The 72,089-nt window shown below is 39.9% G+C and overlaps 3 protein-coding genes across 24 annotated transcripts in view; all 3 read right to left on the reverse strand.

Moving 5' to 3' along the window:
* LOC127943228 (complement factor H) overlaps nt 1-9,273 on the reverse strand; it is a 123,093-nt gene extending 113,820 nt beyond the window's left edge. For 10 of the 21 annotated variants that reach the window (XM_052539533.1, XM_052539530.1, XM_052539527.1 and 7 more), the window contains exons 1-10: nt 9,106-9,272; nt 8,707-8,874; nt 8,495-8,600; nt 8,313-8,389; nt 7,950-8,132; nt 7,662-7,829; nt 7,219-7,413; nt 6,973-7,140; nt 6,692-6,868; nt 3,827-4,021 (exon numbers count right to left, since the gene is read on the reverse strand). In XM_052539533.1, the coding sequence (XP_052395493.1) occupies nt 3,827-4,021; nt 6,692-6,868; nt 6,973-7,140; nt 7,219-7,413; nt 7,662-7,829; nt 7,950-8,132; nt 8,313-8,389; nt 8,495-8,600; nt 8,707-8,874; nt 9,106-9,175 (1,507 nt within the window). In that variant the 5' untranslated portion in view covers nt 9,176-9,272. Of the gene's footprint in view, nt 1-3,580; nt 3,749-3,826; nt 4,022-6,691; nt 6,869-6,972; nt 7,141-7,218; nt 7,414-7,661; nt 7,830-7,949; nt 8,133-8,312; nt 8,390-8,494; nt 8,601-8,706; nt 8,875-9,105 lie in introns of all 21 variants that reach the window. The other 11 variants (XM_052539523.1, XM_052539534.1, XM_052539528.1 and 8 more) reach the window with 11 other exon arrangements.
* Nucleotides 9,274-28,149: 18,876 nt separating this feature from the next.
* LOC127943233 (complement factor H-related protein 4-like) lies at nt 28,150-54,781 on the reverse strand. 2 transcript variants are annotated; one of them, XM_052539546.1, is made up of 4 exons: nt 54,621-54,781; nt 53,905-54,051; nt 53,051-53,236; nt 28,150-28,400 (listed from the first exon to the last, which is right to left on the reverse strand). In XM_052539546.1, exons 1-4 carry the CDS (start codon nt 54,688-54,690, stop codon nt 28,204-28,206), a joined length of 600 nt encoding a protein of 199 aa, XP_052395506.1. In that variant the 5' UTR covers nt 54,691-54,781; the 3' UTR covers nt 28,150-28,203. The 2 variants fall into 2 exon arrangements, with proteins under 2 accessions (XP_052395506.1, XP_052395507.1); XM_052539547.1 differs by lacking the exon at nt 28,150-28,400 and adding an exon at nt 52,594-52,884 and having other exon boundaries at nt 54,621-54,771.
* A 12,046-nt stretch (nt 54,782-66,827) lies between these two features.
* cfhl3 (complement factor H like 3) overlaps nt 66,828-72,089 on the reverse strand; it is an 8,656-nt gene continuing 3,394 nt past the window's right edge. The window contains 5 exon segments of the mRNA XM_052539545.1: nt 66,828-67,273; nt 67,364-67,546; nt 67,626-67,802; nt 71,556-71,735; nt 71,902-72,089. The exon segment at nt 71,902-72,089 is cut by the window's right edge and continues 4 nt beyond it. Of these exon segments, the coding sequence (XP_052395505.1) occupies nt 67,266-67,273; nt 67,364-67,546; nt 67,626-67,802; nt 71,556-71,735; nt 71,902-72,089 (736 nt within the window). The 3' untranslated portion in view covers nt 66,828-67,265.

Consider the following 72,089-nt stretch of genomic DNA (forward strand, 5'->3'; position numbering starts at 1 on the left):
ATCAGCTTCTGTGCAGGGGTGGATTCGTCATACGAGGCGATTCTTCCAACGGTGCCTTGACAATGAAGACATAGCCTGTGATGTGGATAAAATATTATGGCCTGGGGCAGGCAATTGGCTGACAGCAGACCATTCGAACAATCAAAAAGGTCAATAGCCTAATAATATAACATGGATCAATATATCTGCATCCCTCCTATCGGTTTCCACTATATATATAAATATTATACAACATACAAAAAGTAGTTAAAACGCATATAATAGAACATACATTTGTATTTTTTTTTTTTTAAAAGTGCATAAAACGTTGAATACTAATATTACATTTTTTTGATAAAAAGGGTACTTTGAATGTGAAATTAAAACTGCCAGTAAGCAGCAGCAGATCACTGTCAATAAGTGAGTCATTGCAAAATTATTTAAATGTTTGATTCATTCAGGAACGAAACCCTATCATGTTGCTATAAGACGCATGGAGTAATGCATTTGCATTTGTTAGTTGTGCATTTGCTAATTAAACATGAAAAGGACTTATCCTTCTGTGTGTGTATCATCTTTTAATTTTGCCTGGGGCCCCCACTTCATCTTTGTTATCCCCTGCAGAGAGATGATGAATAGTTACAGTATTCTTTTTGCTTTTACAACGTTTTTCTTCTCAGTCAAAGTATATGTACTTCATGCAGTTATTTATTTGTCTACAGATTTTATTTGTTTCATTGATTTCGTTGTGGGTTGATTACTGTAACTGATGATGGTAAGAAATACTCTTAAGTATTGAAATACTTGAAATATTCAGTCTGCAACATCAGTGTTGTTCAGTGCTTGGTAAGTTTATAGCAGGCCTATTTGTGTACTTTCTTCCTATATCTCAAACTAATCATGAAGAATGTTGTGGTTTTGTCACTTTTTTAAAAAAAATCTAAATTATCCCTTACATAACAATATCTGGGCAAAAATCTAGCACATGCTATTTCCTAAAATTATTTTTTTACCAATTTGTTTTGACTGAAGTGTGTCATTTTGCAAACAATCTAGGAATTATGGAAATTGAGTGAAAAAAAGAACTGTAAAAGGGTTCATGTTTTCATACTGTACATGCACAAGCATTTTTTTTTTAAGTTGAAAGAAATCCAAAACAGAGAAACTGAATTGAGGAAATTTTTTATTTTATTTTGTATGCTCCATTTGTTTTTGCTTAGCAGTACAACTTATGCTTCATCAATGTTTTATTCCCCACACTCTGGCAAAAGCATCACTCCATCTTTACATGTTGATCGAAATGCTTTGCCGCTCTGACATAGAAAGTCGATGCCATCATCATGTGGTGAGATCACCTTTTCATTTGCCTTCCACCGCAACCTTATCCCTCTTTTATCCATTTCCTCCACTGTCACTATACAGGGCTCTGAAATAAACATGTAACTTTCAGTGTTAACATATACATTTATTGTAAACTAGAAGATTACATCAACTTTATAAATAAAAATACAGTGAGAATAGCCTTACTGATATATATGGAGTGTAGTGTGTAAACTTACTGAAACAATAAATGTCCCCTTTCCATTCGCCTTTTACACAGGTCAAGTATTTGGAGAAGTGGGATTGCAGATTCATTGTGTATTTATCAAAGCATTTGTATTCAACTTTCTCCTCTGTATTATATTCTTCTTTTGTCATTTCTTTTGTATCTGCATTGCTGATCTCTGGTGGGGGTCCGCATTTCTCTGAGGGCAAAGCAAAGATATTTCATCATTGTGGTTGTCATTATTAATTATTAATGTTATTTTATTTATTTATTATTATTATTTTATTTTTAGACTGTCATCACCAAGAAATGCAGCATTGATAAATCTCAATATGGATAATCTGTGTAAAAACCCACAGTATTAAGAATCAAGCATATGTAATAATTTGAAGGGGGTTACTTATTTTCTTAATCCAACTTTAAATTGATCTTGAACATTGTTTGTAAACATCTGTAAACACACACACTCACACATATATAAATATATAAAATAATTATTATTTATTTATTTATTTATTTATTTGTGTGTGTGTGTGTGTTCAAATGTATATCATAATTTGACTGAATTTCTGGTTTCACAACATTTAATGAAATTGGAGCAAAATGTCAATAAGATGTAACATACCAGTGCATTGCTGAATGCCTGTCCACTGGCCCTGGGAATCACAGGTGATTTGTACTGGCTTCTCGGCATCAATTCCAGAGCGACATTTATATTTTATTGTTGAATTGATTTTGAAATTAGATTTTTGACTTCCCTCAATCTCAGCATTTAGGATTTTCGGCAGGTCACACATAATTTCTAGGAAAAAAAAGTAAAACTGTTTACATAAAGTAAAAATTATGTACTATATATACATAATTCATGGACAAAGGCAAGTCACCAGTATTCTTCATGAACAAGGTCAAGTCACCAGTGTTCTACATGGGCAAGGTCAAGTCACCGACTATCTTCATGGGCAAAGGCAAGTCACCATTGATCCTCATGAACAAATGCAAGTCACCAATGATCCTCATGAACAAATGCAAGTCACAAATGATCTTCATGAACAAATGCAAGTCACCAATGATCTTCATGAACAAATGCAAGTCACCAATGATCTTCATGAACAAATGCAAGTCACCAATGATCTTAATAAGCAGAGTCAGGCCACCAATGATCTTCATGAGCAGAGTCAGGCCACCAATGATCTTCATGAGCAGAGTCAAGTCAGCATTGATCTTCTGGAATCCAGTCTAAACACCATGTGATTACCAGAGTCTCTCCACGTCTCTGCTGAACTACTAGAGCCTCTCCTCGTCTCAGCTGAACTACCAGATTCTCTCCTCGCCTCTGCAGAACTTCCAGAGCCTCATCACGTATCAGCTGAACTCTCTGAGCGCTCAACTGATCCTGTCGTGGCCACGGAGGCTACCCTTAACTTGTTCATGTTCTCTGTTTCTGACTTGCCTAACCAGATTTGCTTTCCTGTTAATCCAACCACATGGACGTGGTGGTCTTCTGCTCCGCCCTGGGGGGCTTCTGTTTCGACCACACGGAGGTGGTGGTCTTCTGCTCTGCCCTGGGGGGCTTCTTAATGATAATTAATAGGCTGCTTTGTGACATCACAAAAGCCCCAGAAAACAACGCTGTAGTCCAAACGGGCCGTTCTGTGAAGTTCTTGAAAAGGGATTTTTAGAGATGAAATATCTCCCTTTGGAGTGGATTTAGAAACTAAGCACAAAACAAAGGTTTTACAACATTTAATGAAATTAGAGCAACAACTCAATAAGCTGTAACATACTGTACCAATGCATTGCTGTATGTCTTTCCACTGGCCCTGGGAATCACAGGTGATTTGTACAGGCTTCTCCGGTTTAAATCCAGAAAGACATCTATATTCTTCTTTTGAATTGATTCTATAGTTTGGTCTCTGACGTTCCACAATCTCTGCATTTTTTATTTTTGGTACGTCACAGAGAATTTCTAAAAAAAAAAAAAAAACACATCAGCATAATCATATAATTGATATTATGAGAATAACAAAGATTGTAATACTCTACAGCAGAACACACCAGTACACAGTGGTTTTGGTGTCCATCCGTCTCGTGTACATGTGGCTTCTGCTTCTGTTTGACGATAACCATAATCACAACTGTAAGATTGTTTATCTTCTAATTTCATTGTCCTCCAGAAGTATGGTCTATACACATGCTGGTCACGTGGAACTTCACATGTAATCTCTGAAACATGATTCACATGCTTTAATAACATGCAATAAATTAATCACAAAATCCAGAAATGTTTCTCTATAACCTTACCTGCACAAACAGGCTCATAATCCCACTTTCCATCATCTTTGCATGTAAATGTTTTTCTGGATTCTTTAGTAAAAAAGAACCAGTGTTTTTCAGAGCAGGTGATCTCCACACTTTCTCCAGCTCTGAAAATAATCTTTCCATCTGGGTTGATCTTTTTTACTCCAGTTGTGGTTGACTTCAGCTCACAGGTTATTTCTGTAGAAGACATAATTATATAGAACTAATGGTAAGAAGACTATCTTCATGGGCAAAGGCAAGTCACCATTGATCCTTATGAACAAATGCAAGTCACCAATGATCCTCATGAACAAATGCAAGTCACCAATGATCTTCATGAACAAATGCAAATCACCAATGATCTTCATGAACAAATGCAAGTCACCAATGATCTTCATGAACAAATGCAAGTCACCAATGATCTTAATAAGCAGAGTCAGGCCACCAATGATCTTCATGAGCAGAGTCAAGTCAGCATTGATCTTCTGGAATCCAGTCTAAACACCATGGGATTACCAGAGTCTCTCCACGTCTCTGCTGAACTACTAGAGCCTCTCCTCGTCTCAGCTGAACTACCAGATTCTCTCCTCGCCTCTGCAGAACTTCCAGAGCCTCATCACGTATCAGCTGAACTCTCTGAGCGCTCAACTGATCCTGTCGTGGCCACGGAGGCTACCCTTAACTTGTTCATGTTCTCTGTTTCTGACTTGCCTAACCAGATTTGCTTTCCTGTTAATCCAACCACATGGACGTGGTGGTCTTCTGCTCCGCCCTGGGGGGCTTCTGTTTCGACCACACGGAGGTGGTGGTCTTCTGCTCTGCCCTGGGGGACTTCTGTCTCGACCGCATGGATGTGGTGGTCTTCTGCTCCGCCCTGGGGGGCATCTGTTTAGACCGCACGGATGTGGTGGTGTTCTGCTCCACCCTGGTCTCCTGTTGTGTTGTTGTTGTTGTTTTTTGTTCACTTCCTGTGCCTGTTCCCCTCTGTGAGCCTGGCCCTCTGTCCCTCCCCCTGTTTTGTGTTTGCACTTCTGGTCTCTGTTTCCTCAATTTACATGTTCCTCTTGTCTCTGTTTACCCCATTTTATCTGGCCCTCCATCCCTCCCCCCTGAGCCTCCACCTGTCCACCTCCCTCCTGGTCTCTTGTTTTGTCAGTCACGTCTTGGAGCATCTGGTAGCCGCTCCGTAGAAGGGGGGTATTGTCACAGGGTCTGGTTTGTGTTCCCTGGGTAACCACTAGATGTCCTCATTCCCCACGGTGTCTGTCACTTCCTGAACCACATTCCCCACGATCTCTGTCTCCTCATTGCACTCAGCTGTCACTAGTCATTAATCATTGCACTCAGCCAATTACCTATTAGCATTGTCTTTATGTGTGTATTTATACCCTGTCTGTTTTAGTATGTGTCACGGAGTCCTTGTAGTTATCACGCAAGTTCTTAGTCTTGTTCTTGCCCGTTTGTTTTGTGTCTGTTCATGTTTGGTTTGTTACTTTGGTTTTGACCCCTGCCTGGACTGATTACGATTTGGATTACCCCAATAAAAGTATACCTGCATTTGGATCTCTCTCTCCCTGTGTTTTCTGGATCGGGATCGTGACAGTTTATTTGCTGATTGTCTTTTCTCAGTAATATTTCTATATAATTATTATTTTTGATGATTATATTTTTTATATGTTTACGTATATTCATTTTTTCCCCTACCTTTCGATCTCTTTGCTTAAAGTTTTGAATATTTTTGTAAACAATAGCCAACTGTAAATGCTTGACATGCCAATAAAGCTTGATTATCCTGACTGGAATTTTTGCGGTAATGCAGTTTAAATTGAGCATATTTAATTTTATTTCAGCTAATTAATAGACTGTAGTTATAAATAATATAGTGTTTCATTGAGGAATTAATCATCCACGTAGTTTCATTTGTGAATAAAAACACAACACACTCATTTATCATCACACAAGGGCATAAATACAATCATAAAGTAAAAACTTTACTGGCATACTTGGCAGGCGTTTATTTGCTAAATACTGTATATGGTAGGCTAGCAAATACTAGCATAATTATATTGAAATGATAAATTGAACCGGGGAAATAAGCATATATAACAATAAATACAAAAATATAGCTCTAATAAGTTAAAGTTATACTACTAATAATAATAATATATAAATATTAAATTAAATGTTTCATATTAATAAGAATGTTTTAATAAAAATGACCACAGCATATCATCATGTTCTCACGAGTTATGTCGTAGCCTTGAGAAGCTAAGTAAACCAAACATGTGACCTCCCGGGCACTGTTACATCCAAGATTAAATGAAAATTATATCCAACATTTTTTGAAGACAGTTGGTTTTCTTCAGAAATACAATGATATAAAAACGCCCGCACTCAATGCATGGGAAATACTGTAGTCTCATAATTGAAGTGTAAAATCTAAACATTACATCATTGTCCAGTATTGTACCATCAGCAATTTATAATAAAAAACGTTTTCATAATTGTAGCATACATATTAACATACATAATTATTTAGGTGCATGTGTAATAACTTTGTCGTCGTCTTGCCTGATGCACGCAACCAAGCGTTCTAACCATGACCTCGACCCTCTCCACCCCCCAACCATTCAAATTGTAGGAGGTAATTATTTTAATGATAATTAATGGGCTGCTTTGTGACATCACAAAAGCCCCAGAAAACAACGCTGTAGTCCAAACGGGCCGTTCTGTGAAGTTCTTGAAAAGGGATTTTTAAAGATGAAATATCTCCCTTTGGAGTGGATTTAGAAACTAAGAACAAAACAAAGGTTTTACAACATTTAATGAAATTAGAGCAACATGTCAATAAGCTGTAACATACTGTACCAATGCATTGCTGTATGTCTTTCCACTGGCCCTGGGAATCACAGGTGATTTGTACAGGCTTCTCCGGTTTAAATCCAGAAAGACATCTATATTCTTCTTTTGAATTGATTCTATAGTTTGATCTCTGACGTCCCACAATCTTTGCATTTTTTATTTTTGGTACGTCACAGAGAATTTCTAAAAAAAAAAAAAAAAAAAAAAAAAACAAACAAACACAGCATAATCATATAATTGATATTATGAGAATAACAAAGATTGTAATACTCTACAGCAGAACTCACCAGTACACAGTGGATTTGGTGTCCATCCGTCTCGTGTACACGTGGCCTCTGCTTCTGTTCCACGATAACCATTCACACAAGTGTAAGATTGTTTTTCTCCGAATTTCATTGTTCCCCAGTAGTATGGTTTAGACACAAGCCGGTCACGTGGATCGTCACATGTAATCTCTGAAACAAGATTCACATGCTTTAATAACATGCAATAAATTAATCACCAAATCCAGAAATGTTTCTCTATAACCTTACCTGCACAAACAGGCTCATTGTCCCACTTTCCATCATCTTTGCATGTAAATGTTTTTCTGGTTTCTTTAGTAAAAAAGAACCAGTGTTTTTCAGAGCAGGTGATCTCCACACTTTCTCGAGCTCTGAAAATAATCTTTCCATCTGGGTTGATCTTTTTTACTCCAGCTGTAGTTGACTTCAGCTCACAGGTTATTTCTGTAGAAGACATAATTATATAGAACTAATGGTAAGAAGACACACACACACACACACACACACACACATACATTATATATATATATATATATATATATATATATATATATATATATATATATATATATATATATATATATATATATATACTTTTTTTTTCTTTTTTTCCCAAGAAAGATTCAGTTCATGTGTGATGCTACCAAGTCTTTTGCATTATGAAAAATATATGATTGGAAGTATTGCAGTACCATCACATTCTGGTTTCACAGTCCAGCCAAATTTAGCACATTTGGGGATTCCCTCTCTGGGCTTGAATGTTTCTTTGCATTTGTATTTTAATGTGGCATCTTTCTTGTACTCTCGCTGTGAATCAACAACAGATCCATTTGGTATGGTGGGTGCTGTACATGTTATGTCTGTATGAAAAGTGAGAGTGAGAAAAATAAGAATAAAGTTATGCTTTGATTAAAGGACAGGAATTTGTGATCATTGAATGAAGATACAGACAAACAAAACAATAATCAAAGGAAATTAACCTTTGCACTTTGGAGCAACATCACTCCATTTTCCCGTCTCATCGCAGTGAATTTCACTACTTCCGTCTATCATTTTGTCAGAAGATACACACTCAAAGCGAATAATATCACCATAACTTCCCTCCTCTGCGTTACCCAATACAGTCACCCCCTCATCTGTGCGGATGGCTGGACATTTCACCACTGAATATGAAAATAAAGAGAAATAAAGAAACCAATAAAACAATCACAAAATAATAAATAAATAAATCATTTTAATTATGATTTTCTTGTATAAATGTAGCGTATGAGTAATTGGTTCAGAAGCATATGACTGAGAGAAAAAAGAAGAAGAGGAAAAACAGTGACTTTGGTAAATCGTACCCTCACAGACAGGGACAGCATTGTCCCATCCTTGAGCTCTGCAGGTACGCTGATTGATTCTGCTTGCCATTTCATACCTGTGAACACAATGTTTTTACAAGTACAAGAGTGTCAGACTCAAAGAGGAGAGTTTACATTTCATACAAGAAAAAAAGAGAATAAAAAAGCACAAGCATTTTTACCCTTTCTTGCAAGTATACACCACTGTTGCTCCAAAAACAAACTCTGTCCCCTCTGTAAGTTTAAAATCACCATTTGGTGTGTCGCCTGGATGACTACATTTTTTCTCTGCAGAAATCAGACACGTTTTAGTTTACATCATTTAATAATCAACAAAAAAGAAAAAAAAAAAAAGAAAAAAAAAGTGGCCATCGTATATACCAAATTCTCTTACTTGCACATGGTCGCTCAATGGTATTTTTCCATTCTCCTTTTTCACATTTCAATTTATACAAGCCAGTATAACCTGTCACGCAGATCACTTTCACTGTTTCACCATCAGCGTATGAAGCTTTCTCAGCTGGTACTATGTCTGCATATTTAATGTCCCCTCGAAGACATTCTGAGAAGCACAAACAAATGTTACACAAAGACGTTTTATGTATATTAAATGCTGAAGTACATGCACTAGTCAACATTTATAGATAATTGTACAGTTAAATGTTTTGGAAACTGCATATAATATATTTATATTTAAGTTGGTAATATATACTGTAAATAAACAAGACATTCAAAAGAATAAAAACAATAATAATAATAATTATTATTGTTATTATAATAATAAATCACTTGCCTTGACATTGAGCAAAATTTAAGGAAAGCAACCAAAAGCCGAAGGCGAGGAGTTTTACAGGAACTCTCATTTTGAGCACAGTTCACAAGTAGGCTACCTTTTTGGTCTGTCTCTGAAACTCTTGCTTGCTTGTCAAAAAGACGTCTTTTTTACACCAGACCTGTAATATTTCCTGTAAGTGAAGAAAAAAAAAAAAAAAAACTTTATCTGATGCAGCAACTCATCTTTGTTATTTGGACACACCAAAAAAGTTACCTTAGAGAAGTCAAACTTAAGGTAACGTATGAACAGGAAACAAAGGGCAGCTTCGAAAATAACGGTCATATTTAATGCTTAATCCTGTTATATGTTTCTATCCAGTTCATGTACATTATGACTGAATTAAGCAGAACATTTGATATATGAATCTGTCCCAATGAGTGACATGGTAAAAGATCCACAACACTTTCCAACCTTCAAACATCGCAATAGTACATTAATTGCAAAACATGTCTGTAACTGCCATTGCAAAATGTTTCCATTAGAATTGAGCAAGCTGTTGAGATGATGAAAAATAGAGGCAGGAGAAGAGTTTGACACCTATTGATGCTGCTTAAATTGTTGTTGTCTCCTATATGACCTAAGGAAGGTTTTCTTCAATGTATAGTATATAAGTATATGTACTGTATGTATAGTAGACTTGTATTAAACAGTACATAAATGATTAACACACAATGCAAACTGCTGTCACTAAGTGTTTCCTGAGTACTGAGACAACATTTTATTTCAAAAAAGAAAAAGAGAATACACACATTGCCTTTCTGGTGTATTAACTGCTACAGGCAAAAGATAATTGATATTACCAAGCCAAACCCTGAACCCTTGCTTAATATGTGAAACGAATGAAAGTCAGCATTAGTCATGAATTCTCTGTAGGCTATATCATTTTCCACAGTGTCACAGGCATCTTGTATTAACCAAGTATTTTTAAACAAGATTCGTTTGAATATTTTTTAAACAATTCATTTTTCACAAAATCTTTTATGTGTAATCTGTTATCCTTATTATAGGAACAGAAGAATGGAGTTATTATGATGCTGCTTGTATAAACCTGTAGATAGAGTAACTCTACAGTTTTAATAGTTTGCATGTCACTTCATTTACAATTGGGTTCATTTAGATGTGAATGAAAGACTGCTTTCTATATGTTATATATAAATACAATGCAAGAAACATGTTGAAATTAAGAACACCAAAGTTAGTCATTAATATGTTTTTTTTTTGCTAGGGTTGAAGAAATATGTTGACACAAAATAAATAAAAGTCACAATTACTTAACTAACTCGAATATGTAACTGAAGGATATTTCCAAAAGCATATACACAGTATGTACATTGTGTGTGTGTGTGTCTGTGTGTGTCTGTCCATCTTCATTTTATTTCCTTCATTAAATGGTTGATCAGCTCTAATACAAGAAACTAGCACATGCCCAGTCTGTTCTGTTCTCGCGCTAGGTGCTGCATCCTGATTGGATCGGATAGCATAATGCGGGAGGTCAGGGCCGCGGAAAATTGTGCTATAAAGCTATTTAGAAATAGCTTTATATAGTGATTTTATGACGATTTCTATTAATCGCATAGCCCTAGGATGGACTGGAAATAACATAAAAATAACTCTGCCTGGCACCACTCAGCAAAACGGGAAAACCAGATCCAGGCAGAGCTCAGCAGCGGATAGATAGTCACCGGAGCAAGCAGTCAGGAGGAAACACAACAGCCATTTATGCATGTTTGAATTTGTTGTTCTGTATCATATGCAGCAAAAATATCTAAGATAAATTGGTGGTTTAATTCTTGAACCAATCAGCGAGCTCGAATATTGGAAGCATAGTAACAGTTTAATATTTATTTGATGTTATTTAATTATATATATGAAACGATGTTATGTTATGACTTTTTTACATATATTAACAATATTATTTCTTTTAATAGTAATTGGCGGCCCACCTGCAATACCACGGACCACAGGTTGAAAACCACTGCCATGGACTATACACATACGAGTACCGCTTAGGTCTCAATATGGAACCCACCCTTCCATGGATCTCACGGATACATCATGAAGGCCTGGCGCCGGACATTCCGCCACGTCCAGCTACTTAGGGTGATGGAGGATCTCAACAGGGTCTACAGTACGGACACTCTGGAGCAGTTTAAGCAAGCCAACACTAACCGGGGCCTCTCAGTGCCACTACCCATTTGAGGTGAGAACACAAGAGGATACCGGAACTACACGAAGGCTATAGAACCTAGCGAACGTGTTAGGGGTCGCCCAGCCCGCAGCTCTACAAATATCTGTCAGCGAGGCACCACGAGCCAGCTCCCAGGAGGATGCAACACTTCTAGTTGAGTGAGCTCGCAACCTGAATGGGCAGGGCACATCCTGAGCCTGATAATCCAAGGTTATGGCATCCACAATCCAGTGGGCCATCCCCTGCTTAGAGACAGCACTCTCCTTCTGCTGGCCTCCGTAACAGACAAAGAGCTGGTCTGAGGTCCTGAAGTTTTGTGTCCAGTCTACGTAGCACCTTAATGCTCAGATGGGACAAAGCAAAGCCAGGGCTGGGTCTGCCTCCTCCAGGGGCAGCATTTGCAGGTTCACCACTTGGTCTTTAAAGGTTGTAGTGGGATCCTTGGGCACGTAGCCAGGCCGGGGCCTCAGGATTACCTGAGAGTCAGCTGGCTCGAACTCTAGGCACGAATCGTCGACCGAAAATGCATGCAGGTCCCCTACCCGCTTGATGGAGGCCAGTGCAAGCAGGAGCAGAGTTTTCAATGAAAGAAACTTTAGCTCAACTGAATGCAAAGGCTTGAATGGGCCCTGCTGTAGTGATTTAAGCACTAGAGACAGGTCCCAAGAGGGTATACAGGGGGGCCGGGATGGATTTAACCTCCTGGCCCCTCTAAGGAACCTGACGATGAGGTCATGCTTACCCAAAGACTTCCCATTCACGGGGTCATGGTACGCAGCAATAGCGGCAACCTGGACTTTGAGGGTGGAGGGAGACAGCCTTCGCTCGAGCCCTTGCTGCAGAAAGGACAGCACGACCGCAATCGGGCATCTTCGGAGGGCTTCTCGGCGAGAAGAACACCACTCGACGAACAGGTTCCACTTCAAGGCGTAAGCGTGTCTCGTAGACGGTGCTCTTGCCGAAGTGATGGTGTTCGCTACCTCTTGCGGTAGGTCACCTAGAACCTCCGCGTCCCGTCCAGGGACCAGACATGGAGTTTCCAAAGGTCTGGACGTGGGTGCCAAATTGGCCAAGGAGGGGCTGTAGTAAGGAGCACTAGTTCGGGGAACCAGGTCCACATGGGCCAATACGGTGATACTAGCAAGACTTGCTCCTTGTCCTCCCTGACTTTGCACAGTGTCTGTGCGACAAGGCTCACTGGGGGAAACGCATACTTGCATAGGTCCCGCGGCCAGCTGTGTGCCAGTACGTCCATGCCGAGAGTTCCCTTGGTCAGGGAGTAGAACAACTGGCAGTGAGAGGTCTCTTGAGAAGCAAACAGGTCTACCTGAGTGGCTCTGAACTGCCTCCAAATCAGCTGGACCATCAGGGGATGGAGTCGCCATTCTCCCAGGAGCTTTGCTCGAGACAGCTCGTCGGCTGTACAACTGAGCAGGCCTGGAATGTGAATGGCATGAAGTGACCTCAGAACCTTCTGACTCCAAAGGAGGAGGTGGCGGGCGAGTTGCGACATGCGACGAGAGCGCAGACCACCTTGTTGGTTGATGTACGCAATGGTCGCAGTGTTGTCCATTCAGACCAGCACATGCTTGCCTCGTAAGAGACCTTTGAGACGGTTCAAGGCAAGGAGCGCTGCTAACAACTCTAGGCAATTGATGTGCCACTGCAGCTGCGGGCCCGTCCAAACCCCTGAGCCTTCATGCCCGTTGTACATGGCCCCCCAGCTGGTGGTGGAGGCATCCGTGTTAACCACAGCATGCCTGGAGATTTGCTCTAGGGGCACCCCTGCCCAGAGAAATGCAATATCTGACCATGGAGTGAGGGTTTGGCGACAGGCCGATGTAACTTGGACCCGGTGAGTGCCGCGCTTCCACGCCCACCTAGGGACATAAAGCCATAAAGCCAGTGCTGGAACGGTCCCATATGTAATAGGCTGAGCGGTGTAAGTGCCGCCGCAGCCGCCATATGCCCCAGGAGCCTCTGAAAGATTTTCAGTGGGACCGCTGTCCTGCTCTTGAACGTATTCAAGCAGGCTAGCACCAACCGTGCACGTTCCTCTGTGAGGTCTGTTCGACCGAATCCAACTCCATACTGAGAAAAGAGATCCTCTGCCGGAGCGAGAGTTTGCTCTTTTCCCAGCAGACCTGAAGTCCCAACAGGCTCAGGTGCCGGAGCACCACATCCCTGTGCTCGCACAACTGATCTCGAGACTGTGCTAGTATCAGCCAATTATCTATGTAGTTGAGAATGCGAACACCCTGCTATCGGAGAGGAACGAGAGCTGCCTCCGTGACTTTCGTGAAGATACGGGCAGACCGGGACAGCCCGAGGGGCTGCTGTTCCAACAAAGTAAAATTAATTAGTTTAACCAAAGATAAAGAATAAGAATGCACATTTGATCAGATGCAACTGCAGTCACAAATTATGAGATGCATTATTTGAACGCTTGGCCAAAGAGATGTGTTTTTAATCTAGATTTAAACAGAGGGAGTGTGTCTGAACCCCGAACATTATAAAGAAGGCTATTCCAGAGATCGGGAGCCAAATGTGAAAAAGCTCTACCTCCATTAGTGGACTTTGCTATCCTAGGAACTACCAAAAGTCCATTGTTTTGTGACCTTAGGGAGTGTGATGGATTGTAGCGTGTCAGAAGGCTAGTTAGGTACACAGGAGCTAAACCATTTAGGGCCTTATAGGTAAGTAATGATCATTTGTAACTGATACAAAACTTAATAGGTAGCCAATGCAGAGACTGTAAAATTGGTTTAATATGATCATATTTTATTGACCTGGTAAGGACTCTAGCTGCTGCATTTTGGACTATCTGTAACTTGTTTATTGAGGATGCAGGACAACCACCTAGAAGTGCATTACAATAGTCCAGTATAGAGGTCATGAATGCATGAACTAGCTTTTCTGCATCCGAAGCAGGTAACATGTCCATAGCTTGGCAATGTTTCTAAGATGGAAGAATGCAGTTTTTGTAACATGGGAAATATGGTTTTCAAAAGACAAGTTGCTGTCTAATATAACAACCAGATGCTTGGCTGTAGAGGAAGTAGAAATGTATCAAACTGTAGTCTACTAGATTCTGTGTACTGTTTTTTGGTCCAGTAATAAATATCTTAGTCTTATCCGAATTTAATAGTAGAAAATTATTGTTCATCCAATCTTTTACATTTTTAATACATTCTGTTAGCTTACATCATTTAGAAGTTTAACTGGTCTCGTTGAGATATATAGCTCATTATCATCAGTAACAGTTACATAACAGTGGAAACTAATCCCATATTTTCTAATAATATTACCAAGGGGCAACATGTATAATGAAAATATAAGGGGACCTATGACAGATCCTTGTGGCACTCCATATTTTACTGGTGATAATTGAGACGACTTCCCATTCAAATAAACAAAATGGTAGCGTTCGGACAGGTAGGATCTAAACCATCTTAAAGGCTGCCCTTTAATACCTGTATAGTTTAGTAATCGATCTATAAGTTTATCATGATCTATGGTGTCGAACGCAGCACTAAGATCAAGTAAAACTAGCAATGAGATGCAACCTTCATCTTGTAGTGGTTTCTTTTAATAACCTTTTATAACTTGCGTCGTGGTGAGTGGAAGGATGACACCAGGTAAATCGTTTGCGTTTTTAATAACAGCAGCTGCGCTGACAACTGACTACAACCATAACCAGACACTTCACATCTCAATCACTCCGCCTCTAAGCGGGCACTATTTAACCTTAGTATATGTGCATGGCACTATATACTACATCCTCCTTTCTTATAATAAACAGAAAACAAAAGTTTATCTTTAGCAGATAAAATGTAGCTTAACTGAAACAATATTCCAACGTGTATCAATCAGGGATACATTAAACTTAAACTGAACATATGCAATTACATATCTACTGTTTACCCTTTTTTTTTTTTTTTTTATAAACAGCATAAGCTCAATATTGTATGCACTTAATGGCTTAACACATAGTCTCTGAATCTAACTGGAGGCCTAATAACTCGGCCACTTCTGGTTTGACCCGTTGGTGGAGGAGGAGAAGGCTCCACACATGCAGTCTCATCAGCGCCGGTAGAAGCATCTGGGGTGCTGTCTTGCTCATCATCGAGACTGTCCGGTTCATACACCTGAATGTTGCTGGGTGTCTTCCTCAGGTGTCTCCTGTTGCGCCTGTACTGCTGTCCAGATGATGTCATTATGTCATAGGACCGTGGTTCAGCGCATGTCGCCATGACAACAGCAGGACGCCATCCTCGTTCAGTTTTCATGTGAACAGTCCCACCAGGCGGCAGCACCGGAAGTTTCTTTGTGCCTCTGTTGTAATAAGCACGCTGTCTTCGCTGGAGATCCTGAAGAGTAGAGAGTGCATTAGTTGGTACTGCAGGTTGCAGTACTGTGCTTGAGCTGGGTAAAGTGCTTCTCAGGACCCTGCCCATAAGCAGTTGTGCTGGAGAATAGCCCATACCTGTGACAGGTGTGTTCCTGAGAGTTAGAAGTGCCAGAAATGGGTCAGTGTTGGTTTGTTTGGCCTTCTTTAACAGGTACTTAACAGTCTTCACTGTTCTCTCGGCCAGGCCATTTGACTGCGCATAGCCTGGGCTGGAGTGAGTGAGCTTAATTCCCCATGCTGTGGCAAACTTTCTCATTTCTTGGCTTGCAAAAGGCACATGGTCGCACACAATTTCTTTAGGTATTCCCACTCTGGCAAAGACCGATTTCATCTTGTTAATGACTGTGTGTGTTGTCTTGTCTCTTATGTTTAGTACTTCCGGGTATTTGGAGAAATAATCTACAACCAGAAGAAATGACTGACCACTGATTTCAAATATGTCAGCTCCTACTTTCAGCCATGGAAGCTCTGGGATTTCATGAGAGATCATCGGCTCCCTCTGTTGGCGAGGTTGGAACTGCTGGCAAGTTGCACATTCCTCAACCATTTTTTCAATGTCTCTAGTCATACCTGGCCAATACCAGTGTACTCTGGCCAGAGCTTTGGTGCGCTGCATACCTTGGTGTACCACATGCAGCCTCTGTAACATGTCTGACCTGATTTTAGTAGGTAGAATAATTCTGTCTCCTGCAAACATTATTCCTTCTCTAATTGACACTGAGTGCCTAATAGGCCAGTATTGCATCACCTTTTTGTCGACTTGTTTTCTGTGATGTGGCCAGCCCTGCCTGTGAATGTCCAGCAATGTTTGCAGTATGACGTCATTTTGTGTCTCAAGCTTTAACTGTGCCAGAGTCTCTGGGCTTAGGGCCTCAGTTGGCTCAAGAGCATAGATCACTTTTTCTTCAAAAATGTCACACTCACCCGGTTGCTCATGTGTAGTTGCTCGTGAGAGTGTGTCTGCGATCAGTAACTCTTTACCTGGCGTGTAAATTACATTCAGGTCATAGCGTTGCAGCTGAAGTAGCATCCGCTGTAGTCTGGACGGAGCTGTTCCCAGTGGCTTTCTCAGGATCGTTTCCAAAGGTTTGTGATCTGACTGCACATTAACCTTGACTCCATAGGCGTACTGGTGAAAGCGTTTCACTGAAAACACGATAGCCAGAAGCTCCTTCTCTATCTGTGCATAGTTTTTCTCTGTGTCCGTTAGAGCTCTGGATGCATAGGCGATAGGATGTCCATCTTGCATTAGACATGCACCTAAACCGTCCTTGGATGCATCTGCTTGTATCACGACAGCTTTCTTTGGGTCAAAGAATTTGAGAACAGGGGCTGTGACAAGCGCATTTTTTAGACTATTTACAGCTTTCTCATGTTCGTGTTGCCATTGCCAAGCACTGTCTTTTCTCAGCAGCTGTCTCAGTGGCGCTGTGGCCGTCGCTTCTCCAGGTATGTACTGTGAGAGATACTTGATCATCCCAAGCATGCGTTGCAGAGCCGGTCTGTCTGTGGGTGATGGCATGTCAACTATTGCCTTAACTTTTGCTTCGTCTACTTTAACACCCTCTGATGTCACAACATGACCCATGTATTTGACACTGTTCACCTTGTATTGGATCTTCTCTTTATTGAATTTGACATTAGCGTCCTTTGCTCTAGTCATCACCTTTTGCAGTATTTCGTCATGTTCCTTTTCTGTGGACGCAGCGATAATCATGTCATCAGCAATTATGTGAACACCCATGATGTCCCCAAATGTCTCGCAGTTGCGTTGCTGAAAAACTTCACTCGCCGACTTGATTCCAAATGGCAGGCGCTTAAACCTATAGCGCCCCCATGGCGTGTTGAAAGTGCACAGTAGCGACGACTCCTTGTCCAGCTTTATTTGCCAATAGCCGTCTTTCTCATCCAGTACTGTGAAGATTTTCTTACCAGCTAGTTTACACAACACCTCATCTGCTGTGGGAATTGAATAATGCTGTCTCAAAATAGCTTTGTTTAAGTCAGTGGGGTCTAGGCAAACCCTCAGCTTCTTCTTGTCTTTCTTTTCTGTGACTACAAGACTATTGACCCATGTCGTCGGCTCAGTTACTTGTTCAACAACGTCTGCTTTTAGCAGGTCATCAAGCGTGTCTCTCAGTCTGTCCATAACTGACAGTGGTATTTTCCTGCAGCCATGTATGACAGGAGTGACTGTAGGGTCAATATGGATGTGATGTTCACCTGAGAACTCACCAAGTCCTTCAAAGACACTTGCATGTTGCTTTAACAGCTCCTCTTTTGTAGTTGGGAACTTGACTGCGAGCGTGTCAATGTCCATCCTCTTTATCAGACCTAACGCTTCGCATGCATCCTTGCCTAGGATAGCTGTGTCTGAGTGGTTTGACACATAGAACAGCTGGTTGGATTTGGTTTGGGCATTGGAGCACTCCAGTGAGATTGTCCCTTCTGGTTTCAGCTTAACTCCACCGTACGCCACCAACACAGTTTTTGTCGGTTTTAGTTGCAAGTTTATTCGTTTTTCACGCCTGGCTTTTCTCTTCAATGTCTTGTACACAGCCTGCGGTAGTACATTTGTTTCTGCTCCTGTGTCTAACTTAAACTTAGCAGACATGTCTCCAGCATCTATGTCTGCATACCATGAATTGTCTCTTTTAGTGCTTATTTGGTCAATATTCACTGTCCCAATGAAAAGTGTGTCTATTTCTGAGCTCAAATCATGCATTTTCATCTTATGTGTTGCTTTTGTAGTCTCACACATCTTTGCGTAATGATTGAGCTTACCACACTTTCGGCACAAGACTCCAAATGCTGGGCAAAGCCTTGGTTGATGTGACTTTCCACATTTCCTGCACCCTTGATCCTTTATTTTCCTGCTGTCACTCTGTACTTGTAGTTTTCGTCCCTGTTTCCATTGTTGGTTGTCTTTACCTTTGGTTTTGTTCACTGCATGTATTGCTCTTTCTTGTGTTGTAGTACTCATTGCTTGTATTTGTGCTTTGGCAGTCTCCGCTGCTCTGCAGATGTCGATCACCCTCTCCAGTGTGAGATCTGACTCTCTTAACAGCCTTTCTTTGAGCCGCGGATCATTCAAACTGAACACAATTTTGTCTCGGATCATATCATTTTCTGATGCACCAAATTCACAGTCTTTGCTTTTCTGTCTCAACTCAGTTACATATTTCTCAATGGTGACTGACTCTGACATGGGATGAGCCCAAAACTGATGTCTTTCAAACACTGTGTTTTTCTTTGGCTGGCAATATGCTTTAAATGCATATAAAATATCATCCACTGTTAGCTCTGCTTCATCCACTTGTACAACGTCTAGTGTGTTGTATACCTCAAGAGCGTCTTCTCCGAGTGCATGCAGTAAGATAGCTACCTTTACTTTAGCTTCCTTTCCATCAGCACCACTTGCAGTCATGTATATCTGAAAGCGTTGTTCCCATCTTCTCCAGTTTTCGCTTATATTGCCTGTTAGCACCAGCGGGGACGGTAGTTTGAACTGTTCCATCTCTTCTCCGCTCTCGAGCGTAGCTGCCTGCTCGCTCACGCTAGCTTAGCCCTTAGCAAAAATCTGTGTCTAACTTCGGCAAAATAAATAAAAATCGGCGCACTGGACCAGCTTCTGACACCATGTAGTGGTTTCTTTTAATAACCTTTTATAACTTGCGTCGTGGTGAGTGGAAGGATGACACCAGGTAAATCGTTTGCGTTTTTAATAACAGCAGCTGCGCTGACAACTGACTACAACCATAACCAGACACTTCACATCTCAATCACTCCGCCTCTAAGCGGGCACTATTTAACCTTAGTATATGTGCATGGCACTATATACTACACATCTGATGCAAGAAGCAAGTAATTTGTAATTTTAACAAGTGCAGTTCCTGTGCTACGGTGGGGCCTGAAACCTGACTGAAATTCTTCATACTGATCATTTTTTGGCAGGAAGGAGCTCAATCGAGCAGACACAACTTTTTCAAAACTTTTAGACATAAATGGAAGATTTGAGATAGGTCTATAATTTTCCAGTTAACTAGGATCTAGTTGTGGTTTCTTAATAAGAGGCTTAACAACAGCCAGCTTAAATGGTTTTGGGACGTGACCCCAAGATAACGACGAGTTAATAATGCTGAGAAGCGGTTCCTCTACTAAAGGAAATAACTCTTTCAGTAATTTAGTGGGTACAGGATCTAATAAAAATGTTGTTGGTTTAGATGCAGTGATAAGTTTATTTAGCTCTTCCTGTCCTATAGTTGTAAAGCACTGCAGTTTATCTTTGGGTGCAATGGATGAAAATGAAGTATTAGAAACTGTAGAATCTACATTAGCTATCTATTTTATCAGTGAAGAAATTAATAAAGTCATCACTATTAAACGTTTATGGAATATTTAAATCAGGTGGTGTCTGGTTATTTGTTAATTTAGCCAGTGTGCTAAATAAAAACCTTGGATTGTTTTGGTTATTTTCAATAACCAAATAATTTCGAGTTAAATGAGTTCAATGGATATGCTCAGCCCTGGCAGTTTTTAGAGCCTGTCTATAGCTGGACATACTGTTTTTCCATGCAATTCTAAAATCTTCCAAGTTAGTTTTTCTCCATTTGCATTCAAGACTATAAGTTTCTTTCTTGAGAGAGTGAGTATTACTGTTTTACCATGGCACATTAGGTTTTTCTCTAACCTTTTTCAATTTGATGGGGGCAACATCTTCTAATTTATTAGAGAAAATAGTGCCCATGTTGCCAGTCATTTCGTCTAGTTCATTTGTATTTTTATTTTTGGGTACAAATAGCACTAGTGATTCCCAATGATTTTAGAGGATGGTTAGTCCTTGTCGCCCCCTGTTGTTTAGAAAGGTACACCATGGTTTTTGCCTTCGAGTAAATCCAAGAACTTCCAAAGACATTTCAATTTCCAGCATTTTACGACTGGGTAAATTAACTTTTTCAATGCTGTGTGTGATTAATTATAATGCCAATAATACCTACCCTGATGCTGGGGAACCCTGCATAAGATTGTATGCATGTAGTTTGAGAATGTAGTTTAACTGAGCAGGAAATTTTTGTTTGCCTTATATGTTCAAGTGCACGCTATCCCGTGGAAAACAAACCAGGCAGACTTTCTCTTTATGGGAGGGCTCGCATTAATAGAGCACTCTGCAGCCACAGGCGTTGACTCGAGCAGAGCTGCTTATAAAATATAACGTCTTGGTTACGTATGTAACCCTCGTTCCCTGAAGGAGGGAACGGAGACGTTACGAATGGGATCTCGCCCGAGAGCCCAATCACCTTCGAGTGGTACAAAACGAGCCAATGGTACACAAAGTACCTTGGTCTGCGGAATTTGCATCGCGAGCTCCGCCCCGCAGAGCGGGTATGTAAGGAGCAACGCGAACAACTCGCATTCAAGTCTTCGCTGAGGAGCCGAGCCAGTGACCCGGCCGTTCAGCGGAACAGCGATGTGGCAAGGGGGCGTAACGTCTCCGTTCCCTCCTTCAGGGAACGAGGGTTACATACGTAACCAAGACGTTCCCTTTCAGTCGGTCACGTTCGACGTTACGAATGGGGTCCCTTTCAAAACGCCACATAGCTGTCTTCCAGCGACCCGTGTGAGTGATAGCACCCTGTCGTGAGGCCAGCACGAGTGAGGGCCTATACAGCTCGCACAGAATACGCTGGGTAGCATATTCCAGCTGGACATATGCTAGCAGGCTGCCTGCCCGTGGGAGGACTTACAGAAGCAGGTATCTACCAAGGTGGTGATACATAAGAACTCTGAGGTACCCAGCCCGCAGGGTGGAATTTTCAACGACAGAGCTGGCAAGGCTTGCCAAGGGAAAGACACATGCTGCGGAGAGACTTACTGTGGACATACACACGTGGGATTACCCAGAAGGGGAATCACGACACATGGAGGCACCTAGTTCCACACATGGCTGACCAAAGGGCATGTACACAAGTGTTGGACATCAACAGTGCTGGAGGAACCCAGGGTTCTGACTGAGGAACTCACCTGAGGGGAATAGCGCACGCATCCAGTCCGCGGAGTGGAATGGCGAAGCAAGCGGATTGACACCGAGCAGGTCCTTAATGGCCCGAAGGGGCGAGTATCCGGGAGGACACAGGCTCTACACGGAGATTATAAAATCTTGCGAATGTGTTAGGTGTCGCCCAGCCCGCAGCTCTACAGATGTCTGCTAGCGAGGCGCCATGCGCCAGCGCCCAGGAGGAAGCTACGCTCCTAGTTGAGTGAGCTCTCACCCCTAGGGGGCATGGCAGGTCTCGAGCCTGATAAGCCAGGACAATAGCATCCACTATCCAGTGGGATAACCTCTGCTTGGAGACAGCCTTTCCCTTCTGCTGGCCTCCGTAACAGACAAAGAGCTGGTCTGAGGTCCTAAGGCACCGAGTTCTGTCCACGTAGGTGCGGAGCGCACGTACTGGACAGAGCAGCGCCAGGGCTGGGTCTGCCTCCTCCAGGGGCAGCGCTTGCAAGTTCACCACTTGATCCCTAAAAGGAGTGGTGGGAACTTTGGGCACGTACCCAGGCCGGGGTCTCAAGATAACGTGAGAGTTAGCTGGCCCGAATTCCAGGCACGCTTCGTCAACTGAAAATGCCTGCAGGTCCCCGACCCTCTTCACCGAAGCCAAAGCAGTCAGGAGCGCAGTTTTCAAAGATAAAAACTTTAGCTCTACTGAGAGCAAGGGTTCGAAGGGAGCTCTCTGCAGTGCAGATAGAACCACTGCGAGGTCCCAAGAGGGGACTTGCTGAGGGCGAGGCGGATTGAGCCTCCTTGCTCCTCTCAGGAACCTGATGATCAGATCGTGCCTTCCAAGAGACTTACCTTCAACAGGGTCATGGTGAGCCGAAATGGCAGCCACATAGACCTTGAGGGTGGAAGGAGACAGCCTTCGTTCCAACCCCTCCTGAAGAAAGGAAAGCACTGACCCAATCGGGCACTTCCAGGGGTCCTCACGCCGTGAAGAACACCAAGTGACGAAGAGGTTCCACTTCAAAGCATAGGCATGTCTGGTGGACACGGCTCTAGCTGAAGTGATGGTAGCTACCACCTGTGGTGGCAAGGTACCTTAACCTTCCGTGACCCGTCCAGAACCCACACATGTAGGTTCCATAGATCGGGACGTGGGTGCCAGAGGGTGCCCCGTCTCTGAGAAAGAAGGTCCCTCCTCAGAGGAATTGGCCAGGGAGGGGCTGTCGCGAGGAGTACAAGTTCGGGGAACCAGGTCCGGCCGGGCCAAAAAGGCGCAACCATGAGGACCTGCTCCTCGTCCTCCCTGATCTTGCACAACGTCTGTGCGAGAAGGCTCACTGGGGGAAACGCATACTTGCGCAGGCCCAGTGGCCAGCTGTGTGCCAGGGCGTCCGTGCCGAGGGTGCCCTCGGTCAGGGAATAAAACAACTGGCAGTGGGAATTTTCTGGAGAGGCCAGTGCTGAAGCGGTCTCATATGGAGTAGCCCGAGCGGTATGACTGCCGCCGTGGACGCCATATGCCCCAGGAGCCTCTGAAACAGTTTCAGTGGAACCGCTCTCTTGCCCTCGAATTGTCTCAGGCAACTCAGCAGTGACTGCGCGCGCTCGTTTGTAAGCTGCGCGAACATGTCGACCGAATCTATTTCCATACCGAGAAAAGAGATCCTCTGCACAGGGGAGAGTTTGCTCTTTTCCCAGTTGACCTGAAGACCCAGTCGGGTGAGGTGTCTGAGCACCAGATCCCTGTGCTCGCACAACCGCTCTCGAGAGTGAGCTAGGATCAGCCAGTCGTCGAGGTAGTTGAGGATACGGACACCCTGTTCCCTGAGAGGAGCCAGGGCCCCCTCCGCAACCTTCGTAAAGACGCGGGGAGAGAGGGCCAACCCGAATGGGAGAACCTTGTACTGATATGCCTGCCCCTCGAAAGCAAACCGAAGAAACGGTCTGTGTCGAGGAAGAATGGAGACATGAAAGTACGCGTCCTTCAGGTCGATCGCTGCAAACCAATCCATCGGACGAATGCATTCGAAAATGCGCTTGGGCGTTAGCATCTTGAACGGGAGTCTGTGCAGAGCTCGGTTCAAGGCATGCAGGTCCAGAATTGGCCGTAACCCACCTGTCTTCTTGGGTACTATGAAGTAAGGGCTGTAAAAGCCGGACTTCATGTCGGCTGGAGGGACCGGCTCTAATGCGCCCTTTGCCAGCAGGGTCGCGACCTCCGCGCGCATGACAGGGGCATCTTTGCCCACCATCGTCGCGTGGACACCCCGAAACCTGGGGGGACGCCGGGCGAACTGAATCGCGTAGCCAAGCCTGAGCGTCCGGATGAGCCAGCGGGAAGGCCTGGGGAGCTCTAGCCAGGCTCCCAGGAACCGAACCAGCGGGGTCAAGGGGACTACAGGCGTACCCACAGTGGGGCAGCGTGGTGGAGCAGACAGCCCCGGCATGGGAGGCATAGCGTCCCTTAGCGGGGGCGGAGTGCGGGCACTCGTCTGACTCCGAGTGGCAAAGAGGGCATGAGAAGGCGAAGCGTTCTTGAGCCGTCTTTGCATGGAAATTGGCAAGGGGAGAGGGGAACGAGAGCGGCGAGGAAGCACGTCGCCAGCTGTCATTCGTGGCCTCTTGGGACCCGGAGGTAGAGGAAACAGCTCTTTTAGTGAAGATTTGGGTACCACTGGCCGCAGGGTACCACTGATGAGCTGACGTCTCCAACTCCAGGTCGCCCTGCTGGGCAAAGCTCTCTACCGCGTCGCCGAAGAGGCCATCCTGGGAGACCGGGGAGTTGAGGAGCTGAGCCCGATCAGACTCCCTCATGTCTGCCAGGTTCAGCCATAGGTGGCGCTCCTGGACCACCAAAGTGGACATCACCTGACCCAAGGAGCGCGCAGTGACCTTCGTCGCCCGGAGAGCGAGGTCGGTTGCAGTGCGCGCCTCCTGCAAAACCCCTGGGTCAGCACTGCCCTCGTGCAGCTGCCGGAGCAGCTTGGCCTGATAGACCTGCAGAGAGGCCATGGTATGCAGGGCAGAAGCGGCCTGGCCCGCAGCTCTGTAAGCCTTGGCCACAAGCGTGGATGAGAACTTACAGGCTTTGGAGGGCAGCTTGGGACCACCACGCCAAGCGGAGGCGCTCTGTGGACACAGTTGCATCGCAACAGAGCGCTCCACCGGGGGAATCCCAGCATACCCCTTGGCCGCCCCGCCATCGAGGGCAGTGAAGGCGGAGGAAGAACCAGAACGGTTTCGGGCAGTTAAAGGTGCCCTCCATGAACTAGTTACTTCCTGGTGCACTTCCGGGAAGAAAGGAACCAGAGGGGGGTGCTGGCGATCCGCATGAGCAGCCCCCAGGAACCAATCATCCAGCCTCGAGCGCTCAGGACAGGGTGGAGGATTCCACTCAAGCCCGATGCTCTCCGCTGCCCAGGAAAGCACGGCCGTCAGCTCGGGATCAGACTCGGACAACGCTGGCACTCCCGAGGGAGGCAACGCAGCCGAACCCTCATCTCCCGAGGACTCAAGCCCGCCTTGTGATGCGGCGATCGACATATGGTCCTCTTCGCGAGCCCCGAATGAGATGTCAGGAGCCTGAGAGGGTCCAGCAAACTCATCCGGGAACTCAACCGGCTGCGGCGTAAGTGAGGGGGGTGTGGCCCGAGGAGGTTCGCTCGTCGGGGAAGCCCACACGGTAACCCTCAGATCACCCTGGCCACCAGCCGAAGTAGCTCTCTTACGAGAAGAAGAGCTAGAACGGGGTGTGGCAGAGGGGACTCTATACCTTTTAAGGTAATCGAGTCTCGATCTCAACGCCGAGATGGTCATGTCCCCGCAATGAGAACATGAGCCATCCACGAACGCAGTCTCAGCGTGCTGGAAGCCCAGACACGTGACACAGCGATCGTGACCGTCACGAGGAGCGATATATCGACCGCACCCAGAAACACACGGGCGAAATGACATCTTTAAAAAGACGCAAATCGGCCCGTATCTCTTTTGTGAGAGAAATTTGTCTCTTTTAGAGGTGTTGAAGTGCTCAGGGGAACGCGGGAGCTGTCGCAGGAAACCCAGACGAACCGCTGAATCGCGCCGTCACACCAACACCAGCTCTTGCTTGTAAACACTCCGGTGATTGCAGCAAGCGATGTGCTCGGCTCCGAAGCGAAAGCTTGAATGCGAGTTGCTCGCGTTGCTCCTTATATACCCGCTCTGCGGGGTGGAGCTCGCGATGCAAATTCCGCAGACCAAGGTACTTTGTGTACCATTGGCTCGTTTTGTACCACTCGAAGGTGATTGGGCTCTCGGGCGAGATCCCATTCGTAACGTCGAACGTGACCGACTGAAAGGGAACCATGGTTACCCATTCAGTGAGAAGCAAATATTAACCCAATGCATGCATGTCCAAGCACTTATTTAAATCCAAGCATTTTCATAATTAACCTTGAAAACACTGCGTTAAATTTCCAGCATTTTCGAGGATTCGAACATATGACCCTGTACGATGACGAATGTAATGCGTATAAGCCTTGACCATTTGATCAGGTGCACACTCAGTCAGCAGAGGCTCACAGTGGAGCCAGCGAAAGCATAAATCCCTCCTATGCATGACAGGACTAAATAGCACTAGGCAATAAAATGAGAGAGCTTGCTTAGCTTCATGAAGATGTCCAGAGATTAATTAAAGGTGAAATTGCCAGTTGTTTGTGGATGCTTGATTTGCTGAATATATAGCTTCTTCCAGCGGGGAGCAGATCTTGTGTAAAGTTGTGAGTCGGTCATATTAGTACACTTTGATGATGAATCACGTGCGAAGTGTATATATATCAAGAGCTCGCTCATACCAATTCAGTCCATTGCTTGACAAACAACACGGCGAATTCACTTAATTTCACGACTGAAACTGGTGAGATACTTTGTTGGAATCCTGCCAAAACCTGTTTGAGTCCTCCACTTGTCCTGCCAGTCTGTCAAGCGGGTCTGTGACCAGTGCCGAGAATGGCGCAGGAAAGGACGACTGCTGCCTGCACTGGATTACCTCGACCCCCCAATTTCAGTCCCCAGTTGCAAAGTCGTGTGTTTATGGTGTATTGATTATGTGGTTTTGTTGCTGAGGTGTTTTTTTCTGGGTCATGTCTGGGTGTTGTTGTTATTTCTACTCACTTCCCTAATGCTATGCTGTATTTCTTCCTCAATACCGTGTCATCCTGTTCTGTCTACCCCCTTGTCATCTTGTATGTATGTTGTGTATGTATGAACAGGTTGATGGCTAATTTCGCTGGTACTTGTGACTAGTGACAATAAAGGGCTCCTCCTACTACTACTAACGCTTCTTATGGAGATAGATTTGCCGTCTGATAGTTCCTGAGCAAGCGATAGCTCTCGTGAGCAGTATGAGCCTTATGAGCCGTTGAGCATACTTACTGAGCAGTGGTGCCACATATATATGTCCCATGTCTAATAGGAGAGTGGTAGTGATTGGAGCGATTTGACAGCTGACCGCATCAGCTTTTCACAGCCTATGCCTCCGTGGCCTGACTGGACTAACACTGCACTCGATTTGTTTTGGCTTGTTAGATCTATCATTCTCCATGTATTAAATTAGACAGAGCAGGGCTTAATGCTAAGGATTGTTTCTACTGGCCAGGTGGGCAATGTGTCAAATTTGACCAATCTAAATTTTCATTGGTCCCTTCACAAAAAATAATAATAATAATAATAATAATAATAATAATAATAATAATAATAATAATAATAATAATATGAAATAAAAGGTGGCAAAATGTTGGGGTATAAGAGCAATCAATGTGAAATACTGAATCAAACTACATAAGTGCACTGCAGACATGTAAATAACAAACCTGTATGCAACCCTCTATGGACACCTTGGCAATTTAAACTAACAATTATACTTATAAGATGATGAAAATAATAACAATAATAATATGAATTCTACTAATAAGCACATTATAAAACGCACTAAGGATTAGCGAGCTACTGGATTTATGAATATTAATCAGGTTGTGTGCATTCGCTCGAACTGATTTGCTGAAATGAAAACAGGGACGTTTATAGCTCAGCACCAGTCAATGAGATTATTGTTTGCGCATTAGCTCTGCCAACTACCAGAAAACGCGACAGTTCTTAAAAGCTAGAAAAAAAGTCATAGGAACATAGGAAAATATAACAAAATTATATCTTTTACATGTAGCTTGTTAATTCTGCATGTATGTACTGTAAGACTCTCTCGATCTCTTTGCTTTCACCAAAGCGACGGTGAGTGGTGTGCCTTTACAGTAGAGTTTACGGTATGTCAAACACAGGTACGCTGTGCATCCATTGAGATGAACTGAAAAAATCACAGGTCGCTTGACAGAGAGAAAGTCTGAAGTCAGAAAGTGTACGCGAGGAATTTTTATTTATTTGTTTGTTTTTGCTAAGTAGTACAACTGATGCTTTATCAATGTTTTATTCCTCACACTCAGGCAAAAGAATCACTCCATCATAACATGTTGGTCTTGGGAGGTTTTGGGCTTTCATTTTTTTGCCGATCTGACATACAAAGTCGATGACATCATTATCTGGTATGATCATCTTTTCATTTGCCTTCCACCGCAACCTTATCCCTCTTTTATCCATTTCCTCCACTGTCACTATACATGGCTCTGAAATAAACATGTTACTTTCAGTGTTAAAATATACATTTATTTATACATCATCACAATGTTCAATGTAAACTAGAAGATTACATCAACTTTACAAATAAAAATTGCGAAAAAAAAAGTAAGAAAAGCCTCACTATGGAGTGTAGTGTGCAAACTTACTGAAACCATACATTTCCCCTTTCCATTTGCCTTTTATACAGGTCGGGCATTTGGAGAAGTGGGATTGCAGATTCATTATGTATTTATCAAAACATTTGTATTCAACTCTCTCCTCTGTATTATATTCTTCGTTTGTCATTTCTTTTGTATCTGCATTTCTGATCTTTGGTAGTGGTCCGCATTTCTCAGAAGGCAAAGATATTTCAACATCTGTTGCTAGGTTGTTTTGGGTGATTGCTTGTTGGCCCAAGTTAAGAGAGACTTTGTTAGTCAATGTTGTGTAGCAAAGTTTAGCATTTACTTAAACATGAACAATAGTTCTTTTTTGCCATGTTAGATGATAATTTACCCTCTGTGGTCACTATGATTTGATGATCCATTTTAAGGTTTATACTCCCCAGCTCTTAAATTATTATGTTTTCTTCTTGAGCATCAGTGGATGTTTGAATCTTTTTTAATAGTTGTCTATGAATCCCTCCTTTGTCCACGTTGTGAAAAGATGGATCTTAAAATCATACAGTCATTGCTGGAAAGAGTATAAATATGCAAAAGATGCTGGAAAACTGAGGCAAGGCAAGGCAGGGACCTGAAGAACAGTTGGAAGTTTAAATTCTCAGGACAAACAAAGGACTTGTGAACAACCATCACAAAACTTAAAAGTCGTGGATCATCTGCGTAAAAACCCACAGTATCAAGAATCATTTGAAGGGGGTTACTATTATTTTAAAATTCATATTTTTATGTCATCTCTATGAAATGTCATCTCACACATGCTTTTGTTTTCTGATTTATGATGGGGGATCAAAAATGTAATCATTTACTAAACTCAAAAGGTGGATGCTTTTACATCAGACCACTCCATAAACATGCACAATTATATTTTGATTAAAACAAAAGATGTGTCCAATGTTTACATTTGTCAACTGAACACACAGGTGTTTATACAGTATACGTGTATTTTGAGGTATTTCTACATTTTAAGAAGTGCATTACAATATGTATAACATTTAAATTGAAGTCAATTAAATCAAAGTGAAAAGAAAAATGACATCACAAATAATGAATTGTCTTGAATTCGTTGAGAACCTAATGAAAACAACTGAAATATGAAGCTAAAGATTTTTATAGAAATCGTTTTGAGTTCACTTAAGAACTTTTTGGTCTTTGTCTCTGAAACTCTTGCTTGCTTGTGGATCAACAAAAAGACGCTTCTGTGTACAACAATATTTACTGCAATTCACATTTGACAAACCAGAAGACAGGTTTGAGAGGTCAAACTTCTAAAGTCACATTTAACCCTCTGAATTCTAAGGGTATTTTAGGGGCCTGGAGTTTTGTCATGCCCTGACATTTGTGCTTTTTTCAGTTTCTTATACATCTAAATGGCTAAAGTCTAGTCTCACGGCAATCAGCACAAACTGGGCTATAATAATATGTGAGCAGCATGTATGTACGTAAATGATATTGTTTTCTAGAAAAAAAAAAATATTTTATGCATGGTTAGTGAAAAAGTAAAAATGTTAAATCATAAAACACATACAGAACATTGGTTCCTGTGATTTTTGAGAACTGGAGCTTGTAGCCTAGAATTTTTTTTCTAAATTATATGAAAATCATCTTGTTTACTCACTCACAGAAAACAATATATTGATTTAAATTTTCAAAGACACTTTTTGTTGGTAAAAGCCAAATGTGAGTAGGCATCAACTATCATGAATTTCATTGTGATTTACACCTGAGCAGACAAAAGCCTGCACAATGAGCTGCATAATGAGCCTTTCAGTCAGCTGTCACTGAGAGGGAAGGGTTACAAGAAAGAATGTGAGGACAAAATAAATCTATATAATTTTATGTTTGTAGTTTTTTTAGAATATATTTAATTATCCCACAACATAATTTAATATCCACTTGGGAGTGCAGTTAAACAGTTTATTAGGAACAAACAAAGTTGACTTTGAAACTGAATTTTCAGCATCATTACTCCAGTCACACAATCCTTAAGAAATCCTTTTAACAATCTTGTTTTCTATTATTATTAATGTTGAAAAGAGCTGAGAATATTTTTTCAGGTTTTTTAGGGGGAATAAATTGAAATAACAGCATTGTGTTACATTTGTTACAGTTATCTATTTGTTACATTTATATAATTTACTTCAAGCTTTTGAATGGTAGAGTATTATATATTGTTATTGAAACTTCATAATATTTCACTTGATTATACATTGAGTCAGGAATTATAGTTTGGAAAAAAGTATTTGGAAAAATTCTAACTAGTAAAATGTTTACACGTTATGTGAAAACTAGTACAAGTATATAAATAAATAAAAAGAGACTTACTCATGTTTATGATCTCTGCTTAAAAGAGGACTTCATTCTTTTTTCTGAGGAAATCCAAATCTCAAATCCTCTTATGTCTTATTCCTCTCATCATGAAGCAAACAGTAAAATAAAAATAAAAAAACCTTGAAGAACAGTCTCGCTGTAACAGACACGCCAGGCTCCAACACCAACCCATCACAGCGCTCACCCTCACCAGAATACTAATCACACACACCTACTCCTCATCCACCTGCAATCAAGCCACTCCCATAAATACCACGCACACGCACTCAGTCACCGTCTCACGGTCTCGTTCGCAACTAGGTCAATAACTACCTGCTTACTCTAAGGACTAACCATAACTCTGCTTACCTCTCTCCAACAATCTCCAGCGTCCTCCTGTCTCCATCGTGTGTGTGTGTGTGTCTTCTACCTCCAGCGTCTTGTGTTCTCTACCTCCGGATCCCTTCAACTCACCAGCCTCCAGCACCATATCCTCACATTAGGGTGACCACCTGCTAATAAGCCCAGGGGGGGACAAAGGGTATGTTTCTGAGGGACAATGTGGGACACTGCCTTGCGCGGCAGTGCCCCCACCCCATGGGCAGACTCACTGATAGTGGTTTACCCATTTCTAGCACATACCACCTTACATGGTATATTAATAATGCCCTATTCCCCTAAATGTGTGATTGCTGATGTATGCTCATGACAGAATTGACAGATGCACTTCCACTTACGATTTACTTTAGCTATTTTATTTAAGTTTCATTACAATTTATTCACTTTAAATAAATTTATTATATAAAATTATAGGATTAAAATGTATTGTAGTTGCTCGACACCACAGGAACAGTTAAAAAAAAAGTCTAACATCACAGCTCAAGGGAAGGGAATTCACTCATTCTCTAATCCCTATATAGTGTATGGCAGTTGAGTTCACTACATAAGGAAGAAATTAACAAATAAATAAGTGAACGGATTCGGACAGTGACGTATAGCCTACGCTGCGCGTGAGACTTGGAGCTGTTGCAAAAACATTTCCATGTGTACTTTATATTACATGTACCTAATTTTAGAAAATAATACTAATAGCAATAATACTCAAAATTACTTTATATTGCAGTTATACATACCTCCGCGTCAGCTTTGTGGTTTCATCGATGTTATATAATATTTTTTTTGTAATGCTTTTATGTTCATAATTAAATGCTATTAAAATAATGTACTGAGAACAAAAATAAACACACATAAACACGTTCATATTTATGTATTTATTATTTTTAGTATCTTGACACTTGCTCAGGCAGCGTTTTGAGCTCAGATAAGATGCTGTAGAGCGTCCTCAGGCGACTGTTAATTTTACATCGAAATACACTACCTGTTATTAAGGAAGAAATGTGAATTATCCACCAAATTATCATCATTTTTGTAAGTTAACAACGATGCCACCCCAGTAAATTAGTCAAATATTAAACTGAGTTATTGCCTACATAACATATTTTAATATAAATAATGTAGGAAAAATGTTAAAACAGAAATAATAAAGATGTAAACTTCATCTCTCATTCAAACTCGCTCACTCCCGCTCTCGCAGTAGAGTGCTGAACTGTCAAGTAATGTTAGTTTGGCTGCCTGGGGCTCGAGGATATAGAGCGATCAACTCTTTTTGGGCAAGCTGTGCGCGCACGTGCTACGCGGGACGGGTGGTCACCCTACCTCACATTCACTATCTGCTCCTCTGCTTGTGCCCAAATAAACCGTGTTCTCCTGTTATTACAGTCTCCTGTCCCTGATTACCGTAAAACACTCGCTGCGTTGTCTTCTGTTCTGTGGGCGTATTCAAGCCGCGCGCTTCAGTGAAACATTAGAATCTGAAGCGTTCAGCACAGGGGCATGGACACATTAAAAGATAATGAAGGGAGACGTGAAAAACGGACTTCGCTTTGTTTTCATAGGATTACTTTATCACAGAATATTTGTTTTCGGCAGCACTTGTTTAGTTTACAAGTAGACATGTGAGGCTTTCTATAGATATCTCTCTCATGTCTCTTCGTTGAGTATTCACTGAGTAGCAGTTCATTTTAATGATGTGTTTGTAAATGAAGATCAGCGCAGACAAAGGCTGCAGACAGCACACCTTGTTTGTTATCTTTATTTTATAAGTGCACAAAGTTTTGTTGTTATTATGTCTGTATACAAAAAAAATAAAATAAAAATAAAAGACCCTTTACAGATTCGATTGATGTATTGCTCTTATCTTTACGATTCAAAACTGAAAGTGCAATTTAAGTTATTTTCGGGGTTATCAGGAGATTATGCCTCAAAACGCATATACGCATTAATCGACTTCAGAGTAACATACAGTTAAACAAGAAGCAAAATGTAAGTTGCAAAATATTTGATGTTTTAATTGCTGTGCTGTACAGATTACGCATGATACTTTTTAAATGTATGTTTTCCTCTGGTAAGAGTACTTTATATTTCAAGAAGAACTGTATTTGATGAATGAATCTGTCCCACCAAGCATTTTAAAAAAGAAAAAAACTACAGAAATGAGTGAGATGAGAGATGTTTCAGAATATACAAGCTTGCAATAACACATTGCAAAATATATCTGTAACTGCGATTGCAATATTGCAGTGGAAAAAGCTGAGATAGATAAAGACATTGATACGTAATGAAAAAAAAATGTTGTTGTCCTCATATGACCTAGATGATCCTCCTCATCGTACACTAAATAAATAAGCAGTCATTTACTGGATCTTACACTGTGGGCGATTGATAAACATTGATATGTTAAACTCAAAGGTCTTTTACTTTGTATGCAAATAGCTGTGTTTGCTGAGTTTTGGCTCATTCAAAAGGTTGAATTTGACATTTATCCTAAGTGTAGAAGTAAACATTATATGAGCAGTTTTATTTTCTATTCATAAAAAAAAAAAAAAAAAAATTCCAGAATGAATAAAAAGGTTTTACATTTAGCATAGGGTTAAGCTTCTGGTGCTACGTTAGCTTTGGGTCAAAGGTTTGATAAACCTAAATATATTAATTTGATCACTGTTTCATAAGTTCAGTAACAGGGTTGAAGGCTGAAATTAAAGTATATGTTCAGTGCTACAATATTTATAAAAATGAATAAAACATTATTTAATTGTGACTATTACTTGTCATGCTGTAGAAAGCCACTTGAAGGTCAGTTGCTGATACCCTTTTTTGGTAACACTTTAAAATAATGGTCCGTTGTTAATAGGTAACTACGCAGGAAGTAATAGATAGTACTACATTAACACTTAACTTAATACTATTAACTAATATAGAAGCAAGATTAACTAAGCAGTAAGTAATAGCTCATTTAGGACATAGGTAGTTCCTTATTAGGTATTTGATAATTACTAATGAAAAATATCGTCATTGAGAACTACTTTGGAACTATGACCAACTAATGAAGAATAACCAATTAATTACTAATCACAACAGCTACGTCTATAAAGTGAACAATTAGCTTCTTTATGGAAACGTGTGTATATATATATATATATATATATATATATATATATATATATATATATATATATATATATATATATATATATATGTAATGAGTCATTACCAGACGGGGAATCCATTTTGCAAGCTTTAATAAACAACTCGTGGTCGTACAGGCAGGGGTCAGGACCAGCAAACACAACAGTAGAGATAATCAGAATCGTCGTCAAACACAGGCAATAGATCGGGATCACAGGCAATGTTCAGAGTCCAATAAACAATCCAAGGTCAAGAGGCAAGCGGCAAAGGTTCAAGAAATGGCAAACAAACAGAACTGGTAAACGGGAAATCAAAACACGGGAAATAACGCTTGGAAATGTCAGCCGGAGCAAAACAAGACTTCGCGTTAGACTGAAGTGGTTGTGCAGCTTAAATAGCAGTACTCATGAGCTGCACCTGAGTGGTGATCAGAGTCCAATGCACGGGGTAGATGGGAAGTGTAGTTGTGAGAGAGTGCGTGAGTGTCAATATTCCGGAGATGGGGCCCTCTGCTGGCCAGTAGAGGGAATCATGGGGTTCGTCTCCGTGACAGAGCCCCCTCCCTGCGAGCGACTCCTGGCGCGAGATGGTAGACGACGTCGGGGTCTGCCGCGTGGTCGAGGGGCCGGTCTCTCCGGATGTAATCGATGAAACTCAGTGATGAGGTTGGGGTCTAGTATGTCGTCAGCATTGACCCAGGATTGTTCCTCCGGACCGTACCCCTCGTAGTCGACCAGATACTGCAGGATGCGTCCACGACGTCTGGAGTTAAGAAGTTCTCGCACCTGGTAAGTTTCCTCAGTCTCAATCTGGACGGGCTGGGGACTCTGCTCACGGGACCTCCCCTCTCCCTCCTCTCCAGGGGCAACAGCGGGCTTGAGCAGAGATACATGAAACGTGGGAGAAATGCGATAGGTGTCAGGTAATGTAAGACGGAATGAAACAGGAGTGATCTGATGAGTAATTTTGAATGGACCCACGTACCTTGGACTCAACTTCTTGCAGGGTAGTCGAAGACGAAGATCTCGGGTAGAGAGCCACACCCATTGTCCTGGTTGGTATACAGGCCCAGGACGCTGACGGTGGTCAGCATGTTCCTTTTGATGGCGGATAGCTCGTTGAAGATGTACATGAGCTTGGTTCCAAGTCTCCTCACTGCGTTGCAACCAGTCCGTGACAGCGGGTACGTCGGTGGGTTCCCCGGACCAGGGAAACATGGGAGGCTGATAGCCTAGGATGCATTTGAAGGGAGTGATACCAGTAGCTGGCTTGACCAGGGAGTTCTGTGCGTACTCAGCCCAAAGGAGGTACCGGGACCAATCCTCTTGGTTGGAACTACAGTATGATCTCAAGAACCGGGTGAGTTCCTGATTGAGTCTTTCGACCTGACCGTTGGATTGAGGGTGGTAACCGGAGGTCAGGCTCACGTTTACATCGAGGGCTTGGAAGAAGGCTTTCCAGAGATGAGATGTGAACTGAGGACCCCTATCCGTAGAGACGGAAAACCCAGTTACAGAGTAGTTCGGCAGTTTGCAGGGCAGTAGGCAGTTTGGGCAGGGGAATAAGGCGGCAGGCTTTGGAGAATCGATCAATAACAGTAAGAACGACAGTGTTACCTTGAGAGACAGGTAGATCAGTGATGAAGTCTATTGCAATGTGGGACCAAGATCGTTGTGGGATAGGGAGTGGTTGGAGTAATCCGGCTGGCAATTGGCGTGGAGTCTTGTGCGCATTACAGGTTTGGCATTGTTGGATGAAGGCAGTGGTGTCTTTGGGTAATGATTCCCACCAGAACTGGTTCTGAAGCAGATGAATGGTAGCCGTGATACCTGGATGGCCGGATGCGGGCAGACAGTGCGTGTGGTTGAGTATTTGATCGCATAGAGTGGGTGGTACATAAACCTTATCAGGAGGGCAAGTTGTTGGTGGTGCCTGTTGCGAGTTGTGTTGCTGGATAAGCGTCATGATGTCCCATTGTACAGGTGCGATGGTTAACTTGAAAGGGAGTATGGATTCAGGTTTGGATGAGATCTGTTCCTCTTCGTGAATACGGGATAGCGCATCTGCCTTTGTGTTCTTGGAGCCCGGACGGTAGGTAACTGAAAAGTCGAATCGGGAGAAAAACAATGACCATCTTGCCTGCCGTGGATTGAGGCGCTTGGCTGAGCGGAAATACTCAAGGTTCTTATGATCGTTTAGTACAGTGAAAGGAAAGTTGGCCCCTTCCAGCCATTGTCTCCACTCCTCAAAGGCCGCCTTCATGGCGAGGAGTTCACGGTCCCCTACGTCGTAGTTACGTTCAGCAGCATTGAGTTTGCGGGAGTAAAAGGCACATGGGTGGAGTTTGGCGGTGGAGTTTGGCGGTAGAATTCTGGCGTTGAGAAAGAATAGCCCCGATACCAGTGTTGGAGGCGTCCACTTCGACAAGAAACGGAAGAGATGGGTCAGGATGGTGGAGTATGGGTGCAGTCACAAACCGTCCTTTTAGTTCTTGGAATGCTTGGAGAGCAGCCTCTGACCAGTGTAGCCGATGGGTTCCCTTTTTGACCATTGACGTGAAAGGGCTGATAAGTTTCTGATGACGGTAGAAATGAGCAAACCCCAGAAAACATTGAAGTTCCTTCAGTGTTTTGGGTTCGGACCATTTGAGAACGGCGTTGACTTTGCTCTCATCCATGGCGACCCCCTCTGGACTGATGACGTACCCCAGGAAGGTGGTAGAGGTGGTATGGAATTCACACTTCTCCTCCTTGGCATAGAGTTGGTGCTCAATGAGTCGCTGCAGCACGGCCCTCACATGTTGGATATGTTCCTCCAGGGTATCTGAATAGATCAAGATATCGTCAATGTATACTATAGCAGTCCTGTTTAACATGTCTCTGAAGATATCATTGACAAATGATTGAAAAACCGAAGGACTATTGACCAGTCCGAACGGCATAACCCGGTATTCGTAGTGCCCATTGGTGGTTGAGAAAGCTGTTTTCCACTCGTCCCCCTCCCTAATGCGGATGAGGTTGTATGCGCAGCGCAAATCCAATTTGGTGTAGTATTGTGCAGTTCGTAGCTGTTCTAATGCAGAGGGCACCAGTGGAAGTGGATAGCGAAACTTTACCGTTATCTCGTTGAGTCCACGATAATCGATGCAAGGGCGCAAACCTCCATCTTTCTTACGGACAAAGAAGAAGCCCGCTGAAGCAGGAGAAGTGGACGGACGTATGAACCCCTTCTCCAGCTCCTCCTCGATGTACTTGGCCATAACCTCTGACTCGGGTAAAGATAATGGAAATACTCGACCCCGGGGTGGTGAGGAACCTGGAATTAGATCAATGGCACAATCATGACTGCGGTGTGGTGGTAATGTGTTAGTTTGTACCTTGCTGAAGGCGATGGCGAGATCGTGATACTCCTTGGGTAGACAGGGAATGCTGGTGGACTCCGAGTCCAACGTGACGACTTGCACAGGCATGGGAGAGATGGTCGGAAGGCATGATTTATGACACTGGGTGCTTCATCTGAGAATTTGTCCCTCTTTCCACGATACCTGAGGGTCATGCAGTCTGAGCCAGTGCAAGCCCAAAATAACAGGAGTGTTAGATACAGGGAGCACGTAGAATTGTATGGTTTCTTGATGTAGCAGACCGGTGAACATTAGCAGTTCTTGAGAGAGGTGTGTAATCAGTCCAGACCCCAAAGGGCGTCCATCTATTGTGGCTACAGACAAAGTAGTTGTACATGAAATTAGAGAAATGTTCTTCTTTTTGGCAAATTCTTCAGAGATAAAATTCCCAGCTGCTCCTGAGTCAAGTAGAGCAGTGGTAGCCACACGATCGTTGTTAGTCTTGAGTACAAGAGGGACTGAGACACAGTTTAGGGGACTGACTGAATTTAAAGAGGAACTCACCGATTTAGAAGTACAAGAAGAGCGACGTGATGGGCAAGTAATTCGTTAATGCCCAGGAGCGCCACAGTAGAGACAGAGTCGGTTAGATATGCGGCGATAGCGTTCCTCAGCTGTCAGATGATAGGAGTTGATCTGCATGGGTTCAGTAGTTTCTGCGGATCGTGTTGTCGTAACGGGGAATAGGCGCTGAGCACTGACACGGCGAGAGCGTTGTAGGTTGTCAATGGTGATAGTTAGCGAAATGAAATCATTCAAGGTTCTCCCCTCATCACGGCAAGCGAGTTCGGTTTGCAGCTCGTGATTAAGCCCCTTGCGAAACAATACTTTCAGCGTGTCACTCACCCATGATGTTTGAGCAGCCAGTGTACGAAAGTTCATGGCATATTCCGCTGCTGTTAATTTCCCCTGCGACAACTCAAGCAGACGCTCACCCACTCCTTTCCCCTCTCTGGGGTGATCAAACACCTCACGGAATCGCACCAGAAAGTCAGTGAAAGTGGTGAACGCTGTTCCGTCCTCGCGCCATACAGCCGTTATCCATTCCAAAGCTCTTCCCGTTAGTAGTGAGCAGACAAAGGCGATCTTACCAGCATCAGTAGTGTAAAGGGTGGGTTGTTGCTCGACGAATAGCGAGCATTGCAGTAGGAAGCCCTTACACTTGGTAGAATCCCCGTCAAATTTCTCCGGGTAAGTCCTTCGGGGTTCGTCTCCGTGACAATATATATATATATATATATATATATATATATATATATATATATATATATAGCCTATCCATATGATATATTTTATGAGCTCCATTAAGTTCAATGTCTCCAACTCTAATAACTTTAACGTTAGTGATATTATGCTGGGGAGGGCTTCTCTTTAGGAAGTGACAATAAATAATGATGTTCTCTTGTCAAAACATATTTGCATCCTTCATGAAAACATTGACTGCATTTATAGTGTTAAGCACAAAACAACATCTTCCAGATTACAATGTCTGGTAGAATATCACTAGTTCCTCACAGAAATATATGGCTGTACAGTATGTGTCAGATAATTTTATTGTAAATTACTTGTGAAATCCATGACTCATTACTCGAGTGTTACCTTGTCAGTCCGCAGGAACTACTAGTGATCTGGACCATTATTTTAAAGTGAAAAACATGTTAACTCCTGACTAATTACTCAAGCGTTACTGTAGAGGTGGAACCTCTGGATTGTTCTGATAGACCTTGGAAAACTGGTGACTCCGGTTAGAGAGTAAAGGGCTCAGAGAGTAACATCCAAGAAAGCTTTAATGAGTTGGGTTTTTACAATCCACATTGGTGAGCATTAAGGTATACAATACAGGCAAAAGGCATTGGAGTCTGTATCTGCATGTATGTGTGGTCTGAAATAAAGAAATTGTGGAAATTAGTTATAAAGAATATTACAGTCTTTCCATTAACTTACTTAAAATGCTAAACACTTCCATTCTGAACAGATGCAGATAAACAATCATCAATGGTCTTAAATTTACTGACAAATTCACAACCATGATAGCACAGCATATCAAAACGATCTCAAAATAGCTAACAGATCAAGATTTATATGTAAAAATAACAGTGGTGTCAAAAGTACTGGCATTCATTGCTCAAGTAGAAGTATAGATACTAGGGTTTAAAAAGACTTTTGTAGAAGTTGAAGTATCAACTCAAGCTTTTTACTCAAGTAAAAGTGTAAAAGTACTGGTTTAAAAAAATACTTAAAGTATAAAAGTAAAAGTAATGTAAGGGGAAAAAAATGCCATTAAGAACAAAAGCTTAGGCCGCACCACAGGGGCCTATTGTACACTACCCCACCTCCTCAAAAAAACATTTTTCTAAAGGCCATAGGCCATAATGACTATAATGTTATATTAAAATGTTCATGTTGAAAAATTTGGGAAGCACTAGGCTTCCTGTTTCAGCCGCATATATGAAAATACAAAAATGGTGTGCACATCCCAAACATCCAATTAGGACGCAGGTGCAAGACAACTGAATGATATAGACAGATAAAGAAGCTAAGTCTGAACACTGAAAACTACTGCTCCAGAGGAATTTAATCAAGCAACGTTTCGACCTTCAGGTCTTCATCAGCCGCATATATGCCCATTTAAAATGAACGCACTTTAGTACAATGCAAATACATTAAAGGACTAGAGATATAATGAATGCCATTAAGTATTGTTATGGTGCAAAAAGTCTAAACTTCAGAGGCTTGTCATCAATAACCTTTAATGGAATGTAAATGTACATCCAAGCTTAGCTGCAGGAATCTGCGAGGGCAATGGACAAGAACATTGGTGCAGGCTTAGTAACAATTACACTTGTATGGTTGTCTATTTACAATAAACATTATAGTGCTGTCAAAATGAATGATTAATCCAAGTGATTAATCAAAAACTAAAACTGAAAAAGAAATCATAATCCTGATACTTTCTTGATTGATAGCTTCTTGTATTTGGTACATACGTCTGCTATGTCCAGTGTTCGGGGGGTAACGAGTTACAAAGTTGGTATAGCCTACTTATCACAACATTGTCAATCGCATCGTCAATCGAAAACGCTAATTTATTCAAACGTCTCGCTACCAAACTACCTACAGTAGTTTAATTTGTGGAGGACGAAAAAAAGCACTCATTTGGTAAATGAGCCAGTAGTGAGAAATAATAACTTTTAAGTAGGGTCCAGTGCCTTTTCGATACTTTTAAAACGGTACCAACTCCTAAACGGTGCCTGAACCGATACTTTAAAAAAAAGAACCACAAAAAAACTATGGATAACTTTAAAGAACATTCAAAATATTTAAAATAAATCCATAGCTTTTCAGCTTGGATGCTCTCATTTCCCAAGTTGTGCTTCCCTTACTCTAAGGCTAATAAATGTATTTCACAATCTGGGTCATTATTTAATACAAAAGCACACATAATGTTTGTACTGTATCTCTGTCAATCACTCTGATATTTAGTTAAGATGAGTGCTGTCTGTCACTGTCTTTTATCAGTTCTGTGAATTACTGTATGGTCATTTTTTATAAACAATGTCGTTTTTAAAATACAGTACTGTGCAAAAGTCTTATGGAAAAATTGTATTTTCACCCCAAAAAGGGGTTTTAAGCCAGTTATTTATATCTTTTGCTGTAGTGTGTTAGTAGGAAATATCAGTTTGCCATTAATTTTAATAATAATCTAGTGCTATTTTGAATGCACAAGCAGTTTGACAACAGCAAAATGAATGTTTGGAAATGTAAACTGATATTTTATACTGACACACTACAGCAAAATATATAAATAACTGGCCGAACACCATTCTTTTAAGTGAAAATACTAACGTGTCTAAGACTTTTGCACAGTAGTGCATGTATAAAGTACGTATGATTAAATTAAGTATATTTAAATAAGTGTAATTAAAGTATACGTTCGTTCATATGTGTTAAGGGCTAGATTTTCGCTGGAGGAAACGGCTGTGGTGTGATGAGCGAAAACTTTACAGATGAGAAACCGACTGCTACCTCGTGACCTTTTGTAAACTGTATTTATGACAAAGAACTGCACAGATATGGATATTCTAACAAACTATCGATAAACACATACCTTGTGTCCTCTGTTTGTTTAAGTGCGCATGCGCTGCTCCGTTCGCGGTCTGCGCCTCTGCGGATTGAAGAGCGCGCTGAAAGACGGGAGGAGACCGGTCTGACGCTGGTTTCATGTGAAATTTAAGCGGACTGACTCTGAGGCGATCGGATACCGGTTCCATACCCAACCCTACTTTTAAGAAATATATTTTTTGATAAACGAACCCAAAACTGTCTATGTCCTGGCTGGACTGTGATGTGATTTGTGTCACGTGCAGGTGCGATGGATCGCGTACAAGCCAATAGGGTGTCGGAATGGTATATGTGTATACTTCTCATCCAACCACAATCAAATTCACTCCATCCGGATGGCGCAATTTATCTGGATAGGTTTTTTTTTTTTTTTTGAATGATGACAAGCCGGAATGAAAACAAGCCGAAATGAAATAGCAGTAACGAAGCTATTTTTAAAATGTAAGGAGTAGAAAGTACAGATACTTGCCTGAAAATGTAAGGAGTAGAAGTAAAAAGTCGTCTGAAAAATAATTACTCAAGTAAAGTATAGATACCCCAAATTTCTACTTAAGTACAGTAACGAAGTATTTGTACTTCGTTACTTGACACCTCTGAAAAATAACAACAACACATTGCAGCATGTGTCTGTGATACTAGCATGTTAGCTTCCCAACACAGATCAACAAATAACCGAATATTGTGCAAATATACGCTTACAAGATTAGTGTATCATCAACACAATAACATCAACATTATTAACATTCACGTTTCCGCTAGAGAATGCAAAATAAACTTACTTTTCTGCATTAACACACAACTTTAAAGTTCGGTTGCTCACCGTGACCCAGCACTTGTGGTGTATATGCTCAGTGTCTTAAAGGGAAGGTATCAGTGTATAGGTATCAGTAAAATGGAACATATGCACCCTCTAGTGGTAAAAGATGTAACTGAAACTAAAGGAAAATACTTTTCTACATTGCCGCCCCCAAATTTAGTATTTAATTTGTAATTAGTTAGGAAAGTCTCCGTGTTAATTACTGTTTCCTTCCTCATCCTCCCACGATGGCAACTTAACTAACCGGGCAACAGGCCGTAGATAAGTGCACCCTTTCACTTGCACTTCTGCAGTTTGTATGCGATTATCTACTCCTGCAAATGTTTTGCCACTCTGCCAATAGGCCACAAAGCTCGGGGCGACTGTGGGTCAACTATCATAACGATCTGTCCAGTACTCATATTGGCAGTGTCCTTTTGCCATTTCTGGCGGGGCTGAAGGCTTGGTAAGTAATGCCGGATAAAGTTTACCCAGAAGTGATCAGCTAGAATTTGGCTGTGTCGCCATCGTCTTTTCCCTAACAAATCACTAGAGGAGTAGATTGCTTGTGGGAGTGAGGCATCTCGACGACCCATCAGTAACAGATTCGGTGTAACAGGGTCTGGGTCGGCAACATCTGATGAAACGTAGCCGAGGGGCTTAGAGTTGAGAATTCCCTCAACCTCTACCAGCACTGTACGCAAGAGTGCTTCAGTCACTGTTTGATTGCCCAAGACTACCTGAAGAGCACTTTTCACTGACCGTATCTGTCGCTCCCAGGTTCCTCCAAAGTGTGGAGCCTGTGGGGGATTAAACTGGAAAGCAATTTCCTGGCTGGCTAGATGCTCCTTAAGTGGACCTTGTAACAATGTGAAGGCTTCCTGGAGTTCAGTGGCTCCTCCTCTGAAATTTGTGCCTCTATCAGCCAGTATCTCATATGGCTTACCACGACGTGATACAAATCTTCTTAATGCCATCAGGAAGGCATCCGTGTCCATGTTCTCCAAAAGAACAAGATGTATGCAACTTGCTGTCATACATTTGAATATGATACCCCAGCGCTTCTCTGTGCGTCTGCCTATCTTAATAGTGAAAGGGCCGAAACAGTCTATACCAGTAGACCAGAATGGTGGTTTGTACAGTCTTAGCCATGCGGGGGGCAAGTCTGCCATTTTTGGAATTACAGGACTTGCTCTCCATTTTTGACAAGTCTCACAATTGTACTGGTGTTCTTGATGGATTCTCTGCCACGCAGGATCCAGTACTTGCGTCTGATCTCACCTAAGACTCGTTCTGGACCTGGATGCAGAAGCTGGTTGTCATATTCTTTGATTAAGAGCATTGTAATCTGATGTTTAGGCTCTAATATTATGGGATGTATTGTGTCTGGATCTAGGCCCTCAGCTCGGTGGAGTCGTCCCCCGACTCTAATTAAGCCAAGTGTCTGATCATACTCGGCGGAAAGTGAAGCAAGACGACTCTGGGCCGATATGGATTTACCTTTAGTCAGCGCAGCAACCTCTTCTGGGAAGCTGTCCCTCTGAGCTTGTCTTAGTAGGTGTAGTTCAGCTGCTATGGTATCTGCTGCAGTCATGATAGCAGCCGCCCCGTGAAGGGACTGGTGAGTAGCCTTCAACAATTCCTTCCAACTCTTAATATTGGAGATGTCAGACTGAGACTTGACGAGACATGCATTTCCACAGAATAATAGTTTTTTCAGCTCATCACAGTCGTCAGGAGCTGCGAATTCAGGCAGTGATGGCCAAGAGCTAGGATGTTGATGGAGGAACTATGGACCTTGACTCCAGCGCTGAGATTTGCTTAACTCTAACAAAGTCCTCCCCCTATTCAGGTCATCCGCTGGGTTATCGGTGGTGTTGACATATCGCCAATTTGACTCCAAAGTCATGTCCTGGATTTCAGCGATGCGTGTCCCTACGAAGACTTTGTAGCGACAGGATTCTGATCTCAGCCAGCTTAAGACTGTCGTTGAATCGGTCCATAGGATAATATCGCTTGCAGGAATAGACAGCTCTTTACTGAGCAACTTTGCCAGCTGCGCTCCTGTGAGAGCTGCACAAAGCTCCAAACGGGGCATTGATATCTGTTTGCGGGGAGCCACTCTGGACCTTGCCATCACAAATGCTACATGGATCTGATTTTGCTTATCTAGAGTGTGAAGGTAAGCGACCGATCCGTATGCCCGTTCAGAGGCATCACAGAAAATATGGATGGTTTTCCGTGTGCCCACTGTATCAGCGCATGGTGGTATGTATGCTCTTGGTATCTCAACAGTGTGCAAGTTGGCCAGTTCGGCTTCCCAGGCTTGCCACTGTACTAATAGACTTTCTGGGTGGATGAGGTCATCCCAACCAATCTTGAGCTTCCAGAGATCTTGAACCAGTATTTTTGCTTTGGTTGTAAAGGGTACAAGATACCCAAGTGGGTCATACTGTGTGGCCAGTACTTTATACACATTTCGTAATGTGGGTTCAGAGTAGTCAACAGGACGATGTTGATATCCAAGGTGGTCAGTGAGACAATTCCAACGAAGACCTAAAGCTGGCTCTTGTGGGTCTAAACTATGCTCAGAAAGCCACAATTCCGTACTGGCTGCTCTGGCTTCAACTGGAAGGTGCTGTACTACAGCAGGTACATTACTGGCCCACTGGCGGATTTCAAACCCACCAGAAGACAAATGCTCACGCATCCTGTCGATAAGGTTACTGGCCTTCTCTGGGGAATCAAGACTCTGCAAACAGTTATCAACATAGAATGCCTGTTCTACAGACCTTTGCACATCTTCATAGCCTTCACTATTGTCTTTCACATGTCTTTGTAGTGCATATGTGGCACAACAAGGACTGCAGGTAGTCCCAAATGGGAGAACCTGCCATTCAAAGACACTTGGCTCTTCGTCCCTCTTCATGTCCCTCCAGAGGAAACGTAATAGTGAGCGATCCTCTGGCAAAAGTCTGATCTGGTGGAACATTGCTTTGATGTCTCAACTGATGGCCACTATGTGCTCACGAAACCGGAGTAAAACAACAAGAAGGGAAGGACCCAGGACGGGACCAGGAATAAGTTGATCATTCAGCGCTTGTCCATTGTACTGATATGAGCAATTGAAAACAAGCCTTGCTTTGTTATTGTGGTGGACTAAGTGATGAGGGAGGTACCATGTCTCAGCAAAGGAATCTACAATCTCAGGTGCCGATCTCTTTACATAGCCTGCAGTTTCCAGCTTCTGAATCTCTTGACAATAGGTCATGGCTTGTCATGTGTCATTTACGATTTTTCGCTCTGTACTTCGAAGCAGTGAAAGGCAAGCGGATTTAGGTGCTTTTAGACAAGGACTGTCCTTGCGTCTGAGGAGTGGTGTAGCATATCTCATCATGCCATTTATATTCAACCTAACAGTGCGCTTCTCAAGCAATTCAAGTGCTTGCTGATCAAACTTGGATCGGAAAGTTGCTATCTCACTGATATAAGGCAAAGTGTCAATTTGCCACAGTTTCTCCACATGCACTTGAAGATCAAAGTTGGTGGGTCCAACTGCAGTAAAAAAACACTGCTGCTCATCCGAAGGAAGATGAATCACACTGGCAGGACCTTGGAGTGTACAACCAAGGGAAGTGTATATTGCCACAGGTCCCCCCGAAGGGCCAACTCGAACAGGCTGAGTAGGGATAAGCAAATGTGGAAAGTCAGAACCAATTAGTAGCACAGGCCACACTTTGTCAATTGCTGGGATTGGCAGTCCCTGTAGGTGCCTGTACTTCTTCACCAGTACTCTCACTGGGTAACTATGCTCGGAAAGACCCAGGTCATCAGCAGTGAATGCATGATTAATCTTGTATCTATGTTTCGGGTTGTCAGCTGGGGAAATTTCGAAAGACACAGATGCCCCTTTCAGGTGAACAACCTCATGCCGTACAGTTTTTAGAGAAAGTGTTTCTGGTTCTTTCTGTAGCTGGAGATAATGTACAGCAGTAGAAAGGAGGATAGTCTGCTCAGAACCATCGTCCAGCAAAGCATATGCCTCAAGTGAGTGTTTGGCATTATGCAAAAGTACTTTGACCACCTTTAACATGACCTGTTGAGGATGGTTAGGACGGTCAAGATAAATGGTGTTTGGAGAGGCACTAACCATAAGGATCTTGTTGGGTTCTTCTATGTTCACATCATGTAGCACTGTAAGATGCTGCTTTTGACATATTTTACAGGGTTTCTTGAGGGTACAAGCCTCACGTTTGTGATTACGTCCACAGCGGTAACAGCTTTTGCCTTTAAGCCACTCTGCGATCTGGGTAGTTGTCAGTGACTTGAATTTTGAACACAAACTGAGATAGTGCTCTCGTGTGTCACAGTATGGACAATAAGGTTTAAACTTGTCTCTCGGCTTTGGTGGGAAGGTACAGTGAGACGGAGAGGTAAGGGGTGTTTTATCTGGACTACTACTACTAATGATGACTGACTCTGACTTCTCTTCCCTTTCCTGTGAGGATTCATCTGCTCTTGAACATGTCAACAGCTCGGCTGGAGATGCGCTTTGCCTGTGATTTTAGCTGAAGCCATGCTGATAGGTCCAGAAGAGTGTATGTGTTGTCTGTTCCAGTTATAAGTATACCACGACTTAGACAATGTTCAACAAACCCATCACGGTAACTGGCAGGCAGTTTGGCTAAACGTCTGTCTACGTGTGAGCCACATTTCAATTCATAACCATTCTCACCCTCCAAAGAACGAAGCATGCCCACAAGACCATGTACTGAGAGCGCAAAGTCATCAAATGCTTCAGCATCTCCTACTCTGACTGGTGGAGAGTTCAATATAGCTCCAAGTTCACTCTGTACAAGCTGACGGGGTTGCCCATATTTGTTTTGGAGGGCTTGCAATGCCCTAGTGTAAGGGGTGGGGTCATGCATGTAGGCTTGTGCTAATTTGTAGGCACTTTGTAGCTTTAATCTGTCTAGCAGCACTTGATATTTGAACTGCTCTGTAAGATGAGCATGGCCACCAAGGAGACTATCTAGTGCCATTTTGAGTAGGGCAAAGTCAGACTCCTTACCACGATCAAATTTAGGCAGAGCTGGTTTGGGTATACCATATGAGCTGGCAATCAACATGTCCATCATATTTACCGGGGTTTGTGGCTGTGAATGTGGCTGTACACACGGGACAGTAGGCGCTAATAATGGCTGTGGGCTAAACTATAGTTGCCTAACAGGCTGTTGAAACTGACCTGTTGGAGGATGAGGTTGAGTGTCTGCTGGGACTAAAAAGGTAGGTTGTTGGGCATAACTGGTCCCTGCTGAATCTTGAGACATATTTGATTTAGCTGAAAATGTAAGGTTGGCACCTGACTGACCTAGACTATAAGTTTGTCTCTCAAAAGACAAGGATGGCTGCACTGTTGTAGGAGGGTAAACATCTGCAGTCTGCAATTTTACCACTTGGGGTAACACGTTTGGCAATGCTACAGGATAGATAGGAGAAGGAACAACAGTTACAGGTTCTGCATGTAATGATTTGGATGTACAGAGAGATGTGATGTGCTCAGGAACAGAATGTGAAGTTGTGTACTTAGTAGTTACAGGATCACTCTGATGTATGTGAGGTGTAGAGTGCTGTGTATTATCAGATAACTGATGTGGTGTGTGGTGAGCAACCTCTACCTTCTGTGAACAAAGTTTATCAGTCTGTACCTGCCCTGAGTCAAGTTCACGTCTGGTTTGTGGAACCGTTGCTGCATTTTCAGTCTCTGATTCTTGAAGAAGTGATGCATTGAGACGTGCTTCCTCCAGCTCCATCTCCTTCTGCTTAATGCGGCGCTGCCTTTCGAGCTGTTTGGTGATCAGTTCTTTGGTTTTATGTGCTGCACGAGCCTCTTCATCTAAGTGGCGACTTCTCCTTTGCTGCTCTCTGAGTAAATCTTCTTTCTCAAATAGTGCTAGGTGTGCTTGTTGATCCAGAAACTTGCACTGCTCTTCAGCTTTGCTCTCCTCCACCATCTGTCTCTGCATCTCTGCAAGCTCCATACTCTTCAGTTTCTCCTCTACAATAGCTGCCTGTATCTCTGTCAGTTGTGAAGCTGTGGTCCGGCTGGATCTGACACTTCTGCTGGACTTTGTTCTGGATTGGCTGTGACGTGAACTCACAGATGAAGGTGCTGAAGGTGTTCTGCAAGGCACAGGCTCTTCATCTGATCGTGCAGTGGGAATGGTAGCCACTGGCGTCATACTGCTTGCATCTACACTGGAATCTGGAATGTGGCTTGGTTCATACCCAACATCATAATCACTTAAGTAGGCTGGTGGATGTCTCTCCCGCTTAGTACGAGGCTGCACAACTGGGCTGCTTATCTCATTCTCTGACTGCATGTTGTCTTCAAGGTTACCACCATCCGGCTCAAAGGACCATTTGTAGAGGTGGAACCTCTGGATTGTTCTGATAGACCTTGGAAAACTGGTGACTCCGGTTAGAGAGTAAAGGGCTCAGAGAGTAACATCCAAGAAAGCTTTAATGAGTTGGGTTTTTACAATCCACATTGGTGAGCATTAAGGTATACAATCCAGGCAAAAGGCATTGGAGTCTGTATCTGCATGTATGTGTGGTCTGAAATAAAGAAATTGTGGAAATTATTTATAAAGAATATTACAGTCTTTCGATTAACTTACTTAAAATGCTAAACACTTCCATTCTGAACAGATGCAGATAAACAATTATCAATGGTTTTTAATTTACTGACAAATTCACAACCATGATAGCACAGCATATCAAAACGATCTCAAAATAGCTAACAGATCAAGATTTATATGTAAAAATAACAACAACACATTGCAGCATGTGTCTGTGATACTAGCATGTTAGCTTCCCAACACAGATCAACAAATAACCGAATATTGTGCAAATATACGCTTACAAGATTAGTGTATCATCAACACAATAACATCAACCTTATTAACATTCATGTTTCCGCTAGAGAATGCAAAATAAACTTTTCTGCATGAACGCACACAACTTTAAAGTTCGGTTGCTCACCGTGACCCAGCACTTGTGGTGTATATGCTCAGTGTCTTAAAGGGAAGGTATCAGTGTATAGGTATCAGTAAAATTGAACATATGCACCCTCTAGTGGTAAAAGATGTAACTGAAACTAAAGGAAAAGACTTTTCTAAAGTTACCTTGTCAGTCCGCAGAAACTACTAGTGATCTGGACCATTATTTTAAAGTGAAAAACATGTTAACACCTGACTAATTACTCAAGCGTTACCTTGTCAGTCCGCATGAACTACTAGTGATCTGGACCATTATTTTAAAGTGAAAGATTTCACTTTAAAGTAAAAGATTTTTTATTTTAAAGACAAAATTTCTTAAAACTACATAACGTTACTGTTATAAATAAACAAATAACAAACAAACAAACGTAACGTTACTCATTTATTTTTTTGCGAAAATATCAAAAGTGGTACCAAAAGTAGTTCAAATTATAATGAGTTCCAGTCGCAGTCCTCTATATGGAGGTAATAGTTTTTATAGGGTACAGAGCAGAATTTAATTTATTAATCCATGAAATTATGTATCTGTCGTCTCTCTGTGAAGGCGCACTGGTGCAGTACTCAAATGTCATAAACTGAAACACGACATGTCGCAATCTGTGACGAATTGGATGAGGACCAATAGGGGTTCGACATCAGTGCCGTAAACCATGTCGTAACGTGGCACACTGGCGCTATTTTCAAATTCGAATCATAAGGGCCGTTTCATAGTCAACGCGAGAAACGCGAGCAAGCAACGCGAGCGACGGGCTCCCTTTCATAGTCTAAACAGTGAACGCAAGCGTCACGGTTGATGCTTGTATGCAATACACCGCTCACGCAACAGAGGGTAGTAGAGTCGGGTGATATTAGTAGAGTCGGGTCGCGTGATATTCAGATCACAATGGCAACTGTAGAGGAGTGTATTCTGTTGCTGATGAACTATCGTATAAATGTGGATGAATACGTATAAGTTCGCATAATTTTTCCCCTTCGCCCGCCATTGTATTCAAACCTTCTTCTTCTGTAAACACAATATACTTGAATTAATGTACAATACTTGCAATGTCGCCCCCACCGACAACGCATAGTATTGCGTGAATCGGCGCGTCGCGTATCAAAAACTAGGACGACACATTTGGCTACGGACCGACGCATAATGGCGGCCGAAGCGTAACGATGCATATGCGTCGGTGCGTAGCCAAATGTGTCGTCCTAATTTTTGATACGCAGCGCACCGATTCACGCAATACTACGCTGTTGCTGAGAATGAATATGAAGATCCATTGATAAAGGGCTGAATATGTTCCTTGCAAACGTCTGGATTCTAAATATATGCAGTACAGCAAACAAATAAAATGGATGTGATTTGTAATTGTATGCTGTGCTTTTGTGTGTATCTATGGTTTGCAGCATGCACAGAAATGTTATTTCCTATTAAATAGACAAGTAAACTGCTTTCAATAAATTGATTAAAACATGTATTGATATGACAATTAAATACAATAGATTTAAATCATTAAAGCCACGATTTTAATATTAATACACTTTACGTTAGAATATTTACGTTTTTTTAGCTGCTAACACGTATTTGTACGTTTTACTGCTATAAATACGTCTAAATTGTACGTTTCTATGTGCATGAAAACGTAAGTAAATATACGTGTGATAGAACCACATTTAACGTAAAAATACACAGGTATTCTCATGAGATCACGTTGAACACTCGAGTAATGAGTCATGGATTTCACAAGTAATTTACAATAAAATTATCTGACACATACTGTACAGTCATATATTTCTGTGAGGAACTAGTGATATTCTACCAGACATTGTAATCTGGAAGATGTTGTTTTATGCTTAACACTATAAATGCAGTCAATGTTTTCATGAAGGATGCAAATATGTTTTGACAAGAGAACATCATTATTTATTGTCACTTCCTAAAGCGAAGCCCTCCCCAGCATAATATCACTAACGTTAAAGTTATTAGAGCTGGAGACATTGAACTTAGTGGAGCTCATTAAATATATCATATGGATAGGCTATATATATATATATATATATATATATATATATATATATATATATATATATATATATATATATATATATATATATATATATATATATATATACTTTTCCATAAAGAAGCTAATTGTTCACTTTATAGACGTAGCTGTTGTGATTAGTAATTAATTGGTTATTCTTCATTAGTTGGCCATAGTTCCAAAGTAGTTCTCAATGACGATATTGTTCTTTAGTAATTATCAAATACCTAATAAGGAACTACCTACAGTATGTCCTAAATGAGCTATTACTTACTGCTTAGTTAATCTTGCTTCTATATTAGTTAATAGTATTAAGTTAAGTGTTAATGTAGTACTACCTATTACTTCCTGCGTAGTTACTTATTAACAACGGACCATTATTTTAAAGTGTTACCCTTTTTTTTTCACCAAATAAATGATCACTGGTAAATTGTTAATTTAAGCAAATGTATTTGTATAAAGTTTCTCCCATGACAGCCTTACAAAAAGTCATAATGTTATGATTAAAATGTCTTAGTGCTTTACCATAAAGAATGTTTCATAAATGGGTGATAGTAATGAAGTGATGAACAGGCCTGTTTGTTTGTGACCAGATACTTCATGAAGCAACTGCAAGTGGTTCCGAGATATATATATATATATATATATATATATATATATATATATATATATATATATATATATATATATATATATATATATATATATACACACACACACACTCATGAGAGGTGTGGGGAAAAAGTGAGACAATTACATATCAGAGACAATTGTGAAAGAATGATCTTTAATCGTTTCAATCCTTTTTGTATGGTTTAATGATTTAAACTGGGGAATATTTATTTTATTTTGTTTTTGCTTAGCAGTACAACTTATGCTTCATCAATGTTTTATTCCCCACACTCTGGCAAAAGCATCACTCCATCTTTACATGTTGATCGAAATGCTTTGCCGCTCTGACATAGAAAGTCGATGCCATCATCATGTGGTGAGATCATCTTTTCATTTGCCTTCCACCGCAACCTTATCCCTCTTTTATCCATTTCCTCCACTGTCACTATACAGGGCTCTGAAATAAACATGTTACTTTCAGTGTTAAAATATACATTTATTGATTCATCATCATAATGTTCATTGTAAACTAGAAGATTACATCAACTTTACAAATAAAAATTAAGTGAGAAAAGCCTCACTGATATATATATATATATATATATATATATATGTAAACTTACTGAAACAATAAATGTCCCCTTTCCATTCGCCTTTTACACAGGTCAAGTATTTGGAGAAGGGGGGACTCAGATTCATTATGTATTTATCAAAGCATTTGTATTCAACTCTCTCCTCTGTTTTATATTCTTTGTTTGTAATTTCTTTTGTATCTGCATTGCTGATCTCTGGTGGTGGTCCGCATTTGTCTGAGGGCAAAGCAAAGATATTTCATCATTGTTGTGGTTGTTATTATTAATTATTAATGTTATTTTATTTATTTATTTATTTATTTGTTTGTTAATGGCTCTAAACCATAGAACATATTATTAATGAATGATATTTTAATGAAATTTCAGTAAAACTTTTTTAATAACATTTTAAAGAAAAAATTAATTGGTATTGTGAAATATGGAATATAATATAATATAATATAATATAATATAATATAATATAATATAATATAATATAATATAATATAATATAATATATATAATATAACTTTCTGAATTATATTATTTTCAGAGTTTCTGAAGAAAATCTGATTTGTGTTTATCTACTGTATGCAGACTCACTGCCACAGTGCCAGAGTGTATCTGTTGCTAGGTTGTTTTAGGTGATTGATTTTGGCCCAAGTTAAGAGAGACTTTGTTGATGTCAATGTTGTGTAGCAAAGTTTAGCATTTACTTTAGCATGAATAATAGTTCTTTTTTTTCTCTTTTTTTTTTGTATTTGCAGCGCATGTTGTCAAATTGATGAAGATGTTTTCTTGGTCATGTGGATTATCACATGTAACCTCTGAAACAAGATTCACATGCTTTAATAACATGCAATAAATTAATCACCAAATCCAGAAATGTTTCTCTATAATCTTACCTGCACAAACAGGCTCATTGTCCCACTTTCCATCATCTTTGCATGTAAAGGTGATCTCCACACTTTCTCCAGCTCTGAAAATAATCTTTCCATCTGGGTTGATCTTTTTTACTCCAGATGTGGTTGACTTCAGCTCACAGGTTATTTCTGTAGAAGACATAATCATATAGAACTAATGGTAAGAAGACATGAAGCATCAAACATCTGTGAAACTGGATCAGATTTGTCTTTTGCAGGAAGCAAATAATTTACAACTTTTTTAAAACATTAAAAAAATAATAATAAATAAATTCTGACTAAATTTTGTTGTCCATATATTCTGTAAGTATTAGAGGCACATTTGATACAATGCAGTATTTGTTAACGATACACTGCAAAATTATTTTTTCGAAGTTTTAACAGAAATACATATTATCGTAGTGTATTTTACGAAAATACAATTTCAGTCTTTATACTTCAGAAGTTTTGTGTTTAGTTCAGTGTGTTACAATGTGTTAAATGGTTAAAAATATAACATTTTCAATAACTACAAACCAAATTTAGTTATAAATTAGCCAGATATAGTTTAGGCTTAATTTGAATTAGGCTTAATTATTATTATTTTTATTTTAAGAATGATTCAGTTCATGTGTGATACTACCTCTTTTGCATTATGAAAAATATGTTGTTAAAAGTATAATAATAATATGGAATAATAACAATAATAAATGACTTGCCTTTACATTGAGCAAAATTTAAGGAAAGCAACCAAAAGCCGAAGCCGAGGAGTTTTACAGGAACTCTCATTTTGAGCACAGTTCACAAGTAGGCTACCTTTTTTGGTCTGTCTCTGAAACTCTTGCTTGCTTGTCAAAAAGACGTCTTTCTTACACCAGACCTGTAATATTTCCTGTAAGTGAAAAAAAAAAAAAACTTTATCTGATGCAGCAACTCATCTTTGTTATTTGGACACACCAAAAAAGTTACCTTAGAGAAGTCAAACTTAAGGTAACGTATGAACAGGTAACAAAGGGCAGCTTTGAAAATAACGGTCATATTTAATGCTTAATCCTGTTATATGTTTCTATCCAGTTCATGTCCATTATGACTTATTCAAGCAGAACATTTGATATATGAATCTGTCCCAATGAGTGACATGGTAAAAGATCCACAACACTTTCAAACCTTCAAACATCGCAATAGTACATTAATTGCAAAACATGTCTGTAACTGCCATTGCAAAATGTTTCCATTAGAATTGAGCAAGCTGTTGAGATGATGAAAAATAGAGGCAGGAGAAGAGTTTGACACCTATTGATGATGCTTAAATTGTTGTTGTCTCCTATATGACCTAAGGAAGGTTTTCTTCAATGTATAGTATATAAGTATATGTACTGTATGTATAGTAGACTTGTATTAAACAGTACATAAATGATTAACACACAATGTAAACTGCTGTCACTAAGTGTTTCCTGAGTATTGAGACAAAATTTTATTTCAACAAAGAAAAAGAGGATACACACATTGCCTTTCTGGTGTATTAACTGCTACAGACAAAAAGAAAATTGCTGTTACCAAGCCAAACCCTGAACCCTTGCTTAATATGTGAAAGGAATGAAAGTCAGAATTAGTCATGAATTTCATTTTCCACAGTGTCACGTGCATCTTATATTAACCCTTTCAACTGAATAATTTTTAATCAATTGATTGTTCACATAATTTATGTGAAATGTCTGTTATCCTTATTATAGAAACAGAAGTATGGAGTAATTACGACACCGCTTGTATAAACCTGTAGACAGGGCTGCTGCTGGCCAAATGTGTGCCCTAAGCAGGATTGTATTGTTGTGCCCCCCTTCCTCAAATATGATGATGAAAAAAACACCTACTATAGGGGTGAAAATAGAACTTTAATCAAATAAAAAAGTAAATGAATAAATTGTATTATTTACAAATTACAATTGTAGCTCTCGACATTTACCTATGGCTGTACCTTTATTATGACTGTAATTTATTTTATAGTGTCAAGCATAAGGAAATCATGCAAAAGGAAATTAAGCAGTTTTACTATGATAAAACCATGGTTTATTTTTGTAAGGGATGTGATATGCACATTTTTTGTTGAAGAAATTATAAAGGCTGTGTCATCTATAGCAAAAAGGTGGCCAAAAATGAAAGATTAAGTGAATATTTGAATTAAATGTTTGGTCAGTAGCCTAAACAAGGATTTGATTGTCCTGTAAGTGTAACAGCAGCAATTACAAGGCATTTGGCTCCCTTTGCAGGCATTTGTAATAGCGTACATAAATGGATTATTTTTTATTTGCCTAGATTATGTATTTTAACAGTGTTATTATTAACCAATTATTATTGCCTCATTGTTTTTTATATAATGCATTTTAAGCCATTTTAAAAGCTATTGATGGCTTAGGTCTGTTTTTATAGCAACAACAACATCAAAAAAAATATTAAGGATGATTTGTGGTGTTATTCTTAAAACCATGGGTAATTTTTTAAGGGAACCTGAAAAAAAAAAAAACCCACTTTCACAGGAATGTGCCTGAAAGTGATAAACGGACCTTGTTTTTACCTAAATGATGTATAATTTATTTTAATATATATAAAAAATGTATAAGGAGTGCATTGTAGCTGACACCTACTGTAAATGAACACATTACAGTTGTTTTTATGACTGCAAGTCTTTCTCCTCAAATGCTATTGAGCTTCAAATTTGCGTTTGAGCCCATGTGAAAACGTGGCATAATTTACATATGATTTACAGTTTATTTTAATAAATATCAAACATTCAATTCAATTGTGCATTATAGCTTTCACCTAGATGAACAATTACAGTTGTTTTTATGACTGTAAGTCATTCTCCTCAAATGCTACTGATGTTAGAAAAGTGTATAACAATATCACATGTAACTTTAGAGACGGTCCCTAAATTTGCAACTCTCGAACGTCCAACGACAAGCCAACTTTATGCCTGTTTTTTTGTTTGTTTGTTTTTTTTTTTTTTTTTTTTTACTTTCTTTAGTTTTCTTTTATCTGCGCCGGATTGCTGATCTCCTTTACCCGGGCGTTCATCCATCAATTATGAACATACAGCCGAAAACATGCGGTGCGAGCAGTCGCGGGCGCGGATGGGAGAATGGCGGGGATGGTGCCCCCTCTGGGAGTTGGTGCCCTACGCAGATTGTGTACTCTGCGTGTAGGGAGCGACGGCACTGCCTGTAGATAGAGTAACTCTCTTGCTAGTAATATGGCAGTTTTAATACAACCCCAAATCAGAAAAAGTTGGGACAGTATGGAAAATGCAAATAAAAAAAGAAAGTAGTGATTTCTAAATTTACTTTGACTTGTATTTCATTGCAGACAATATGAACACAAAATATTTCATGTTTTGTCTGGTCAACTTCATGTCATTTGTAAATATGCATCCTTTCCTGTCATTCAGACCTGCAACACATAAAAAAAATTTAGGGCTAGTAATGAGGTAAAATGGTTAAATAATGATGTGATTTGAAACAAGTGATGTCAACAGGTGATTGTAATTATGATTTGGTACAAAAGCAGCATCCAAGAAAGGTGTAATCCTTTAGGAGCAAAGACGGGCCGAGGATCGCCAGTTTGCCAACAAATACGTGAGAAAATTATTGAAATGTTTAAAAACAATGTTCCTCAAAGAAAGATAGGAAGAGATTTGGATATTTCACATTCAACAGTGCATAACATAATTAAAAGATTCAAGGAATCTGGAGGAATGTCAGTGCGTAAAGGACAAGGGCGCAAGCCTAAGCTGAACAACCGCGATCTCCGATCCCTCAGGCGGCACTGCATCAAGATTCGTCATTCATCTATAAGCGATATCACCACATGGGCTTAGGACTACTTTGGCAAACCTTTGTCAAGTACCACAATACGTAGTTACATCCACAAATGCCAGTTAAAACTGTACTGTGCCAAAAGGAAGCCCTATGTTAACTGTGTCCAGAAGCGCCGTCGACTTCTCTGAGCTCGGAGGCGTCTGGGATGGACCATCACACAGTGGAAACGTATTTTTTGGGAGGAATGGATGCCGTGTGCTCTGGACCAAAGAAGAAAAGGATCATCCAGACTGTTACCAGCAACAAGTTCAAAAGCCAGGGTCTGTCATGGTATGGGGTTGTGTCAGTGCCCTTGGCAAAGGTAACTTGCACTTCTGTGAAGGCACCATTAATGTTGAAAAGTACATAGAGATTTTGGAGCATATTATGACGCCTTCAAGAAGACATCTTTTCCAGGGACGTCCATGCATATTTCAACAAGACAATGCAAAACCACATTCTGCACACATAACAAAGTCCTGGCTGCGGAGGAAGAGGGTACGGGTACTTGACTGGCCTGCATACTGGCCTGAAAGGATGCATATTTACAAATGACATGAAGTTGACCAGACAAAACATGAAATATTTTTTGTTCATATTGTCTCCAATGAAATACAAGTCAAAGTAAATTTAGAAATCACTTCTTTTTTAAATTAGCGTTTTCCATACGGTCCCAACTTTTTCTGATTTGGGGTTGTAGTTTGCGTGTCACTTTATTTACAATTGGGTTCATTTAGATGTGAGTGAAAGACTGCTTTCTATATGTTATATATAAATACAATGCAAGGAACATGTTGAAATAAAGAACACCAAAGTTAGTCATTAATGTGTTTTATTTGCAAGGGTTGGAGAAATATGTTGACACAAAAGAAATAAAAGTAACAATTACTTAACTAACTCGAATATGTAACTGATGGATATTCCCAAAAGCATACACAGTATGTACATGGTTGTGTGTGTGTGTGTGTCCATCTCATTTTTCTTCCTTCATTAGATGGTTGTTCAGATCTAATACAAGATACTATGACAAATACATAATTATATGTTGAGAAATGTTTAGGGAATGTGACATTATTAGAGCAAAAATAAACACACATTTCAAAGTTGGACATTCACAATTATTCTTATGATGAATTAGGCTGCTTTACCTCAGTTACAAATCCAGTTTATTTTCAGTTATTGTGTATATCACCTGAAAAAAACAACAAAACAAACAAACACATAAATATGTATATAAACTGAAAACAACCTGGAAAAGTGAGATACAACTGTACTCACAATGTTCCATCCATCTCTACAGTTCAGTCTATACTTTTCAGCAGTAGACCTTTTCTTTAGGAAGCTGTAGATTGTACTTCTGTAGATTGTACTTCATATAAATATTTCAAACTTTTTACCCTGGAAAAATGTGACTCTACTGTACTTTAATTTTTGTGAAAATCCAGAAACATGATTATATACAGGTGCATCTCAATAAATTAGAATGTTGTGGAAAACTTCATTCATTTCAGTAATTCAACTCAAATTGTGAAACTTGTGTATCTGACAGTTGTCCAGAAGACAATTATTGACACCCTCCACAAGAAGGGTAAGCCACAAACATTTATTGCCAAAGAAGCTGGCTGTTCACAGTGTGCTCACCAATAATTTTTGGAGCACTTCATGCTTCCTTCTGCTGACCAGCTTCTTGAAGATGCTGATTTAATTTTATTAGGCACCTATTGATTAGGCACCTGCCCACACTGCAAAAAGCACCAAAAGTTGGTTAAAAGACCATAGTGTTGGTCTTGACCATGAGAATCTATGGGGTATTATCAAGAGGAAAATGAGAAACAAGAGACCAAAAACTGCAGATGAGCTGAAGGTCACTGTCAAAGAAACCTAGGCTTCAGAGTCTAGAGCCTCGATCATAACATTACAACAGGCATCTTCCTATTAAAAACCTACACAATCGCGGGACTCATCGCAGCAGAGTGCGGCGCGGGACAACACTTGATGTGCGGGTATAGACTCGTGTGCAGGATGTGGGAGAATAATTAGGGTGTGCTCACACTAGGCAATCTTAATCCCCAAAGTCTGGTTCATTTGACTACAGTGGTCGTTCTGTTTCACAGTCCCTGGCTCCGTTAGAAAAGGTGGGCCAGAGCACAGTTCTGTTATATATAGATTAGTGAGTGTGAGTGTGCCCGGAGCACGGATTTTCTGATACGTCCTGCATATTTCTGAGTGGTAAAAGCCATATATCTTTAAAGCAATATATTGTGAGAAGGACGTATGTTACACGTTCCATAAGACTCAAAATAATAAACCACAAAGTTAACAAAATGATTCACTCCACTGTGTGGAGCGAGAGCACTTCTCTGCTGTCTTCACGTGTGGAAACTTCCAATTTCCAACTCATAAAGTCATAATTATGAGCTTGTTGCATTCTTTTCCATTAAAAATAACAATGGACAGTGGTTTGTAAATGTTGATGCTAAGCCTTAATAATTTGATCGGGAGCATCCCCTCCTGTGACCCATGATTCGTCTATATGTGCATTCAGAGCCAGTGAGCAATGGACTTTCATGATAATAAAAAAACTGTGTTAACGTGATAATATAATTTTCTGCATTTATCAATTAATGCGATAATGTGTTAATATATATAAATATACATATAGAAGTTTCAGCTGAAATAAACTAGTTGGTGGAATGGTAGAATATGTCTGTACCTCCACATTGTGGATATTGTTAATTCCATCTCCCATCTGGCAGGCATTTGATTGCATGTTGGACATAAAACATGTCATCAGCTTTTCAGTCATCAGTCTCATGTTGTCATCAGTGCGTGAAGAAAGAAAGAAATTTAAACATTTAACTTTCAACAAATAATTTATTTGTGAACACCCAAAGAGTATTAACAGTAGTAAATAGAGTGTATTGTAGGAGGAAATAATAATTATAATAGTAATAATAATAATAATAAAAGTAACATCAAAGCTGATAACATTAAATGTCACTGGTGTTTGTATTAAGTTTAAATTTTATTGACATTACATTTGGGCACTGCATACATAAAGTGGTTGATGATTTGATTTGAGAGTGAATTGAAACACTTGAATTTCCCTCTTTTTATCATAAAAATTGGACACATCATTTCAGAAAATGTGTCAGGTTATGAATGTAACCATGGTTCCCTGAGTAGGGAACGAGACACTGGCTGGACATAATGCCGACGAGTGTTTAGTAAACACTGTGATTGAGCACTGCAAAGAAAACTCACAGATTAGAACAACCACCAGCAATTTAATACATATATAAAGAATGGATCATCCTCACCCACCCTGGTTACCGCGCTGGAGCCCCGCTCAAGAGGAAACTGTAATGCATGAAGTTCCCACCTAACCTCGGTCAGATGGAGAGCTGGTGGTTACAGGGGAATTAGGAAGGGGAAGATAAGGGCAGATGTTAAACCCCCAAAGGGAGTGAGTAGATACTCAAGTATCACTCTGATCTGGACGAAAGGCCAGAAAGATAACGCTCATCGAGACGACCTCGCGGCTTCTCCTTCTTAGAACGCTTAGCTTGCGGGAAGCAGATGTCTGCCCCTCTTTCCTCGAAAAAAGAGACAACGAGAGCGGAGACGTTTCTTTTTTTTTTTTTTTTTTGGAAAAATGCTCACAAATGCAAGCAAATTGTCCCCTTAAGGACATTACATGCGTGCTCTTAGCCCAAACAACCAATGCCGAAATTGTGTGTCATCGGGCATCAGATAACTTTGACATAGATGCACACAACCTCTAAACGTTTTGTTAGTGATCGGTTTGCAAGGAGGAAGTCTTAACAAATTTACATCTTAAGAGAAGATGCTTCCCCCATGGAGAGGTAGCATGTCAGCTTCTCCTTAAAAGATGGCATCTTCATAACCATTCTGGCACATCCCCTTAATGTTGGCATAACTAATATGCTGGAATCTGTGGAGTGCAGCATAAACAAAAGGAAATGACTGATAGGAAGAATTTTTGCAAGCCATGTGAACTGCAGGTATTAGAGCAAAGCATCTGGCGAGAAACATGCACTCCTAAACACTGTACGCTTCAAACAAAACAGTCAATGAAGACGAAGAAGAGAATGACGTGTTCTCCCAAGTGCCTATTTATCTATAGTCGCACCGGTAGTGACGTCAGGGGCTGTTGGCGGCCAACTTGTTGGTGTTTTTTCAATGTATGCTTCAGACACGGGTCACGATGAGGTGTTCCCCATAGCGACCCCTAGAGGACACAGTTCAAAGTTCCCTTGAAAGGGAACTTGGAGTATATTGCTGGATTACTTTTGTTAACTTAATATCATTTTTGTGCTTGTAACTGTTGGACTTCTTTGACTATTATTTTATGGAAAAAAAAACTGATTAAACATTCTGAAAATTTGCAAAGACATCATAGAAGTTAATGAGGTGAACTAATAATTTAGTTATTGATTTTAATCTTTTCTTTCATCTTTTCACTTCCATTTTAAAGGTTTCCTTATGTAGAAGCCCTTTTTTGTCGCAAGTACCAGCGAAATTAGCCATCAACCTGTCCGTACATACACACATATAATATGACAGGTAGACAGGACAGGAAGACAGGGAATGGATGAAAAAAAATAGCATAACATTAGGAAAGTGAGGAGAAAAAAACAACACCCAGACTATGCCCCTATTGGGAGTACAGTATGAGAACAGGAAAAACACCTCAGCAACAGAGCACATAATCAATACAAACACACGGCTTTGCAACTGGGGATGGAAATTGGGGGATTGAGGTAATCCTGCGCAGGCAAGCAGCCATCCGGTCCATCAGCCCTAAAACACTGGTCATAGACCAAAGCGGCAAAGGAAAGGGATGGGGGGGTCGGGGGATTGAATGCATATATATATATATATATGTATATATACGTATGTGTGTGTATGTATGTAAGAGTTTGTGTATTTGTAGGCCTGGAGAGTTGCGATTCAATCCAGATGCCTCAGTCCGCAGATTGTAAAAGCGTCACAGCAAGTTGCCATGGAGACAGCCTTGGTCAGGTCCTTAGACAGAGTCAACAATCAACAGGTGTCTGTGGAAGAGGGGGGAGAAACGCAAGAGCGTCTCGCTGTAGGGTTCAGCCAGGAGATAGTTGTTATTTCCACTATTGACCTTGGCCAATAGCTGGTAGAGGGAGCCGAAAGAAGATAAGATTTCAATTGTTTGGTCTTGGGGCAAGTAGCTGTATTCAAATTTCACGGTCACTCTCTTGTCCATACTGGTCTCCAAATCGTGACTGGCAGTCCTGTGAAGCTTAGGATAGCTGTTCCCATTTTCTGAATTTTTCAATAACCCAGGACAAAGCCTAGTCCAATCAGCAGAATGATACAAATCAGAGCAAAGCAACTTTACAGAAAATTAAGTTTCTAAAATATTTAGCAGTAGCTTGGGAAGTCGTGGCCTAGTGGTTAGTTTGTTTGACTCCTAATTCTAGGCCGGCAATACCACGACTGAGGTGCCCTTGGGCACTTTCTTTGTAACCCCAACTGCTTTCTTTGTATTGGTCTTAAGTTACATTCTAATTTTCGGTGATACTAAATTTTGGATTTTCCTTAGTTGTCAGTTATAATCATCAAAATTGAAAGAAATAAACATTTGAAATATATCAGTCTATGGGAAATTAATGAATATAATATACAAGTTTCACTTTTTGAATGGAATTAATGAAATAAATCAGCTTTCTAATTATATGACCAGCACCTGTATATTGAAAATAGCAGATGATCTAGGACAGATCCTTGTGGCACTCCATATTTTACTTGTGATAAATAAGATGACTCCTCATTTAAATAAACAAAATGGTAGCGATCGGACAGGTATGTTGTAAACCATCTAAGAGCATGCCCTTGAATACCTGTATAATTTTTTTATCGATTTAATGAGTATGTCATGATCTATGGTGTCGAAATCAGCATTAAGATCAAGTAAAACTAGCAATGAGATGCAGCCTTGATCTAAGGCAAAAAGCAAGTCTTTTGTAATTTTTACAAGTGCAGTGTCTGTGCTATGGTAGGGCCTGAAACCTGACTGGAAATCTCCATACAGATCTTTTTATTTTTTTTTTATTATTTATTTTTTTTTATTTTATTTTACATTTTTTGCATGAAGGAGCACAACTGAGCAGACACAACATTTTTCAAAAATGTTAGAAATAAATTGAAGATTTGAAATGGGTCTATAATTTGCCAGTACACTAAGATCAAGTTGTGGTTTCTTAATAAGAGGCTTAATAATCACCAGATTGAATGGTTTTGGGACGTGACCTAAAGATAACGACGAGTTAATAATATCAAGAAGTGGTTCTTCAACTACAGGTAACAGTTCTTTCAGTAATTCAGTAGGTACATGATCTAATAAACATGTTGTTGGTTTAGATGCAGTGATAAGTTTATTTAGCTCTTCCTGTCCTATAGTTGTAAAGCACTGCAATTTATCTTTGCAATGGATGAAACTGAAGAATTAGACACTATAGAATCTACATTTGTTATTGTATTGCTGATGTTGTCTATTTTATCAGTGAAGAAATTTATAAAGGCATCACTATTAAACGTTGATGAAATATTTGAATCAGATGGCATCTGGTTATTTGTTAAAATCACCATTTGGTGCGTCCCCTGGATTACTATTGTTTTTTTGCAGAAATCAAACAAATTTAACTTAACTTGGTAACACTGCTTTGTTAATATATATATATATATATATATATATATATATATATATATATATATATTCATTATACTGACAATTCTCTTACTTGCACATGGTCACTCAATGGATTTTTTCCATTATCCTTTTTCACACAGTATAACCTGTCATGCAGTTCATTCTCACTGTTTCACCATTAGCATATGAAGCTTTCGCAATTGGTACTGTGTTTTCATATTTAATGTCCTCTCAAAGACATTCTGAGAAGAATATGTATAGTATCCTACTTAAAATTAATAAACTCACCTTGACTTTGCACAAAGGTAACAGAAAACAGGAAAAATGTATGATTTGTACAGGAACTCTCATTTTCTGTTCATATCACAAATGCTTTTGTTTTCTGATTTAGGTCTCTGTTTGTATGATGGGGGATCAAAAAGTTAATAATTTTATAAAGTCAAAAGGTGTATGCTTTTACATCAGACCATGCCATGAACATGCTCAATTATATTTTGATTAAAACAAAAGATTTATCTTACGTTTACATTTGTCAACCGAATACACAGGAGGATATATGTGTTTTTTTTTTTTTTTTTTTTTTTATATTTCTACATTTTAAGAAGAGCATTACAATATGTATAACATTTAAGTAAAAAATAAAAATTACATTACATATCATGATTCTGCCCTCGTGTCCTTGATTTTCCTCTAGTCTTGAGGCAGGATCATGACAGGCCCGTGTTTTGTGTGCAAGCACATGGCCTGGTCGTTGGGCCATGTGCTTGTGTTGTCTCGTTTCCTTGCCCTGCCCCCTTGTTATCCTAGTTTTGTCATTATTGCTTTACCTGTGTCACCTGTTATATCTTCATTAGTCTACCTATTTCTATCCCCTTGTGTTCACGGTCTTGTGCGGTTCATTGTTACATTTTGAAGAGACGTTGTATAACCTGTGTTTTGTTTATCTGTGGTTAGAGTACTTGTGTGAAGAGTTTTCGTTGATTGTTTGGTCCTAGTCTTGTTAAGGTATTTGTCTTTGCCCTAGTCGTGGTTTTTCCCCTCGTGGGTTTTGTTTTCCCCTCTTTTCAATAATAAACCCTGTGTGTTGTGCATCCTGTCTGTGCCTGAGTTCATCCCTAACGTGACATTACAAATAATAAATTGCCTTGACTTTGTCGACAAACTTATAAAAACTACTAAAAAAAATACTAAAAAAAGATATGAAGCTAAAGATTTTTTATAGAAACTCTAGTTTTGAGTTCACTTAAGAAGTAACTTTTTGTTCTTTGTCTCTGAAACCCTTGCTTGCTTGTGGATCAACAAAAAGACATCACTTTTAACAAAGATCTCTCTGTGTACTACAAATATTACTGAAATTCACATTTGACAAACCAAAAGACAGGTTTGAGAGGTCAAACTTCTAAAGTCACATTTAAGTAATATACAGTTAAACCGGAAGCAAAAAGTAAGTTTAGAAATAATTGATGTTCTAATTGCTGTGCTGTACAGATTACACTTGATAATTTTTTTAATTTATGTTTTTCCTCTGGTTAGTGTATATTATATTTTAAGAAGAACAGTATTTGATGAATTAATCTGTCCCACAAAGCATTGTAAAGAAAAAAAAAAACTACAGAAATGAGTGAGATGACAGATGTTTCAGAATATACAAACTTCCAATTACACATTGCAAAATATTTCTGTTACTGCGATTGCATTACTGCAAAAAAAAAAAAAAGATGAAAAAGCTGAGATAGATAAAGACTTGATACATAATGTAAAATAAAAAAAAAATAATTGTTGTCCCCGTATGCCATAGATGATCCTCATCATCTTACACTTAATATGTAAGTATTCATTCTTTTTTTGTTGTTGTTTTTCTTTCTCGTACAAGTTGGACGTCATTTACTGGATCTTACACTGTGGACGATTGATAACACTGATATGTTAAACTCAAAGGTCTTTTTCTTTGTATGCAAATATTTGTGTTTGCTGAGTTTTAGCCCATTCAAAAGGTTCAAAATGAGTGTTCCCCAAAACTTAACATTATTTGAGCAGTTTTAGTTTCTATTCATAAAAAAATCCAGAATAAGCAACAAGGTTTTACATTTCCCATAAAATTAAGCTCAGGTGCTGCAGTAGCTTTGGACCAAAGGTTTGATAAGCTCCATATAAATGAAAGAAAATTATTAATTTGATCACTGTTTCATAGATTCAGTAACAGGGTTGAAGGCTGAAATTAAAGTGAATGTTCATCGCTTTATAAAAATGAATGAAACATTATGTACTTGTGACAACTATTTGTCATGCAGTAGAAAACCAATTATGTTACTTCTTGAAGATCAGTTACTGTTACCTTTTTTTCACTAAATAAACAATCAATGGAATATGGCTAATTCAAGCAAATTTATTTGTATAGAGTTTTTCACATAGCAGCCTTACAAAAAGTCATAATGTTATGATTACATTGTCTTAGTGCTTTGCCAAAAAGCGTGAAGCAACTCTACCACCAAGTGGTTCCTGTGAGAAATTTCGTGTGATATTGATAGTTTGTCATGATCACATTGTACAAAAAAATGGCCTACCAAACACATTAAAAACTGCAATAATATTACAGATTTACATGAGTCTTCTGAGAACAGCTTGTCTGAACTTAATAACTGACAGTAGATACTTAAATATATTACGGGGCAAATTTATACCAGAAGTGAGTTAAACCTAATAAAATCTCTTATTACCTCCTTTTAGGGATGTCTTCTTTTGTATAAAAATAAATTTGTAACTTTTACTTAATGGGGTACCTCAGTCACCACTCCAGTAAATAGTTAGTTACCTAAAGAAACAACCAAATAAATAACAAATCAATAATTGTATAGATTAACAATATGACTAATTCAGGTTCTGAAAATGGAACAATACTCACAACTTTTGTCAATCTGCAGATTCCCGTTGGAACACGACACATCCACATAAGGTTTAAAATCACTTCCAGTATTCCACCCATCTCTACAGTTCAGTCTATACTTTTCAGCATGCCTTATGTAGACCTTTTCTTTAGGAAGCTGCAGATTGTACTTCTCAACAATGTCATCAATTTCACAAGGTCCTACGACAGAGTCAAGCATAAACATAAAATGAAAAACAATACAAATCTATCACAAATTAAAATGACAAAAATGACTCACTCAGGCATTTTGGAGGGGTCTCCCATTTCCCATCCACACACTTATAAACATCCTGTTGCTTGGTAAGCACATAGTAAGACTGGCAAGCGTAAGATACTGCTGTGATCACTTCATCTTTTGCACTGTTGATGCTGTAGTCTCCATGTTGAAGATATGGAGGAGGTGGACAGATCGTACCTACAAAAATAACAATATCACATTTACATTTACATCCATTATACATCCAGCATTATAATCTCCATTCAAGTTTTTACGCATCATCCTTTTGGAATGTACGGAGCCCTGCACATGGCATACAGGGAAAAAAAAAAATTAATAAAAACTGGACTTCAAGTTTATTTTATTACGTATACTTAAGTAAAGTGCAAGTATATTTTTAAGTATACTTTATGTAGCAAGTATACAAAAATCTGTATTCTTGTAGTGCTGCAAGTATACTCATAAGTTTTTTTTAAGTAAACTTTACATCATACTTTAAGTATACTGCTATGTCTCTATTAAGGATCTCATCTGTTGTTTTGTTTTTTCTTCATCTGTTTTTTTATTTATTTTTTATTCTGTGCAGAAGATGTGTACTAGCGCCCTCTACCATATAATAATGAAAACACGGATTCTAGGAGTATAGCTCAAATATATTTAGACTATATATTTAGACTAGACAAAAATGGTTATCTAATTAATTACATGATGTGGTGATTAATTAATTGAATTAATCACACATCAAATTTGGAGAAATTACTCCCAACAGATAATTTAAAGTAAGTGTTGTGTAAAGCATCAAACAGGCATTACAAAAAGTATGTTCAGCAAGAAATATTTTGTTTGATAAAATTGATTACATATAGCCTACTCTTTTGGACCATCTGAGTAAAGATGAGAGAATTCTAATTTTTGGTTGGGTGAACTATAACTAAAGTAGTTTATTTTCTTAATTTTATTATTATTACTGTGAAAATGTGAAATTATTTATTTAATGGAATAATACTCTAAATAATAAACTAAAACCGCCAGCTGGTGGTGGTAAATGTCTTAATGATTAAGTCATTGAGTCATTTATTCATTCATTTGATTTGTTCAAATAGCTGATTAATTCAGGAGTGAAGTAAATGGTTCTTTATGAATGGTTCATTGAATCATTAGGCTTGTTCGACTTGAAACAGATCATCACCATCCGACCGATCGATGTGTGAAATCAAAGTACCACAAGAGCGTAGAGAGCAGATGACTCCTTGTGCTTTAGAATCGCTCTCATAGGTTGATGTCACACAATGATGAGTCTGTGCAGTGCCACTTCAAAGCCAACACATATGCACATATACAATAAAAAAAATTATAATAATAATAAAAAAAAACATATGCCAATGGTTCAACATGCCCAATTCATTCAAAATGTGGATTAAGAAATGAAATGTTGCTGTGGGTTGCTCGGAGATGAAAAATTCTGTATTGTCTTTATCTTCTGGCTGGCAAATTGATCAAAACAGACAACATTGTCTAAAATAATACAATATTAAATTCTTAATGAACTGTTGTATGAGATGAGTAGGTAAATAATTATAATAAATAATTATTAAAATGTTCACACGATTTATAAATGTTTTCCTTAAATGACATGTGCGGGTGTAACGCCAGGCCAGCAGAGGGGGCTCTTGCCTGAGTTTTGACTGTGAGCTCTTTTTCTGCAGCTACTTCCTGTTTGGCAGCCATGTTAACTTTGCCACCACATTGCATTTTTGTGAAGTGTTGCCAGTTTACTCTGCCTTATCAAGTGTTTGTTTCACTGTCTAGTTCTCATCGACTTCTGCATTAACTCCATTACAGCGGGGCTCCGTATGTAAGAGATAACCCATGGGTATTGGTATGCATTTCACAAATTTAATGTACAACATGGAGACAAAAAGGAGCCACCTGAGGAGCAGCTAATTATCCCATTCAACAAGGTCACTTTTAAGCAAGGTAATTTTCGTAAACGAAAATTGAAACTAAGACGAAAACATTTTCGTTAACTGAAATAAAATGTAAAATTTTGAACAAATGAAACGAAACAATCAAGAGTTATTGAAAATCTAACTGAAATAAAATAATAATGATCAAAAATAAGTATTTGGTTTCGTAATAAATAAGTTCTCATCCCGTGGCGGAAAATCTGACGTGTTTTAGTTTAAAACAAAAAGGGTGTAAAATACATTTACCTGTAGATGGCGCTTTATGCATGTGAGGTTAGCTGAGGATGACAGCAACATCAGTTAACTGATAAATACATTTTATTCTGGTCTGTTTGTTTAAAGTAAAATTGAACACTATGCACACACTTGAAGATTGTGGTCTAGTCTGTTAGTGCAAGTAATATTAACACTACACAAATGCACATTTGAAACCTTTAAGATTGTATTAGTCTGTTTTTGCTAAATTAATATCCAACACACACACAAACGCAAAGATTTAATCTTTAATATGTATGTTTGTTCAGACACGTTCATCAAGTATTGTGTACATTTAAGGTGCATTTGTTTGATTCTTTTTTGCATCTCAAACAGATGTTATTTTTATCAAGAGTTAACTGTAAACTGTGCAAACATTACATTTTGCTGAAAATAAATGTCTTGCTTTGCTTTCTTTAGTCTACATTAGAAGTGTTCTGTTAGCTGCTAAACTATAATTACTAAAACAATAACTGAAATGAAATCTAATCTAAACTAAATAGAAATGTGTTTGTAAAATGAAAACTAAACCAAAACTAACAAAACCATTCATGAAAATAACTATGAAAAGGATATATATATATATATATATAAGTAAAACAATATTAAAATAAAAACTAATTTAAAAAAGCTAAACTATAATAACATTGCTTATGAACACTTGACAAGTTAAAGCTGTCATTGATTTTTTTAAGCACATTTTTTTTACTTGAAGGGTAAAAACGATGGTTATTTTCAGCAGTTGCTTTGGCTTGTTAGATCTAGCATTCTCCACATTTTAAATTAGAAAGAGCAGGGCTTAATGCTAAGTTTAGGTTCTACTGGCCCGGTGGGGCTTGTGCCAGATTTGACCCATTTAAAATGTAATTGGTCACACCACAAAAAATAAATAAAATAAAATAAAAAAGAATAATTTTGTTGACTTACGTAACCTCATGTTCTAATCATGTTTCAGTTATTATTTCCATTAATAATCAAATATAAAATAAGTGTATAGCCTTCTTCACTCAATAAATTAAATATTTAAAAATCTTTATTAATGCTACAAATGGTATTTAGCCAAGAGCTGTGAGTAATTTTTATTTTTGTCCTGGGTTGTTTAATTACCATTATTTTTATTTTAAGAAATTTTTATTTTGAGCTAATGCACAATATACATACTAATACACTCAATATACTGACACACATTAGGGTTCTCACATCAGAAAATAGTCTATAATGTTGGATTGACGCTGCCTTCACATGCCTTTGGAGTTGATGGCAGAAATATAGCTTTAGTTCTGTAAAGTTGTATTTGTTTTCCCTTCAGAATCTACATTGCTTTCTCTTGACGTTATGTATTGAACAAAGCGAATATAACATTTATTCCAACGAAACTGCAGAATTGTCAGCAAGCTTAATATCTATATTGTCTAATGTTAATATTTCTACTTATGAATGGAATGATACATTTGATTCAAATCCTTTTGGATACTGACTAAATATCTTTTATACTTTTTGGCTTTAATGAGATTGCACCTAGAAACAGGCAAGATATGAACTTATTAATGGGCCATGAGTCCTGTTCTTTCAGACAACAAAGCACTTGCCTTGAACATGACAGACTCATAATTAAAACGTCGGAAGAGGGAAGTAGCCGATTTTCCAATAATGTGTTTCTGTGAGAATGTTTCTATGTCTCAGATCTTTCCGCAGTAACTTCTAACAGCAAAATGTATTGCCGACTCACTTTTGCAATCAAACGTTCCGTTCCATTTTCCATTTTGGCACATCAAAACTCCTCTTGGAATTTGATCGTAAGGTTTCTTGCATGTGTATTGCAGTATCTCAAAGTTGCTGTATTCAGTTTTCTCATCTGCCAGTGTCACAAATTGCAAGTTCTTTGTTGGTTGGGAGCACTGAACCTTTCCTAGAGGAAGCAAAACATATACAAGATACAATTAGTTCAATGTAAGGTTTAAGTGTTGATGGTAGTTCCAATAGTAGAAAATAATTAAATTTGATTAACACTTTCCTTCTGATTTATAGACCTGTATAACACATTATATAACAAAGCTGTAGGAATATATCAGTACCTCCACATTGTGGATATGGGTAATTCCACCTCCCATCTGGCAGGCATTCAATTGCACGTTGGCCGTAAAACCTCATGTTGTCATCAGTGCATCGAAAAACCAAGATATGTCCAGGTGTATAAGGTAAAGCGATGCTCGGATACCCAAATATAATTTTTATATTTTTGAGTTCTTGCTCCTGACAGGTA

This window comes from Carassius gibelio, chromosome A22 (assembly GCF_023724105.1).
Source record: "Carassius gibelio isolate Cgi1373 ecotype wild population from Czech Republic chromosome A22, carGib1.2-hapl.c, whole genome shotgun sequence".
Classification (NCBI taxonomy): domain Eukaryota; kingdom Metazoa; phylum Chordata; class Actinopteri; order Cypriniformes; family Cyprinidae; genus Carassius; species Carassius gibelio.

Bases quoted from the DNA above. Each gene is read 5' to 3' on its own strand.
- LOC127943233 (XM_052539546.1), bottom strand. From the start codon at position 54,690: ATGAGAGTTCCTGTAAAACTCCTCGGCTTCGGCTTTTGGTTGCTTTCC. The intron at 53,237-53,904 runs GTAAGATTATAG...CTTTGCCCTCAG, and splicing joins CAATGAGCCTGTTTGTGCAG to ACAAATGCGGACCACCACCA. The intron at 28,401-53,050 runs GTAAGTTTACAT...TGTTTATTTCAG, and splicing joins AGGGGACATTTATTGTTTCA to AGCCATGTATAGTGACAGTG.